This window comes from Phaethon aethereus (genome assembly GCF_964289735.1).
Source record: "Phaethon aethereus genome assembly, chromosome: 6".
Taxonomy (NCBI): Eukaryota; Metazoa; Chordata; class Aves; order Phaethontiformes; family Phaethontidae; genus Phaethon; species Phaethon aethereus.
Genome location: NC_138580.1, coordinates 25757310 through 25822735, shown reverse-complemented (window position 1 = coordinate 25822735; position 65426 = coordinate 25757310). Strand labels below are relative to the sequence as shown.

Genomic DNA, 65426 nt, shown 5'->3' with positions numbered 1-65426 from the left:
CCACAAGCCATGTGGTATTGAGCAGCAAAGTTGTGACAATCATTTGACATTCTTCATCATTAGAAAATATAGCTTAATTTTAAAATGTGGTTTTTAAGCAAAAACATTTTTCACTTATTTCTTAATTTGATCTGAAGTCCTAGAAGCATTGGCATAAAGTTCACGTGATTACAGTCACATCACAGGGCTTCGTCCATCATCTCTTTGCATACCTACAACTTTATTGCTGTGATGAACACTTCCATTTTACCCTTTAGAAGGCTGCTATGATACTTTATAGCACTAAAATAAATAAATTCAGTTAAAAGCTGTAACATCCTCATACTTGGGGACTACTGCATACTACTGTGAAGGTAGAAATAGGCTGAACGCTTCTTAAATAGGAATGTTATATTGGAGTTTCTGAACAGTCAATTGAAACAAATTTAGCTTTATTCTGAATCAAAATGAAATATTCATAAAAGTTTCCCATAAAAAGTCCAATGCTTTTTCCAAAATGAAAAAAAACAAGTAACAAATGAAATATTTCACAGCATTTCCATAGAGGTACCTATTATTGCAACTTGTATTGGTAAATATTGCAAGTAACACTAAGATATAAAGTACTATATCCCACATATCTTTGAACTGAATTTATAATTTCAAAATGACAGCACTAATATTTTTCAAAGACATTATGGCAAACATTTTTGAAAAATATCTTTGACCATGTCTGCTCTTGAGCACCACGGCAGACCTTAAATCTGAACATGAACAAAGCAACCACCTGCCAATTCCGGTCTCCATAAAGAGCATAGAGAAAGACATCAATTTATGTTAAAGGTAATGTGGACTTCAGAGTCAGCGTTGGGACTACAAAACCCTCAACAGTGAGGCTATAGTATTTACACAGCTGCATTTCAGGTCCAACTTTTTATAAAAACTTACTCACATTAAACAAAGGGAACACTGATAGGATCTGGTTGTCATCCTGAGACAAGTATATCATCATCTAAGATCTCCTTCAAATTGATGCTAGCTAGATCTAAGTAAAAAACCTGCATTTTTATGCTGTTAATAGAAGGGAAACAAAATGCTTGACTGTCAGGTAGTTTTCTTCTTCTCGTGAACAAGCACACAAAAGTCTTTGGATAATACTGAAAAATGGTTATAGTTCTATAAACGAAACCATGTCATTATTTCTCCTGTTCCCTGCATACTATGACTTTTGCAGTTTTTGAATAATACTTGAAGAAACTGCATCAACATAAGGCAATTCAGCAGCTCTTTCAAGCGAGAAGAAATTTCAGCCATTTTAGCTTAAAGGGCATAAAGGCTTTATAGCAAGAATGCAGATAACTTAGAAATACCTCTTGTGCTCATATGGGGTGCATTCTTGCACATAGAACTTTCAAGCAGATTCCAGGACCTGCAACAAGGAGGTTTTAAATGAGACACACGTGCAACAGCAGGAAACTATATACCTGTTGCAATAGCTTAATACAACAGGTCTTTGAAATACAGGGAAACTGAGTAAGACAAGGTATGGTCCTGTATTCTACTGAAAGGACTTTCCAAGAGCAGCTGAACATGGTCCCCTTGCTGCCCAAACAGGGAATACCAAGAAGGTTAAATTTCTGACCTGAGCAGACTAGCATTCAGGTGTTGTTTTGTCCTTTCTTTGTTGATACTCTCTTTTTCCTATTTTGCTTTACATGGGACACAAAAGCAGAGCCTCTATTAGCATGCATTTACAAATTCAATCTCATTTCTCTCTGCAAGTGCCAAAGCCTTGCCAATAGTTTTTCCTTAGGTAAGAGTTCACCGCCAAATTAAAATGAACTGAAGATAACAGGTTAGTAGAATATATTTGTTTAGTTTCAGCACAAAACCACATAATTGTTTAGGCCCATTTTTTTATTAATAATATAAGGTTCTATGATCTCTTAACATTACAACTGAAGTTTTACAGTTAATCTCACTAAAATGACAAACACTGTTTGGCTTTATTTGCAGAAAGTTAAGTTACAACCTTGATAAACATACATTTCCAAGATTGAGAAGCAATTCGTGTTTTCTGGATTTCAGTGCTAATATATCCCTGCCTTTGAAATTTGTTTCAGTTAATTAACTTTGCTACAGAAGAACTGGCCTGGTCTCTGTTCACAGCTGTAAGGCAAAGTTGACACCTCTAACTCAACCCATACACTGTAACTCAAGTCAAGAAGAGTCACGGGGTTTTTTTGACTAAGATTTAGACCCTGGACCGATTTCTAACTGATTTTCCTCTTTCCCCTCAAAACTTCTATAAAAAAGTCTCTTTAATGTAAACACATTTTGCAGTCAAACCATACTCACTCTGCACCTTTCCTCCTTCAAAGGGAGCAGAAGCTGTGTAATTGGAAGCCATGATAAGCTTAATTAAAACTGCTTGTAACTTACACATGGCCAAAATAGTCAAGCAAATGAAAAAGCAATGTGTTATGACAAGACACACTTCTAATCTGCATGGATCAAACTCCATCTCTAAACAGGCTGCAGCTATGGGAAGTCTTTAGAAAGAAGAAGGAGTGGTGGAATACTTTAGTATTGGAGAAGGGAAGATTTCTTTTAAATGGGTAATGGTCTGTGTGTATCTAGGTCTCCTGAACTTGCATTACACTTTCCTCTATTTTCATTAGTAGTTTAAATGTGAAATCAAAGACAGTCGGCAATACATGCATTTCAACACCACTTTCACTAAGCTCCGACCAGTTCATAAGATAGAAAAATATTTAGGAAGACAGCAATACGGTGGCCATTAGAAAAAATATCCATTACATGTGTAGTTAATCTTTTCCTCAGAACTCTCCCATCACATTGCTTTGGGACCCTTCTAGCCTGTTATTTCACCTTCCCACAGGACAACTGACATGCAGTAAAAATCTTTACTGCATTTTAAAGCGCTTCAGAAGATAGTGGCTATTTAAAGGTTAGAAATAGTAAGTATAAGGAGCTTTTGCCTGTGTAATTTCAATACAAAAAGGGATGGGGATACCATAGTCAGAAAATTAAGGACTGGGAAGAATGTTGCAGATTTGTCTAGTACTTTAAGTCAAAATCCTGAGAGCACTATTACTGAGCTATGACTACTTGTTTTAGCTCTGTGCTGTCATTCTGCAAAAAGGCTTCACATTCCTTCAAAATTAAATCTTCATAGTTATGACACATACTTCCATTGAGGCACATAAACACCCTTCATATTTACCAACTCCTAAAAGGCTCTCTATTTCAGAACAATACAAGTGATCAGCAAGATGTCAGCTGTGGCCATGTAGTCACCATCATGCAGCATGTGAGATGAGGAAGCCACCCTGCATAAACATGTACAGATTCACTTTGCTGAGACACCATGGTGTACTTAAAGAACGCTTAACCACAGTGCAAAGAGTAGCTTTCCTAAAGCAGACTAACCCTATTGGTTTGGTTGCTGCTGAAATATGTACTCTGAGGACCAAAAAATGAAAATACAAAAAAAAAGGGTAGATTTTTATGTTGAAGTGTTGTGAAACAAAGACCATTTGAAATAAATCTAGCTGCATCGCAAATACCACATTAACATTCTATTTTATGATCTACAGATCATAAGTTTTCCTTAAATACCTTGACAGCATGCATTTTAAAGTGATGTTTTGAGTTTTCACTTTTTTTGATCATTTTAATTACAGAATTTAAATTAATCCTTAAACAAGTTCAAAGTTGTCTGCTATGCAGTATTTTTCAAGCATTTTAGACTTTTTGGTATATTGCCAAGACTGAGAGCTAGTTAGACAGTATTCTAAAATAGTTAAAAACAAAAATTAGTTTTATCTTTTTCTCACCATTAAGGGCACTACCAATACAAACGGTGTCCAAATTGACACTACAGAGCTGTGAAGCAGTTAGCTAGAGAGACAGTGTCCTGAAAGGATAGTCTGTATTTTTATCCTATGCAATCATATATATTAATTATAAAAAATCGGATAATTTGCTCTCAGAAAAGAACCCACCTTAAAAATGGGTCATGAGTATTGACAGATACTTTTAGTTTGTTTTACCGATTAAGGTTCAAGTTTCAATGCAAAAATGCTTACTCTCATACGATACTGGTCAAGAAAATACTTCATTTTAAAGTTAAATGGACAATTAAAATTGTGGTTACTAGTGAAGTAAATAGATTATTCATAAAGGCCATAGGAAACTGTACAAAACTAAAATGGGAAATCTCACTTTCAGGATGACAGTATGTTGTCCACTTAAGTGTTTTATTAAACTATTGAGACTGTTTCAAAAGACAGTGCTGGGCAGTTTCATTTGATTAACCAAAACTTTTTTTTACTGAAAAAGATTTTGCATCTCTGCAAAACAAACAAAACGGGAGCAAAACCCATACACACTAGGACTGAAGTACAGATGAAGGCAAAGTTTTGTTACAAACCTGTTTTCAACATACAGTGAGAAATGTCCATTATACAAAACTTACTGACTGACCTACAATTAATTTAAGATTATCCCAGCAATGCAAATACAACTCAGAACAGCTCAATCATGTAAGACTTTCCAACAGTACTACAGTGGGAGACTACAGAGTTTTACAAGTAGTTTGACTTACATTGTCTCTTTCAATCAAAGCCTACATTTGTACTTTGAGTATTGGCTGGTTACAAGTCTGTTACATACTTAATCCTTCAGCACAGTGGAGTACTCCTTGGTGTTCTCTCATCTGTCTCCTGGCAGCTTTCCTTTAGCAAGAGGCTGGGTTGAGCAGCTGTGTCTGTAGAAAACACTGTTGTCAGTCTTTGTTCTCCTTGCAGGGGATGCTTTAGTAAGAAACATCTGGCAGTATCCAGCATTGAAAATACTGTCAGCTGTGCTGCCTAACCAAACTGGGAAAACCAAATTTGCATTTCCTGGTTGGTAATAAACAACCCACTGGGCACAAAGTGTAAGAGCATTGTAAGTAAAAATCCATAAACATTAACAGTGATGTGTACACTTTATTGGGGGGAGGGGGAAAGGAGTGGCAAAAAAAAAAATCAATGTAAGTTACTAGTTTTTAAAGTTTAGACTATGTTATATCTGATTACTGGGATATCAATACAATGAAAGTGGAGGAATTTCAACAGTAATTTTGAAGAAGTTTTAGTACATCATGTTGTGCAGGGCTTTTATAAAAGATTTTTGTTTCCAAAGATGTTATTGGGGTCCACATATTCTTTAACAGATCTCAGCATTCCCAGGCCAACATCAGAGATGCTCTCCTTCATCCATCGCTTCCGCAATTTGCCTACTGGAAAAACAAAAACAAAGTGTTTCAATATATGGCAGGATTCTAGGAGCCAATCAATCTTGTGACCATGAATGAATAAACACTGTGTGATAAATGCTTTTATTCAAAAATGAGAAATGTTTTGCTTTATTTGATTTATTGAGCCCACCAGACTATCAAGCTCATTAAGCTCAGCATACTCCCAGAGGAAGACTGTGTTCCACACTGTCTACTTTCTTCAGAAACTATGAAATTTAGATGAAGCTCAGGCTGAAATGACATGTTCTATTAAAATAGGGAATTTGTAGTAATTTTTAAAAAGCCAAACTCATTTTAAGTAGGAAACTGAAGAGGAGATTACTAAAAGCAGAACCCTAGACGTCTTAATTGCTTTGAAGTGAAAATATAACTCAATAATCAAACTTAAAACAGTACTGGTTTAAAAAGCAAAAAATTGTTTTCCAAGGAGAAGGCTTAACACCTAGTTTTAAATCAACAAAATACCTTATTTCATTCAAAAACTTTTGCACAGGCTGATAATTGCTCATACGATTACACAATAGCTTTGTTTGCCATGTAAAAAATGGATATTCAGAACATATACCAAATACAAAGCAAAGCTGAAAAACCAGCCATTTAAGAACTCATTTCACTAGTCTTACAACAGTCCTGTTAAATGGCTGAGTGTTCACATACTAATTAACCAGGTCAACTATGATTTAATAGATCATTCACAATAAAGGACATTTTTTCATTAAACACACTATAGCATTTAACTTGTCGGCCTGAAACACAGTCCATTTGTCAGTATGATGCGATATGGTAAAGGTTTGAGAGACGGATGCGTTAAGAGTATCTGAAGCTAAATTCAAGCCATCTTTTGTGCCCTGTTCTCAGGGTAACTATCAAACTGTCATCACAATAATAAATTACAGGGACACCTCTGGAGAACAGAGTATATTTGTTTATACCTTAAGGAATATGAATTAGTCACAATGCCAACTGAAAAGGCAAATAATGTGAGAAAGAATGAAATTTGCAGTTTGCTAGAAAACAACTATTAGCAGCATGCATGTCAAGAGCAAAATCATAACTGAAGGACAAAAGAATTTGTCATGTGGTAGGAACTGTGGTTGTATTTTGCAGCCCAGCTCAAGAAAAAATCCCCATCTATAAATATACCATTACAACCATTTGACTGTCTAAGCAAGTTGATGTAGTATTAAAGTATCCCCAGGTAAAAGTCAACTACTTCTACAAAAAAAAAAAAAAGAATCATGATGTGGCTTGACCATCACCTCAAGTCACTCACACTGGCTCTTACACAAGCAGCTGAAGAACAGTCATTATCATTCTCAAATGTTATCTGTAATGTAGTTTCAGTGAATGTGTCCTGTGGTTATGGATGTAATTGTCCTGAAAAGACTGCAAACAACTGCTCCAACAAGATGGAGCACATTAGAATCACAGCAGGACGCCCAACAGCTAGCATGCCTGCCTCTTTTACACCTCCAGTAATAATGCAATTCCACAAGGAATTGAACTAGTGTCTGAGCAGCACCAAACAGTCGTTGCATATTTAATGAAGTCGCTCACCAAGTGCTGGAAAACAGAAGGTGCTTGGAGTGCATCATTAGTTCTGTCAAAGTGATAATTTACACATCTATCTTGTCAAATTTTCTATGGTTTATACTTTTGCAATAATAAATCTAACATACATTTGATTAGTGAACTGGAAAGAAAAAGCTGTACTATAGTTACGAGCAGTCCTTCACAAACATGTTCAATGAAAAGATTTTAACCCCTTGATAACAGCAGGTTGAGCCCCTGCTCCTACTGTTCATGTCAGTAAGATATATATGGATTTTTTAGCTACTGAAGTATTCATATGAGAAGTAAAAAGCATTGAAGCAATCTTGCTCTTAGAATTCTAAGATGGTCCATCTGATTAAATGCAAAATAAACCAAGTGAAAGAAAGGCCCTGTGCAGATAAGAGCACCACTTAGAAAAGCAATGTTTATATCTGTTTCAGTTCAGGTTAGCACCGTCCTATAAGTATTCTGGTCCACCTCCACAGGATGATCCAATTAGCTTCAGGGATGAGAAGGGAAAAGGAGGAAGAAAATGCCGTAACAGTAAAAGATGTTACCATGAACATAAAAATCATTACAAGTGGCAAAGTTGCTTAACTCCACTCTCAGGCTAGCCAAAGAACAGCTTTGGGCTCAAGGAAGCCTTAACTTCCCCAACAATAAGAGGTCACAGTTAAGCCTGATCTTAGCATGGACTAGAGAAAACCCCCTTTCCATTTCTAGCCTACAGAAAATAGACCTTTTAGTTTTAGGCCTAGACGATGCCATTTATATAGAACTGACATTTGAGACAATGCACAGAACCAGGTTTTATCCAAGCATCTACCACTTATGGGCTCTCAGCCCAGTATAAGTTTTAACTGAGAAAAGAGAGATGAAATTCACCTGATTCTATATGCTACAGCATAACATTATTAATAAGGCTCTCAAATCAGCCTAACATTGTACAATTAATTTTTAGTAGCTTAACAAATCACTACTTCTCAACTCTCTATACACCTATATAGTATCAACAGCTATACACACCATTACACACACATTCCTTGTTGCCCCAACTGGAAACAAATACAGGCATTTCTTCTTGCGTCATCCTCCTCTGAAGGCACCTAATCTTGCATCTTAATTATCCAAGATGAAGTGCGACAGAATTAGTTTTAAAGTTTTACAAGTGGCAAGTGCCCTGTTCCTGAGGTGGGCTGAGCAGTCTAATGTCTTAAAACATTCACTGCTAGGAAGCCTGAAGACTTCAATCTGAAGCCCAGCCTATTACAGAGACCATAAACACTCTAGCACAACTGACAGTCCATTTCACACAAAGTACTTCAGGCCAGAAAAACCAAGAAGCTTGTTCAGTAGCAACTCTCAAAGGCAGTCCAACACCACTTTTATTTTTGCAGTATTTTCAGGTTTTATCACCATTATATTATTCTTTTATACATGGACTATTGAGCTAAGTAACTTTTTCCCAGTTCTGATACATGCTGGTCCAGCCCATAGCTGGTTTCATTAGAAAAGTTGTTCATGCTTCCAGTGCCCTTTGTAATCTGTTGCAGAATAAAATACACTTTGGTGAAGTGCAACCATACTCTACGCTGCTCCTGTAGAGTCCACCCTTTGAAAAAACCAACCAAGCAAACATGTACTGACATATTCATTGCCAAAAGTGACAACCGTTTCCCATGTGCATGGTTTTTCAAAGAGAAGTGCATTAGATGGACAGCACGTACCTACTGGCCATAGAGAAGATTAAATAGGAGTACAGGTCTCCTGGCTCACAAAGGTTACACTTGCTCATCTTTGAAAATGCATCTGGATGGCTGCAAAAAAATCTGGCTGCTTAGGATGGAGCTAGCAAACAGCAAGCAGCAATTGGTTTTCTCACTTTTGGAATATGAAGTACTTAGGAACACATGAACAATCTTCTAAGTAAAGTTCCAGTGTAGCTGCTGGATCCCAGGAATGACTTTACACCCATGCAGAACAGATTTCTAGCAGTGTGTGGTCCCAGGGGAATAGGTTCTAGTGGCACTGCATGGGGCCCTAGACTTCCTCTGCTCCAGCCCTTTCAACTTGAAGAGGCAGTTATTGCAGAACAGCTCTACAAAAGGAGAAGCAGTAACAGGTCATAAGAAGGATGGGGCTCTTCCAGCTGTTGCATGCTCTTACTGAAGCTGGTTGCCTTTATGGAAAGCATCTCTCTGCTCTTGTAATTGCTTAATCGGTTGTTACTCTTCCAGAGAGAGTTCTTTAATACTGAGAAAGGTCAGTGCATTAATCTAGTACTGTGGTAGTGCTGGAGTATATTAGACCAGCATACCTGAAGTCTCCTGCATAATTAACACAACATCACTGCAACATCTTGCACATTTTCACTTGATATCTAAACAACTTGGGTACTTTCAAGATCTGTGTTGATGAATCAGAAAGTCCTTTGCATTTATGTGGTGGAAAAGGCACTGAAAATGCCCATTCTATTAAGACTTTCAACAGACCAAGGAGGAAAATACAACTGCATTATTATATCACATAAGGTTACTCCACGTCTGACAAATGACAGTATAAACTCATTGTAATTAGCAGAGCAATGTCTCGTTTTAAGATGAAAGTATGATCAGTCTCCAATGCTTAAGTTAAAGGTAAGAAAATACTTCTCCTGTGTAGGGGAGAAAAGATTGTGTTCAACTCCCCATATAAAAGGGATTTTATAATTCCAGATTTTGTAGTTTGAGTTAATTACTGTAGTGTATAGTTTAAGCTACAGCCTCTTAATGATGCCAAAGGTTTGCAGTGAATTGCAATGTCAAACATGCAATTGAATGCAAATAAGGTATGGGGTCTTTTTGGGTTTGTATGGAGTTTTTTTAGTGTTTTATGTTTGGTTGGTTTGTGGCTTTTGTTTGTTTGGTTGGGGGGGTGGTTTTTTGTTTGTGGGGTTTTTTTTGTTTGTTTGTTTGGGTTTTGGGGGTTTTTTTTGTTTGTTTTTTCATTTTTCCTACATAAACTGCCAGGAAGTTGATACTGTAACTAAACTTGCGGAGTCTGGGCTGCATTAGCCTTTATTCTAGTCAATCTGTCTAGAAAGTGGAAGAAAATTAGTTCTCTTACCTTACATGACTAAATGGAGGTGTTTTCCTCAAACCCACAAGGTGATAATTGTTTCCTTAAGTAATCAGTTTTAGTTAGAACATTCCATGCAAGGGAAACAATCTACCATTAATTTTTTACGCATGGGTGCTTAGCTTGGTAATACAGAAGGGATCAGGCCAAATCCAGCCAGCTCCCTTCTGATGCTGTACGCCAGAGGGGTTATAGTTGTATTTATACACCAGTCGTACCTACTGATACTTCCTCAGTACATGTTATTTCATATATACAAAAAAAAGCCTGATTTTATTAAACAGGAATTCAAGAATGCCAGGTGTGACACATCATATGGGTAGTTTTAGGGCTTGTCCTAAATGGTCAGAAGAATCATTTACCTAAACTTAAACTTGTATCTACCTGAAATGTGCATTCCTAATGCTGCTTCTTAAATGCTAAGTTTCTAGCAGCTAACACTGGCTCTAGCAATCCTTACTTACATGACTCTCAAATCTAAAGATGCTCCCAGCCAGGAAAGCAGAAGGATCAAAGTTGTGTTCCAAGATGTGCACTATCCCTTTCTAAGTGTAGGACATAGTCAAAGCAAGGTCAAAACTATTATCAAGACTGTAAAATCTCATGTAGGAAATGAGGACAACAAATGCTACAATTAGGATTATCTAATTCCCAAATACCTTTCAAAAACTTTTACTAAGTCACAAATCATGTCATAGCATTAGTTAAAAGGGACAGAGAAAGCGTAAGAAACCACTTCAAAGTCACACACTAAAAACTACTTTAAAACCACTAACAAACCTTTTCAACAGTTTGTTCACAACAAATTCAGTGAAAAATAGACCTACTACATTTAGACAAGACTGCCAGGTTCATAAAAAAAATCTGATAACCTCCTCTATAAGGATCAGTTTCTGATGCACTGGAGAATGGCTGAATTCCCATTCCCAGAATGGCTGCCTAATAAGTGCCTATTTGATCAGCTATGTATTTTGGGTGTATTCTTCTAGCAATACATACGCCTCAGATTCTTCCTAAATGTAAATTTTGTTCATGACAATCTAGAAACATTATCAAGTGTTACATACTAACGTTAAAGTAGGAGAACCATTCCTGACACTTACCAATTAGATCTAAATATTTGAAAGTCAAGAGAGACTTCAGAAACAAAAGACAATTTGATTAAAAGGACAAAGTCATTTAAGTTTCAGTATCACTAATAACATCCAGATCTATAAAACAAAAAATCCAGATATTCTACCACAAAATACAAGTAACTGTTGCATTGAGAGGATAAATTCATTACACAGGTGTGTATGTCTGGCTTTGCTACAGCTTCTTGTGTTCATGAGATGCTTGCTGTACAAGGCTGGTATTGATACACTTCTGCAATTTCTTTGTTGGAATGTTGTTGTTATATATTGCAAGGTGTGATCTTTAATTAATAAAGATTTACATTAATAGAAGTTACACTTCTTAAAAGTTTTAAGTCTCAAAAGTCATTGCGGGGGGGAATCTTCTCACAGTATTGCTACCTTTAGTGAGTCTTGCCTAAAAACTACAATATTTTTCATTAGCCTGGAGGAAGGGGAAGAGAGAAGAGATACTGAGATTGAAGTAGAATCCAAAGTAAAGTCATTCTGGAGTTACTCTTCATAAAATTAGAAGTATCATGCTTTCAGTTCCCGCTGTAGATTGTAGCCATGTGTATACCTGGCAGTTAGTACTTCCCCCAGATGTAAAGTAATTTAGAGCTTTACACATCTCAAATGGTCATATATGACCACTTCTTCACTCAAGGCGTATATGAAGATTGACTTAAGCAGGCTTTGTATTTCCTATAGCCTCAAGTCCCAGACTACATCTGCTTTCTTTGATACACAAAACCGGAGTTAAAATAGCTCCATTTATCACAGTGTGATTGTAGGCAGACAAACCAGCTTGTCTGTTTCCAGATAGGGAAAACAACTGTTATTAATCACAATTACAAGACAAATACTAAAAGGAATTGCACCAGTATTTTTGTTTATCCCACACAACAGACTAGTCAGCAGTGGTAAGAGTGACAAGGCCTGAAGGTCAGTAAGTAAAACTGATACGGTTAGGCTAATTCTCCACAGCACATCTACTAAGCACTGGAAAAAAAATGGATCTTAAGTATCATACACAATGAACTGCCAGACAAAAAAAAAAAACATTCAAAGCAGAAAATATTTATCAGTATAAGAGGCAGTCACACATACAACAGGAGCATAAAAAGTGTAACAGAAACCAAGTTTTCCGTATTTGTGGAGTCAGAGTTCAAGTGTGCAAGGATCTGAAAGTGCTACACGTTTTTTTTTCTTGTGTAACATATGCTGTAAGCAAGGTTTCATATGGTGAGGATAAATACATCCAAGTATGTGACAAGCTCCAGCTGCATGCAAGTTAATGGATGAAATGCTATTCACAGTAAAATACAGCTGCCACAGCAGGGGAGAGCACAATAGTACATCAAGGGGGTAATCTCACATCCCATGTGCAGGAATTGACTGGTCCACTATACCACCATATTAAAGACTTAATCAGAAGACAGTAAGAGCATATTAAACAAAAAATACTGAAACTGTTTTCACTCATGTTATCACCTACACACCTTTCAATATCCTGATATTGCTAACGCAGAGTCCATTTCAGTTTCTCTCAAAGCTAGATGCCTGAAAACAGCCCGAGCTACAAGTTTCAAGTCCAGGAAGTCACCATGTTTTAAAGTACAGTTTCTACCCTTTTGTTTTCCCCACATAGAGCTTTCTTAGAATTACAAAATTTTTATCTAGTTTCCAACCATTAGATCACCACTTATTTGCTCTTATTTCTGTGGCCAGGTAATGCCCCAAGACAGCTGAGAGAAGAAATGTGTTAAGTTAACCAGTTTAAAGCAGGTAGCTACAAACTGACTTCACAACAAGTCTTCCTAACATTCGAGTTTACAGCATTATGTAGAACACATGCAATCAAATTAGGCTATATGAATATTTGGGAAAAGCATATGTAAAGCACTGGGTATGTGAAGTATCACTTATACATGACATTGGTTCTTAATATTAAAGCACAAAATAGCTTGCAAAGAGGCTAGTAACTCAGGGCAAGTAATTCCCAAACTCCAGGAGGAAACCAAATCATCAGAAGCCATTAATATCAATATTTACATAACATCAATTATGCAACAAATGGTAGATCACAACACAGCCCAGTTCACAGTCACTAGCTCTTTTATGCAGATACTTTCACTAAGTGCTCTGGTATTAGGGCTAACAGCATTCATCTAGCCACAAGGGACACTAGACTGTCTTAAAACTGTGGGAACTCTCATTTGAGGTCTTTGTAACTGAATATATCTCTGCACAAAGTTCAGTAGAAGTTTAGGACAAACCAATCAATTACATTTTCAGGTTCTCAGCCTGCAGACTTCCTATCAAAGGTTTGAAGGTAGTGCTCATAATTACAGCACATTGTGTGACTGACTTGACATCAAGCAAACCAGGCCTAGGGACACTTCCCCTGAAAGTCTGACAAACAGGTGAGAAGTTTCTGGAAAGAATGCCAGGAGATTCCAACCCCCAGTAATTTCAATTAATGCCTGTGAAATATCTTTCAGAGTCCTACTACAAACTATTTTATGTACTCACAAATATTTAGCAGTATCAGACACATTAATATTAGACTGAGAACATTACCTCCGTGGTGATGTGACAGACTTCCTCCATTGGCAAGTATTTCTTCTCTAGCAGCCCTCTAAATTGGAAAGATAAGGTATTTATTCAACAGCAAACACACAAGATGGCAAGCATTTCACTAAAACCAAGCATCCTACTCATTTACATAGGTGTATGAAAAGTTTCATAAGTAATTAGGGTACACAATACAGGTAAACATTTTCCTTCAAGTCTGCAGATAAATGTAAGTGAGAGTTTTCCAAACAAACATTATCAAAACCAGGAGATTTAAAATGGCATCTGTTACAACAAATCACAGAATCACTAGGTTGGAAAGGACCTTCAAGATCATCAAGTCCAACCATTAATCCAGCGCCACCATGTCCCCTAAACCATGTCCTGAATCTATTATTCCAGAATGGAATATTCTGGATCACTTCCCCCCGCCAAAACTAAAATAGTCTAGTGGCTGGGATGCTCATCTGGAAGATGGTTAAGTGCCTACTGAAAAGGAAATTGCAAGGAAGAAGTTTGAAAACAGGCTCTTCAAAGTGATTCAAGACCCTTATTCAGACCCAGATCTCCAAGATTCTAGTCAAGGAAGCGAGGTACTTCACAACGGATAACTCTTTCATGGGTGAAGTTTATGGCAGAAAACAAAAATATAGATTTTTATGTTAAGAAATATTCAAACACTTTCAAGCTCTAGAATCTTCTTTCTCATCCAGCTCTGATTAGGAATAGAGAGCTTCAAAGGTTGTAACAAAGAATGCTTCCCTAAGCACAAGCACTGAATTTTTTTTTTTCCCAACAAGGCTTACTTCTTTAGGAAAAATGTACATAACCACACCTATGCAGTTAGAGATTTTTTCAGTCTGCCACAGAATGCATATACTTGGTTGGCAAACTCACTTTGTTAGGTTTAAATTTAGTCACCTACAATGGAACACATGCATCCAGGTGATCACACTGCTAACTAATTCCAATAAACAGTAATATCTAAGTATTAATAAAGTTTCATTAAACAAGCACGCAAGTATTACATTCTCCAATGCCCTAGATTCAACAGCACAGAAGCCTCAGAACTTGTAAGTAAAACTTTACATCTGCTTGCCAAGTTCACAAGATATTATAAAGAATAAGCATGAGAAGAATGATATCCTAGTTGTAGACTACTTCTCCACACTCCTATTAGCAATTTTCTGGTGCAGAAGCTTTAGCATATGAACCAAAAGGTACAATGAAAAGCAGTTTGTCCTTCTATGTTTAAGTATTACATCCTCAAGGTAACAAGGATATTGGTTTCCCCTAACTAGACAAGTGTAGCATTTCACTAGCAAAAGTGTTAAAGCAGAGAGTTATTCTGGAGGTTTTTTGGTAAATGTTGAAGTAGCTTATAACTGGTCTAACACAGCAGACTTAGACCAGCACTTATCTAGCCCTAAAGAGAAATAATCACAGCAGTTAATTCTCTGAAATAGCACGAGACCCTCACATTCATTATTCTCTACATGCAGCACTATTAATAAAGTACAGTCTTGATAGTTTTACCATATGTCCTGGTTTCAGCCAGGGTAGAGTTAATTTTCTTCACAGAAGCTAGCGTGAGGCTATGTTTTGGATTTGGGATGAGAAAATGTTGATAAGGTGCTGATGTTTTGAGTTGTTGCTAAGTAGTCAAGGACAGTCCAGCTTCCTGTGCTGGCCTGCAGCGAGCAGGCTGGGGGTGCATGGGAAGCTGGGAGGGGACACAGCTGGGACAGCTGACCCAGGCTGGCCAAAGAGATATTCCATACCATATAACGTCATGCTCAGTATATAAAGCTGGGACGAAGAAGAAGGAAGGGGTGGAGGGACGTTCGGAGTTATGGCGTCTGTCTTCCCAAGAAACCATTACACGTGACGGAGCCCTGCTTCCCTGGAGATGGCTGAACACCTGCCTGCCCATGGGGAGTGGTGAACAAATTCCTTGTTTTGCTTTGCTTGCGTGCACGGCTTTTGCTTTACTTATTCAACTGTCTTTATCTCAAACCATGAGTTTCCTCACTTTTACTCTTCCAATTCTCTCCTCCGTGCCACCGTGGGGGAGTGAGCGAGCGGCTGCGTGGTGCGTAGTTGCTGGCTGGGGCTAAACCACAATACCATATATTTTAAAGACAAATTGAATATTAAGTGAAAGAAGTAGCTTTGTAAATAATGGAACTAAGGAAACCCTTGTTTCCCATGGATTTGGGTTTTGCCGTTGATAGTTTCTGCCATCCAAGAACAAACGCCAGTTCAAGCTTCCCTGTACCTTAGTCATATGTTCGTTTACTGATGTCTAGAAAAGTTACCATGCAATCTTTCTTCTACTTTGGTGCACTATTAGTGTGCACCTCCTTCCCTAACTGCTAGTGATCAAAGCTTTACACACAGACTTTTAAGATCCTTCCTGCAAAATTCAGTTAGTTTGGCCAATGGGTTCACTAAGTATTATTACAGGACATCAGCTTCTCCCCCTTAACTATTGTTCTTATATACATTACCTCAATTTGTTCATAGACATGAATAGGATCACTAATTCCTCTGTAGTTAAAGGCAAAGTAGAAGTAGACACATGCACCTGCATCGTAAGTCTGTGTCACCCTGTTGAAGAGAACTGCATTACAAACAAAACTTTATGGTATTAAGCCACCCACTATGTGACATTACACAATTCATAAGGTTACTTATTTAAAAGGGTAGCATCTTTTTGAGTTTTCTTTAATAGTTTTGTATCTTTTTTGCTCATACTTCACAAGTGACTCAATGCTATGACCAAGAGTTGAAGCTCTTAAATAAGTCATTACATTACATATTTAAGTTGTTGCATGGCTTACCTGCAGGTAGAAAGAGGAGCAAACTGAACACCTTTTTCTTTGCATTCTCTTACTATCCTTTCCTTTACATTCCTACAAAGGTCCAAAACCCTGTAACAGAAAATACATTAAAATATAAAAATCTTAGTATATGATTTTATACAACTTCCTAGAAAACACAACTTCAGCTTCGATTATCTTTTTTTAAAAGTATAATCTAACAAAACAGAAGACTGCCTTCTAGGACCAGTTTCAAGTAGCTTAGATTTTATTCTAAGAATAAAATAGTCATCATCAAGACTTCACTAGTATTGCTTTTTCTGTACTTCTGAATAGCAAGTGTACTCTGAAGCACAGTATGTAATGAAAGCTCTTTTCCATAAGGACTAGGAGTCAAAAGCATTCAACAGAAAATGGAGGTTACCCACTTCTGCATGTCTTTATTTTCTCAGCAAAAGAGCCTCAAATTTTTGGCAAAGTAGTTGACAAATACAGCTCACAGTAGAAAGAAAGCCTGAGAACTCTAAGGCCTTGTATACTCTGCTTAATACCATACCTTTGGTATGTTGCAAGGCCAAAACTGGAGATACTCCAGCTGTGTACTAGTTTGCCAGCTTGAAGTGTTACAGCTCTAATATGGCAATGAGCTATTAAACCTTGTCATAAGCCATACTTGTTTTGCTTTTGGTTTTGTTTGTGGGTTTTTTTTCCGCCCCTCCTTCCAGGGCAGACCCAGGTGCATCCAAAGTGCTAGAACAATTGAAAGAAATCACTGTTTTTCAAATGACCATTTCTTTAGTTATACGTTCTCCCACCAAGGTCTGCAGTGCTATACTATACAATTCAGATTTTTAATACATTTTACACAGAGTTACAGCTGCTTTGGAGATTGAGAGAAGTAATACGTGAGAGAAATTTATCCATTTAGTGAATAAGTAGTAAAGCTAAATATTTTATTCAGCTATCACCAACCAGTCAGGAACAACATAACTGATTTATGGAAAATTACATAGTTCTTGTGAGTCAAAGTAGAAAGTCTTTGAAAGCATTTGCTCTGGTGAGGACAATTACAAATATTTTCTTAGTTTCTTAGATAAAAAGTCATTCTCTCCTGAAATAAGGGAGAGGCAAAACAAACTGGTGACTAAGCAGTTTGCATAATTCAAGATCTACAAAGCTAAAGAGAAATTTTGCTTTAAAATTGTCCTCAAGTTTCTGCCACCCATTTAAGATACTATGCCAATCTTCAGAGCAGAACCTGGAACTTACCACTGCCACTGAATTCAATAGCAAAGATACAAGCTTGCCAGTTTAATTCACCACACTTTGCACACTTTCCACTTTGCATTAAATACTGTAAAGCTTTGATCAAATCACTTTAGATCCTGCACAAGAGGTTTCTGGCTTACCAAACGGACAGAAGCATCCAAAATGATTCCATATATTAAACTTTGTTGTGGTCAAGTGTTTCTCAACCATAGCTAACAGATAAAATAAGCTTAGGAAAAAGATTTATCTTGGAAAAGAGCTATCTGTTCAGTTCTTTCCTTTCCCTGCATTACTGAGGAAAGAAAACATTTTTTGACCTTCACTACAAACATTTCTGTTTGAAATACACTGCTTATCCCACACATGTGGCTGCTTAACACACAATACTGTTATTGTCACCACTGTCCAGCTTCCTAAAGTGACCAAATTCAAGTCCTGAATTTGTCACAGTAGGCTAACTTAAGTAGAAATATTACTGAATGCTTGCCTATGTTGCATTTACAAAATCATGATACATCATTTACTAGCAACTTTAGCAAGAACACATAGTGCAAGACTTGAGGCACATCAGGGAGCATCCAATACACATAAGGCCTAAATTAAATTAAGTTTTCCCATGAGCAAGCATGAGTTAGGAATAATTTGAATGAAACAAAGTACAAGTTTTAAGCAATTCAACGAATAATCAGTTTACCTATCCCAAGGAACAGATGTCTCAAATGATTCTCCTATTACGTAGTAATCCAAGCCCAGGTCCTAATAAATAAAGGAAATTATCAGTAACATTCAGCATCAACATCTGAGATTCCAGTGTATTCTACACAGCTAACAGTTGAGCAACTCTGCTAAGTAGGCTTTCTGTTTTTCTCATACAAACTAGCTAAAGACACCCATCTGTCCCAGTGACATTAGTTTATAATTATGGAAATAGGGTAGCTCTTCAAAGACACAGATGACAAACATTTTGATGTCACAGCTATAGTGAGACAACTTGTCAGACTGTCAGTATGCCTACACTAATCAAATATTTGTAATATTATAGCATCAAGCCAAGAGCTCCACTGTGCTAAGCAATATAATAACTAGTAGAAATATTCATTTGGAATGTAATTCCCACATAGGTAGAATAAAGACATACAGCCTGATGAAATAAAGGGAAATTCAGTGATTTGTCCCTGACTGTAAAAGCCAAGTGCAATCTAGCACTCAGGATGTGCATAGTATTTAAAAAAAACAACACACCTCTCAAACAGTAAGACTAAAAACCATAAGAACAGCTGCAGAAGTTCAGGCTAAAGATCCATTTGTCCTGGAATACTGATTCGAACCACGGCCATAAGCAGATGTCCAAAGAAGAGTAGGAGCTGAGTGAGTGCATGAGTATTTCAAGTACTCTCCTAGCCTCCCAATTACATTCAACCTGTAGATTTGTAAGTCGGATCTCGTTTATTTAGCAACTGCTAGTGGATTCTTCAATCTAATTTTCTCTACCATTTATTAGAAACTATTTTCTTAACAGTGCATAAATTAATGTTTTTATGGTGTTTTGCAGATGAAGTTCCATGAGTAAACACTAGTCAGAAATGGAAGAGATACAACCTCTGGGAGAAGTTTGAGATATCAGCCAAGGCAACCTACATTTAGATTTCAGAAAAAGCAACTTCAAAAAGACATCTCTATGTTTTGTTATATTAACAGAAGTCTCAGCAGGCAGGCAAAAGATGACCTACCCGAAGGTAAGCGATGACAAATGTCAGCATATATCCTCTCTGTCCATTATCTTCTCCTGCTGCCAAGCCACTGCAATTAACAAGAATTTAATCAACTTTCCAAAGCAGTCACCAGTTTCCAGAAAGAATTAAAAAATACTTTGATTATCAAACACATGCAAGTTTGGCTGTCTAATCTGCATCACAACAGTTGCAAATAGTAGGGTATTTTCTTCACTAGAAATGAGAAGTTACTTTAGACCAGAAGTACTCAACTCTTTGCATTCCTCTTTTCATTCCATAATCTGAAGAGATGAACAATTAACAAAACATTTGACTTGATATTAAAACAAGTCTTCAAACACCACAGAAGAGTAGGTGAAACAGAACTAGACAGAGTATATTCTTGATGTTCTTTGGCAGGAATATAACTACATTTCTAAGCTTGTTGGATTTGTGCACTTGTATGCTCACAGGTCATGAGAGCAAGACTACTGACTTAAGATCCCAAGCGCATAAGTGATGTGAATGGATAAAAAAACCACAGCACTAAGAAGAAAAAGGAAACCTTGCTTTTGCTAGTCTATCAAGTTAGGAGCATTATGAAAGTTTTTGGGTTTAATTATTGGTTTCTGAGAACAAGAAAGTGTCATGTATCTGTAATGAGTTTTCCTAGAAGATCCTATAAATCCAAGGAGGGGAGGAATCAGACATCCTGAAGAAGGATAGAATTAAAGCATTTTAGACCATTAATGATTAAATGGTTTAGCATCTTATACCAGGTTAAACTATTAAACACTTCACTAAAAGTCTTAACTAAGCAGCACAGACAGCACCATCTTCTAACAGACAAGTTCCCCCCTTATCAATACACTATCTTGAAATACCAAAATACAAGAAGATTCGCAGTTTAAGCCTTTTCTTGCATACAACCATAAAATAACTAAAATGCTCTTTAAGATCAAGAGCAATGTTATTCTTATCACTGAATGTTAGCAAGCTGCTCACATGAAATCCCACTTTAGAAACTATTTTAAGTGGTAGAATGAAAGCACAAATTTCAAAAAGTATAGCCTTGAAATGGATAAAACAATATTTATGTATATTTGAATAGTTGAGACTACTACACTAGCAATAACTTAAAAAACAAGAAGTATATTCTTGACAAATACTTCAATGACGGTTTTCATCAATCACACTTAATCAAAGTAGAAGGACAGAAACTACCTGATGATTACTCAGCCTGCCACCCAAATGCTTTCTTTTATCCTTTATAAGGATAGAAAACAGTCTGTGGGAGAGAAATTCACTGTGTTCCTTTAACTAAACACAAACACCTCTTAAACAAGCTTCTTTTATTCATATGCTCACATCAATTTTACTAACATTTAATATTACCCTTATGATTTTGTCTTCCCTCTCTGTAGTTAAAATAGAGGCTAATATTGCAAAACAAGCAGCTTCCATGTCTATAAGCAATTACAAGGACTAGTTTCCATTTTAATAACATCAAGCCTAGATTTAGTCAAATACTTATTTTTCTGCAATATGCAGACAGCTAAAGTTTTTCAGTAAAGTTACCTATTAACACAAGCCATATTTCTCAAAGGGAACATTCAGTAGCTAATTGATTATTGCCACTTCAAACTTGTAAACCGAGAACATATCCATACAGTAATCACTATAAAAAGATATGGTAATCCTATTTTTTTCCTAGTCAGTTATCTCCCAGCTTCATATGAAAAAGTTCTTTGAAAAGCTTACCCAAACTTGGTGGCAATATCATAGACTTGCTTTTCATGCTGAAGAACCTTCTCTCTGTCACCCTCAAAAAGCAATGTAGCTACACACAGTATGTTGGGATCAAATCCTTTAAACTGCAAAGAGAGAAAACTGTATTATGTCCTAGCCTATGTAGTAGAATACAAGCAACAAGTTTTTACTTTTCAAATATACAGCACATACTCTGGTTAGTAAGTGTTGTTGCAACTAAGAGAAAGATTAGGAGAAAACATCATTCAAAAATTTACTCCCAAAACAATAAAGTTTTTCCTTGACAGGACAAACATTCACAAGTCCAGTGAAATAACAGATTACATCTGTCACCTTTTTTATCCTGTTAAAAAGCAGGATAGACATAACAGCTGTCTACCTACACCGAAGAAAAAACAGGTCTTAAATACTTTGAGCAATAGGGAGACATTTATACTCTATATATTCCTGTATTAAAGCAGGAAGATGGCTATGATGACCATAAACGTCACTGCTCTCAAAACAGTTCTATCAGCAGTGTGCCACAGAAAATCTCTATGCTGGGAAAAGCACTATGGAAGGAAAATAACTTCCAACCTTATGGCAGAGAGCATATCCCAGTGGAAATGGGGAGAGAGATATGAAAGGTTTAACAGTAATGCAGTCAGCTGTCTGTATGGCTTTGTTTCAGGAGTAACAGTCAAGAGTTATCTTCACAACTAGTCCAAAAAGAGCCTTATTTTCTACATACCTTTTTTATTAATTTGCTCCAGTGAACTACCACTACTAAGGTTTCAGAAGGAATGGACATGAATATAAAGTTGCATTAAAGTTTAATGATGTTTTCCACAGTTAAAAAGGGTAAAAAAAAAAATCTATGACTTCGAACAACCTATTTTTAATATGTATATTGACCAGCAATTATTTTTTAAAGCCTTTCTCCTTGCAGTGGCATTCATCTTTTCCAGTCTCTACTCTTCTTGTGGTAACTCGTTACTTAAGCACCAAGCAGGATTATATGAAGTTATACTAATAGTCAAGAGATTGAAATTTACCCTTTAGGCACAACACTATTCTGAGAAAAATCCCAGTTAGTTGCTATTCCTTTTATTATTCCCCTAGCTGAATAGATTAACTGTACTGGAAGTTAACTGAAGGTACCAAGAGGGTCCAAAAAAAATCATCAAGGAGGCAAAGTATCTTTGGCTGGAGGACTGAGCTATCCCATGAGCTCAAATCTGCATGGTAATACCCAAAGACATCCAAATTAATATTTCTGAAAAGGATATTGCATCCTACCACCCCAACAAACCACCACCACAAACACTACTGTGAAACAGAATATACTTTCCCAGACAAAGGATCTTTCTTACCCATTAGTCTTACAAAAACAGCATTGCTAGCATAAATAAAAATAAATATTGTTACTACAGTGATAACTCTAAGCACAAGAATAAAAGTCTACTATACTAAGATGCTACTTACTGTCCCTTCTCATTCTAAAACCATTTCTACTTCTAGTATGAATCCTTTCATCTATTCTGCCATCTTTTGGCTGTGATGCTCAGGTAACAACTTGCAGTTCTCTTTAAGAGGCACAGGAGGAACTAGCTACAGTGTGAACTAGTAGACAAGCAATACCTAGAGTATTCATCTATCAGTGAACAGTCCCAAACTACATGGAGCAATAAACCAGAAAGACTTTTTCCCTATTCTCTCAAGTAGTATCAATTAAATGACTAGCATTTCATTCTTTTATTGAACAGAGTAGTCTGATGTTTGTTTTCTTTTTGTTTTAAACAGGGAGCAATTCACAGATGAAGTAAGTGTAAGATGGATTTGAGTATCTTTGTCTCAGTAACACCTGCAATATCAGGGCCATTAAACTTGCTCCTTTCCCTACTCCCACCTACCATGCCAGCTGAGAGTTTATCCGAGGTAGCAGTTGCTCATACACACCAGGGGACTGAGCCCTGACGTAAGAGCTCCAGATTGGTCACCGACCTGGAATCTCAGCATCAGTATTACATAGCATTTCTCTCATTTCTCCACAAGTTTTTTCTCCTGCAGAGCTGGAAGAATTGGAGTTGGTATACAATACTCCTTGGTGTTACAACATCCCAACAAGCAGCGATGCTTGTTGCTGACTACAGAAGCAGTAGATACTGCCGACTAGGATTGTTTCAAGCTGACAGCAGTCTCATTGCCAAAACCTTGACTACCTTGGATATTCCTGCACTACAGCAGATCAGGGAGGGAAGGCAAAGTAATTCTTGGGCTATCTCTAAACCTAAGAGATATCCCATCCTAAGATGCACGGCATTTTCTACTTCAGTAGCACAAGAAAAAGCAGAAAAAACCCCCGCAAAACCAAAAAACAACACTAACCACAGCCTTTCAAGTAAGCCCACTCCTTGAAGACACTCAATATTATCAGATCAGATGAAACTGTTACCACCTCCTAAGTTATCTAAATCCAGGATGATGCAATTTTCTACATTTGAATAGCCATATTTGCAGGAACTGTCTAGTTTGCTAATTTGGAGGAAAAATCTGTAGCAAGACAAATTTAATACAAAAGCCTAGGTGAAATCATTTTAGCACCAGATAATTCTGGATTTAAAAGGGATTCCAATTTCATTCCATTCATTGGAAGGAATTCCAGAATGACAAAAAAATTATATGGGAAATTCAAGGCAAATATCTTCAGGTTCTCCCAAAATTTTAGTTCACTATAACAACAAGGTAGATCATGCCTTGACAAAATCTGGAAAGAAAAGATAGTAACATGTTAGCCTTGCTCCATAGTAGTAACTGATGATCAGTGATCTGCAAGCTATCTAAATTGGTTCCAGTCTTGCTCTGTCACCAACTAACTGTTAGAAAAGGCACATTAATCTCCTCTACAGGTATGACCGGTGAGAAGAGCTCTCATGAATAACTCCTCAAACATATAATTTCATTTGGGATGAAGCCACCTTGAGAATCTCAAGGTAACTGATACTACAGTGCAGGATCTGTTGCACTCACTCAAACTCAGCTGCATTAGAGACCGTATAACAAAAAATCTTTATGAGTAACACACAAGGTTCCAAACAGTATTAAACCCCAAGTTACCTTTGTGATGTAGAATTTTTTCAGTCCATCCAAAAATGATGTAAAAATGGAAGCAACTTGTGGTTTAAGAGCATGACCTTCGGCAAAAAGTAGAAAAACGCATATTAAGGCAAACAGTACTCTTAAAATTCGTACTTCAATGGACAAATAAAAAATAGCTTGGTAGTCAAGGTCACAAGAATCACATGGAAACCTTTGATTGTTATAATTAAAGAGAATTCTCTCTACTCATTTAGAAGATGATTTAGGAAAAGGATTTTATGAATTTTTTTTAAAAGCATACATACAACTGTGCACAAATATTTCATTTGACACTTTAATTAAGGCTACCCTAGTTTATATCTTCACAAGTACATGAAAAATTTTAAAAGAGCACTTCATTAGTTTTTATACTACAAAACTAGAGCAAAACCAGTGACCTTTTTTTAAATTATGACCAACCCACTAAAACCAATAGCCAAAAACGGTGCAAGTTCGGAGTTAAGCAATTTTTTCCTTAACGGTTATGTCACTTGTGCAAAATTTTCTACATAAAGCCAGTAATTGCTTCCTTAATCACATACAGGGAATTAAAGTTACCAGAATATATAAATGGTGTCTTGAAGTCTGTTAAATTAACATCTCTGCCTCAGGACTGAGTTTAATTGAGATGAAAGTCTTTTACTGTTTGTTCCATTGTTTTCAGTCGCAGGCAACTTCTGAACTGCCATTACTGCTTCACTTTAACAGTCTTGCATCTGGCCTACATGCTGTGAGCCCAATTCATTAAAAAAGTTATGCACCATTTACATGATACCTCTTTCTAAAATACTTCAGAGTATTTCCCCCTGAATAAAGCATGAACTTCAGTAATTGATTAGTCTCCTTCCCTCTTCAGTGAGGATCAACTCTCTCTGCAGTTACGAACAAACCCCAAGGAGTACACCTCCAAGCACTCTTAAGTAAGCACAGAAAAAAGTACCAGATAACAAAAGGACATGAATTTATTAAACCACAATCTGTAAAAGCTATTGTATTTAGGCCTACCTAATGAGTACAAGAAAAAAAAAAAATCTGTATTGAGACACCTGAAACTATGTTTTGCAGGTGACCATATAAGCTGCAACCTCAGATCACAGCTAAGAAGTAGAAAAATGATTTATTCGGTATTGGGTTTAAAGCTTGTAATTGGTCAAACTCCTTCCCAACTAAAAAAAAAAATGCACCTGCCTTCTGTTGTACATGTCTGAAAGAAATAGCATAACTCAAAAGTGACCAAAGCAAGTAGCAAGGGCTCTCTAGTTTTAGAGATCCTGATTTCCTTGGTTTGAAAAAAAGTTCAACTTTCTCAATACCATCATATTAATGCCATTTGAAATCAAGATTCATCACTGACACTTCTGTCAAAGAAGTCTGAGAAATTCTGACTTGGTCAGGTGATATTAGAGTTTTTCAAGGTCAGTTGTACTTCATGTTTTCATGTTCTGGGTACAATCAAAATAGCATGGTCTCATCAAAAACTTGAAGTTCTGTAAACTAGTAGCTTTTGTGTAGTGGAACTTTAGCTTCTCCTCAAGAGTATCTTGAGCCAGAACAGATCTTTTTAAAATGACAGCTTTCCTTAAGTGCTCAAAAATGCTTGCTCTGCATGTCTGACATTGTTCTATTTAGGTATTTGAACTAGTTGAAATTTCACAAAAATCTTTGCATTTGGTAATCTTCTAGTAGCTTCATTGACTTTCTATACTTAAAGCCTATAGCTCTATGCAAACAAAACTAAGCTATGGTATTTACCGCATCTGAGCTTCTTTTAAAAGGAGACAGCTCACTTTAGACAAGTATGTCATTGCCTCTCTCCCATCCAAACAATGATTGCCACATCAGAGTATTTTCAAAAAACTTGCTACTTTTAAGGAATCTGTATACCACTTATGACACTTACAAAGTTTAAAGCATGGCTCTTTACTGACCATTATAGTTGATACTGGTTTTCCAAAGACAGGCTTCTGTTTCTGAAAGTACACATTATTGCAGTACCTGGAATTTGAACTTTAGGTTCATTGCCTTCTTCGTCTAGCTCTGAGCAAAAGAAGTACCATGTAAAACTGACTTAAGCTACAAAAAAATCAAAACCCTTGGAAACAGGTATTTGCCCCACAAGATCTACATGCTTACCAAACTGAAACTGTGCATTGTCGACAAGGCGAATTGATGCAGGAGCACACCTCTTGGGGGCAAAGTTAGAGGAAAGAGAGGGAGGAAGAATAAAAAGATTATGTACATATTTTTGCTGAAAGTCATGACAATCAAGTTTTCATTTAAAAGTAGAATACAAGAAGGCACTCTCTGATACCAGAGACCTATGGCAATCATCATCATCAAAAAGGGGTGACTTGTCTTCACTTGAGTAGTGACATCTATTAGGTATGTCTAGATATAATGCACTGAGAATTTTCAGTTTAACCTCAAGCCAACACAGGGATAGTCTGAAGATCTTTGACCTTGAAGTATTGAGGTTTTTTTCTAAATTGCCATAATACACTAAAGATACCATACTTAGTTAGAATATCAAGCTAAGGTTGCTATGTAATCAAAGATAGACATACATTATAAATCCACTGAGAAGTCTAATTGTTGTGGGTTACCTCAGGCCAGCAGCTAAGCACTACACTGCTGCTCACTCACTCCCCCACAGTGGGATGAGGGAGAAAAATCAGAGGGCAAAAGTGGAAAAACTCACAGGTTGAGATGAAGACAGTTTAATAAGCAAAACAGTAAAAAACAAAAAAAAAAGTGATGTAAAAGCAATCAATTGCCACCAGTCAACCAATATCCAGCCTGCCCCCAAGCAATGGCAACCCCTGGAAAACTCCCCCCTCCTGTTTTATTTCTGATCATGATGTTATATGGTATGGAATATCCTTTTGGTCAGTTTGGGTCAGCTGCCCCAACTGCATTCCCTCCCAGCCTCTTGTCCACTCCCAACCTACTTGCTGGTGGGAGGAGAGTGAGAAACAGGGAAAGCCTTGACACTGTATGCACTGTTCAGCAACAACTAAAACATTGGTGTGTTAACATTGTTTTGGTCACAAGTACAAAACAGCATCACACAGCTGAAGAAAATTAACTCCATCCCAGCCAGACCCAGTACACTAATGCTCTGCCATCAGGCTGCAGTTAAAATCCATATCTGGGTCCAATCTAGATACTGCACTGTACAGAAATCTGAACACCAGCAAGCAGCTATGCCAACATGGTGCAATCTGTGATGGCCATGTCCAGACATACTGAAATGTATGGACAGAGGAATATAACAAAGCCTGAATTTTACACTAGTCTTCATCTAATCACATGGTTACAGAAGTACTCCTCTAACTTGATCCTAGATGTTCACCCTCTGTCATATCATTAATATATATTTGGTCAAGCAATAGGAAGAAAAAACATGAAGAACTAAGATAACTCACCAGGCAGGTTGACAGAAAGTAGCTGGATGAGTGGTTTTAAGTAAGACCAAGCCACTCACAACCTGCAGGTTGGTTATTCTTACATTAAAGCAGACCAATACAGATAAACAGCTTTTCAGATGGTGATCATTGCAATTATTACCAAGATTGATGCAAGGGGCAACAGAAGAGAAGAGTAGTTCAGGCTCAAGTAAGCAGTGAAACAGCAGAAGCAGCAACAGAAGGTTAGAAATGGAGCAACACTAAGTGGCTAATAGTGCCTTTTCTCCCCTTTTCTAACTAAGCCCATAGCTAGGGAAAAGACACTAGTTTCTTAATTGACTTAAAATGTTGATCAGCCATATGATTAAGCATTCCCATACAGTCTGCTTAGGTACCTTTAACAGGAAGAACAAGCACTAGCAGCAGAAGCACGACAGAAGAACTAGCAAGTGCTGCTGACTAGCATATATCTGTCATTCATATACCAGTTTGAACATCTGGCTTGGAACATTAAGTCATTAATTTAGACCAATCACTGGAAAAAATGTAAAGCTGTGTTTAGTTTGGCATTAATTAAAACTTTTCTGACATTACTTCCCCTATTCGGGGTATATTCCACCATTCATAGAAGTTAGTTGATACATTTTGCAGAGCAAAGAAAAGCTAGTCTAAGATTGCAAAGAAAGAGGCTAGCCAGTGTAAGATTTGCCTGGAAGCATAGCCATGAGGAAAAGTGTTACACAATTTGGATACCCATGTCTGAGTTTTGCTACCTGAAACCACCTGGTCGCACTATTCAGAAGGCTCTATTTAAATATTACAGTGTAAGCACAATGCCACCTCAAAATATCCAGCTCACCTGAACATGTCATTGTGCTTCAGGAAATGTTTTCTAAACACAGGCCATATCCTTCCATGGCATAACATTTGTTCCTTTGTCACTTTGAAGCCATAAATTCAACTGCCTTTTACCTTTATGCTGCAACTTAATTCCTTTAAATACTGGTCCTTTTTACATAGTCCTAAATTAATCTGACAATAAAGCTCTCCATTGAAGGAGATGCAAAGCCCAATTTTCTGTGCTGAGATATGCAAGTAACTCCTACTCAAAAAAAGCCATCAAAGAGGCACATCCACAATTTGTCTCAGAATATTGAGCCAATTCAGAATGTGCTCGATCCTCAATTGCATAATTTCCAAAAGCCTCATGGACCATATCCACTTGTGAAGTTTCACATTATCTCAAATCCTTGGTTATCAATTGCCAGAAACACTAAAGCATCACTACACTCCTAGCACTAGAATATGTGTTCTTGAGTGAAGTCAACATCCAGCGTTTCTTTACCTGCTTTGCCACTTCCCTTAAGCAGGCCACCCCGCGTTCAAAGTTGGGGAAGACCACAGAGCCATACTTCTGGTATTCAGGGACTGGGCGAATCTTTATCGTAACTTCAGTAATCACTCCAAGAGTTCCTTCAGGAAAACAGAAAAACTGAGTAAAGCGCCGGAAGATGTACTCCTTGCAATTTACTCAACAGCTGTCTACCAGGATGTTGTAAGTTAATGTGAATCAGAAATCCCCCCCCAAAAATCAGTATTGCAACAGACGATTTATTCTTGACTATTTATGTGGTAAATTCTTACAATATATCCTCTAAATCATGACTTTCAGTCCTAATTAAGGTCTCAACGTTTTATCCCAATACAAGAAATTCATGCCTGTATAATGCCACCCATAGACACACTGGAAGCCACAGCATTAAGAGATGCTCAAATCATCAAGCCATTACAGAAGCTGAGCTAAGATGCAGTTATGTGAAATTACTATGTTTATACCTTCAGATCCCATAATGAAGTGATGGATATCAGGTCCTGTTGACATGCGAGGTACTTGACAGTTTTTTTCCAATATTCCTCTAGGAGTTACCATTTTTATATGAATCACCTGTTTAAACAATACGCAATGACTATAAATACTAGCATTAAACAGTTTTTTTTGGTATGATACTCGTTTTCTACAAATGTATATTAAGCTTGATACAGTTCAGCTTTGTAGACTTTAGATATTCTGTAGGCAGCCCCAAGAACTTTTGGGATAACCCAAGGACTACTACCAACAATTATTTCTAACACAACATGGTTTGCCCACACAGCAGATTGTTTCCAGTTCTATGCCAAATCAGATCAGCTGTTGGCTACATCCATACAGGACTAGTTTTGTTTCTCAGTGTAGACAGTAGGACTTTAATCCAGAATACGCATAGTACTTCAGAGGAAAAGTGAGGGTTTAAATATTGCTTAAATTTTGCTTTAGAACTGCTGCTTGATAGAGCTAATATAATTCAGCCATCAGTTGCTACAGAAATATTTCTATTAGGAAGAAAGACAGAAGTAAGCTTAGTGAAATAGATTATCAATATTAAATCTGCCATAAGACTGATACATATGTAAGGCTAAAATGTTATTTTTGAAAAGTATTTTGCAATGTTATTGCATGTGGATGAATAAAGCTGGAAGCAATACAGAGCCTAGATTTTTGTTTAAATCCTTCATTCAATTATTTTATATGAAGGAAGGGGGAGTTTTGGGGTTTTTTTAGTGAAGCCTTTAGATGAAGCAAAATTACTGAATTTCAACTAATGGCTTTAAAACTTTCAAGTGCAGGTAACTAAGTAATTTTCATCCCGCTCTGAGTTGTTACAGAATTTCATTATATGCATTTTATGAACTGTTGATTCTGCAATAACTGGATTTTAGGCAGCTTATATAACACGCCATTTCTAAATATAAAGTTTCCTCAGAAGGTAAACACTTCCCTGAAACTTTCTCACTGTGGCATTTTGAAGCTCATTAACTGTTCTGAATCAGTTTTCAAACCTATTTCCTCCTAATGAAAATTCCAGAAGCTGTTTTAGTCTGAGTTATGTTTCCATGATAGAAAAGCCTTCTGCTTCACACCTCACAGTTCAAGCAGAACTATACCATTCAGTAACACTTCAGGCAGTAGGGGACAGCTGACACTTTGTAAGTGCTAGTAGTTTTAGTTCAGCCAGGTCTACTGAATAAAAACTGTAGCTCCTGCCATGTTCAGCCATTGATAGTGAAGTGTCATGTCTGTGCACACAACAAACACGTCTGAACTATCAGCTGATGAAAAAGCCTGAGCTGATGGGGATACATTACCTACAGCGTGCTGCAGGAAAGAAGGAAAACCCATGTGTGCAGAAGGGCTATTGTACAAACTATGAGAGAAAGCTGAAAGTCTGAAGCAGAGAGGCAGGCAAAGTATGAACAGTGATGATTTAACTTCAATATATTCAATATATGTGTTATAACAGAAAAGGTAGATTTTTTTAAATCAAAAAGTATGCTTTAAAAAACAAATTACCTGGGTTAATACAAAGATGAACCATTTAAATGTTTAAAACAGATTCAAGAGTAGAATACTGCCATTCCCAGTCCATTGCTTCCTTCCTCAGGGTTCCTACAGACCACGTGGTGGCATTAGATCTCACCATTGTGCACCCACATGGTCAATTAGATCAGCCTACTGATCTGGAAAAGCTACTAGCCTGGGGGCAAGTAGGAAGGTGGAAAGAGCTAGCTTGCTGTCAGTTAGATGATCTAATTAGACAACTTCAGGAATGCACAGCAGGTAGGAGAGAACATGGGCCTTTTGGAATCACCCTAGAAGTTTGACAGGATTAGTACACTGGATTAATAGAGAGAACAAAATGGTGGAAGAAGGCAGAGTCAGGACAGGGTAACAATTCCTTAAGCTAGCCAGTGAATACCAAAATGAAATTGATTTTTAGATCAGCGATAAAGATTAGCAGTACTAAAAGCAAGCAAAGAAGCATTTCAGTCAAAATTTTATGCCAAAACTGTATCACTTGAGAAACACAATTTACTAGCTCTTTTCCCTCTCATTGTGAGTCATTATAAAACTTAAACCTCCCAACAGAACAATTAATTAGGAAAAGTATTAGAACTATTTACCAGATCTTCAATGTTTCCATAGATGTTTTTTTTCATGCCTGATGCTCGTGTTGCTACCCATCCTCCTAGTGAGCTGAACTCCATGGAGTCTGGTTCATGGCCTGTACAGAAGCCACTTTCAGCAAGCTAAAGGAAGGAAAAGAAAAAAAACATTCTACAGAGCCTGTATTCACCTAGCACTCCAAACCTCAATTTGTTTTTTTAAAGTAAGTATCCTGACCACACCCCCATTTATTCAGGCGCAAGTTTTGTCTTTGCTATGTAAGTGAAATGCAACTTGATTCTGCTTCTACTGTGCATATGCTTGCTACATATCAACCTATAATACTCCTCCCCCATATTTTAAAACCAAGACGTCTATTGTTCATAAGAGGGTGCAAATTCAAATACATATGGAAAAAAATTATAACTAACTGCCAACTTTGCACAAATGCTGCCAATAAATAAGGCACTTAATCTCTTGTTCTTTCTATCCTAATGTGATATGCAGCAGGTCTGCAGAAAATGCAAGCAAATTGCCTGCACTTAATTCTCTCAAGGAGTGATGTGTTTTAATATACAGCCATCTGGTTGGGCTTCCTGTATGCAACACTGTCAAGTATTTGTGATGCAGATCACGCATTCCTGTACATTAAGTAGTCACTTGTTTCTCATTTTTCCATATTAGCTTGGCTTTGCCATCTGCACAGCACCTGAGGTTGATTGGATGCCCTCAGAATCACACCACCAAAGCTGTTGGACAGGAAGAATTAAAGACCCAAACAGTCTCATATTAAGTGATAACTGTGTTAGCGCATTTGAGACTATCAATTTGCGCTGACCAACTGATAACAATCCAGTTGGACATAGGTATTTAAGTATACTACATAATGTGGATCATTAACTATGTTCTATTGTACAAAGTGGTTCTAACTTAAATGATTGAAAGTCACTTCTATGTAATATCTACGGTGATTCATCTAGCTCATGGTCCTCTTACACCAGAGGAGCTTGTGGCTTTATATGCTTACTGGTCATATATTAGGGAAGGGTTGGAACCTGCATCCTCCTCATTCCACAGGGTGACAAGAAATTTGCTTCAGTCACAGCTTACCAATTTCTACAAGTTGTATAAACACAAGCACAGCAGAAGACAGTGCTTTTGAAAACTTCTAACTGAAGTACCTGTACAAAGTAAATGTACAAAGCACTTGGTCTAAACTCCTTGAATCCTGTTGTATGAACTGCATGTTCTAAGAGCACCTACAGGACAGGGGAGAGATTATGCCATGTACTTTGCAGATGCAAGAGACAGCCTCATCCAGAGAATACGAGCATGTACTAGCTTTTCCTATAGAATCACAATCTGATTGATAACGCTTATTACAAAACACAGTATCAAATATTGTTCCATCTTCATTATCATTTTGTCACCTCCATGGAATAATAGCTGATAGAGGAGGACTGTTCTGTTTGACAAAAACATGAGGCTTCTCTATAGAGCCCACTAACATCTCAGGTTCTCATCACACAGAAGATAGTGTCTTAATCACACCACAGCCACTAGCGAAGATAGACAAATGTGTTAAGTGTACACTCATTTTGAACGCCCCGTTATAACACTTACAGCCTAAATTTTGTCAAATATCAGGTTTTCCAAATTTGTTTAGAATTCAGCTCTTGATTTTAGTTAACGTTCTAAGGTTCACAATACCTGTAAATGAGGTAGCCTACTAAGTAACTTCAGCACTCAAAAAATGGGGAACACAGTAAAAGCACCAAACGTCTTCACTGCAACATAATTCCTAGGTAGTCTCTTAAAGCAACAGAAGTTGGATTAGCCTCCAATCCAAAGCTTACTAATACTAGCAAGCTGCAAACCAAAGAAAAACCCTTTCAAACAGCTTCCTCTTTGCACAGTCCAAATGTAGATCTGCATTCTACTGGTACTTCGGTGGAAGTCCACATTGGAGTTAACTACAATATTAAATCACAGTTATGCTCAGATTGTACTACAGAAAACAAGCACAACTTGGAGTTCTAGCTTTAATCACATTCAATTTGCTAGTATTACTGGAATTACAATATATACGTAATAAGTGTTTACTATATATATATACATACACACACACACACTTTAAGTAGATGATCTGATTTTGTATTCTTTGCAGATTGAAGGAAATGCACAGAAGCCCTTGTGCTCAGAGTCACACTGTGTATTAAAACCTTTGTACAAATGCTAGTGTATATTCAATGCTGAACAAATTGACAACCAGTAGTCAAAAACCTAATAGAAGAAAGTTTTTCTGTCAAATAACTGCAACAGTAGTATTTCAGCTCATAAAAGCTATAAGCAGCAAGGGGATATTGTCCCTTACTCTAAGTGAAAGGAAAAGAAGTGGCATTTAAAAGGATAGATAGCAGTGAAATATCAAACTCCTGCCCTAGAAAAATTTAAATGCAGAGGACGTTCTCTTAGCTTGAAAAACAAATCTGGAAAGGTTAAAAATATTACCCCAAATGGTAAAAGGGAAAATAAGAGGCAGGAAAGGCTATCTTTCTCATCATAAACAGGTCTGTTAGTCAAGTATGACAAGTTTTCTTCTAAAAGGTGACCTGGAAAAAAAGTATTTAAAATCCTTCAAATCTCTGCATATTTGTAAAGTATCTAGGCACTAAGAAAAGTTTAGACAACATTTAGCTATCAAATCAGTCAAATCCTAGATTTTTTTTTAAAATAAGCAGAACTGCACACCCTAAAAAATAGTAACAAACATCCACAACTAGCTTGATTAGAAGAGACCCTGAGAAGGGTGCTGTGGCTCATCTGATAAACTGCAATTAAAAACCACTAGAGGTCACTTAGAAAAGAAGGTGTCCTGGTTTTAGCCAGGGTAGAGTTAATTTTCTTCATAGAAGCTAGCGTGAGGCTGTGTTTTGGATTTGGGATGAGAAAATGTTGATAAGGTGCTGATGTTTTGAGTTGTTGCTAAGTAGTCAAGGACAGTCCGGCTTCTCATGCTGGCCTGCAGCGAGCAGGCTGGGGGTGCACAGGAAGCTGGGAGGGGACACAGCTGGGACAGCTGACCCAGGCTGGCCAAAGAGATATTCCATACCATATAACGTCATGCTCAGTATATAAAGCTGGGACGAAGAAGAAGGAAGGGGTGGAGGGACGTTCGGAGTTATGGCGTCTGTCTTCCCAAGAAACCATTACGCGTGACGGAGCCCTGCTTCCCTGGAGATGGCTGAACACCTGCCTGCCCATGGGGAGTGGTGAACAAATTCCTTGTTTTGCTTTGCTTGCGTGCGCGGCTTTTGCTTTACTTATTAAACTGTCTTTATCTCAAACCATGGGTTTCCTCACTTTTACTCTTCCAATTCTCTCCCCCGTGCCACCGTGGGGGAGTGAGCGAGCGGCTGCGCGGTGCGTAGTTGCTGGCTGGGGCTAAACCACAACACAGGGTGATCTAATCTTCCACTCGATTCTTGTTTTGGGCAACTCTCCATCCTTTCTGCTACTCTCCTGTAGCTGGCCTTAAGCAGCAGCAGTAGATCTGTTATATGCTCTAACCTTTCTGAGGAAACTACCTCTGGCCAAAATGACTAAAACATGTCACAAAATGACAATTTGAACTTTTCCTGGTAATCGGTACCAAGTGTCTTGCCTTGCAACCACAAGCATGTATCTACAGTTTGAAACAGGAAGCATAGATAGCATTACAACCTATGAATTGTCTACTTACTACTGTAACCGCATTTTGTGGCTAGAGTTAAATAGAAAAAAATTTAAAACATTCAAATACAGCATTTAATGTTATATGGTTCATAGCCATGCATATAATGCTTACCACACCAGCCTGCATGAAAACACACAAGAATTAAGCTAGAATTCAGTCATATAGACAAAACACAGGGAACAGCTAAAAAAAATATGGAGAAATATTAGATGCTTGACAAGTTAAAGATACCTGTTTTTCCAGATCTTGTCCAACAATGCCAGCTTCCACACAAGCTGTTAAGTTTTTCTCATCTATCCAGAGAATCCGATTCTGTTGAAAAGCCAATCAAAACTAAGAATCAGTGTTGAAGACTTTTTATTTCCATTCCTAATGCTATAGGATCAACATGCTTGGTCTTACAGTTTACTATTAATACAACTCCAGTTATTACAGCAGTGAAAACTGAGCCCACTCCCTCCCTCAAACAGCTACACAACAGGTTACAATTTATGAAGTCATCACTATAAAACAGTAACATACTTGTTAGTCAATTTATACTAGGAATACTAACAGAAACAATGCAGAAAATCCAGAAAGAATTAAGTCATTCTTACAGAAGTAATACAATGATTTTCACTATTAATATGATTGAAGGTCCTGAATCTGAGTATCTGGACATTAAGTACACACCAAGTATTCTTAAACATACTCCATGGGTTAAATAGACTGCATTCAGTTATTCCAGTTCAGCTCGTGATTTTGACACAGTAAGCTAGAAGCAAGATATACTACAGGATGTCAGAGTATGTACGTACTTCAGAAATTTAAGATACTCTGAAGGATTGTATCATTTTAATGAGACACTCACTGTCCCAGATGTATATTCTACTAAACAGGAAAAGTAGTAAACGCTACAACTTACATGGCACACTAAGCATGACTGTCAGTGAGGACAATCCATGTGAAGGAGAAACTTAAATTGTTTTAGCTTTGTTTATAGTAAGGATGCCACAGAAGCTTCAGCCTCCATTCTTCATTTTCAAGTACTACTGTTCAAGTAATCTTGTGTATTAATACTACTGTTCAAGTAATCTTGTGTATTAATGTTGTAGAGAAGGAGAACAGCTCTAACTTCCCTTTGCCTTGGTTTTTCAAATGACAAATGTGGACATCTTGTAGTCCATCTTAAACTATATGCTTCAAAGCAATTGTCTCCCCTCACAACATCTAGGCTAACTAATTATTCAAAGCCAGCTATTACAGCTCCTTTCAGACACCTTCAGTTTCAACATAAAGTGCTGAACTGATCTAAGATGCTTAAATAAAGCAGTTGTTATGCAATATAGACCCTACACATCAGAAAGATACCCATTAAATGTCTGTTAGACTAGTAAAGCTTAGCCAATCATCTAAACTGCTCTGACACCCCCAGGTTTTAACTCTGACAATGCTTCTTTTCACCTTAATTTCCTTATTTTCCCTCCTCGTTAGTGATTAGAAGAACTGGCTGGCAGAAGCATTCAAGACACATAAAGTGGTCTATTTTCTGACTTGGTGCACGCTTACATGTCTAGCTGACAAAAGCATGATAGTAAGACCTAAGCACATTCCTTTCCCACCCCCAAACCAGACAGAAATCAAAGCTGTGGGCTATGAATCAATGAGTTCAAGTGAAGCCCTGAGTTAGTATTGTACTCTTTGGATTTCACTCTGTATAGACACCCAAGGAGCTTCCTTCAACACACGCCTACCTCTTTGCAGAAAAGATCACTCTGTAGCCAGAGATACTGAGAAACAAGTTTCAATGAAGCACCACTGACTGAGTAGAGAAAACTGAGCGAAAGCCCACATCTTATCATCAAGGCTAAAGGAGTTAGTAAGGTCAGCAGGTGCTCAGAGGCAGTAGAGCCTTACATCAAACATACAGAGCTGTTTAAGCATCTCATTACCATGTAGTCATAAAGCTATCATTTTAAAAGTATAAAGCTCCTTCATAATGAAAAGATGAAAACTAGCACTATGTTACAGAACTTCATTTTTAAACTGCCATAAAGCTATGAACTTCATACTCTCAAGATGCTATCTACACAAAAATCTAGGATTTTTTCCTTTAAAGTTGATCCTTCAAGTTGATTTGTTGATACTAGGTCACCTTACCAACCTTTGCTTTAAGTATTTTTAAGTCTGCAAAAACTAGTGAAATTTGCAACAGCAAATAACTTCCTCCTAGCCTTTCATTTAACTTCAGATACAAGTTCCAGTATAGAATAGTTTCCTCTGATTTTCACCTAAAGCTGCTATAAGAAGGCTTAATGGTGATTTTTTCCTTATTAATTACATACAGGTCATATGAAGTAGTACAAAGAAAACATCAGCAAAATACCACTTAAACTGAAGGAGTACCAATTTAATCATGCATGGTACAGACTAATACTTCAATCCTTACTTTATTCTCGCAAAGAAAGAAATGTCATTCTCTAGCGATCACCATTCAAAGTTACTGTAGATTAATTTTAAAAATAAAGAAAATTAAGATAGGCATACCATTTGTGATGTATCCAGTGAGACAATTGTTCTTTTTTCTTCTTCCGGACATTCAAGGGCACTAGAGACACTCGTCCCTCCTGCAAATACGGGAGTGACATTGTGATTATAAAATTCTCAGGTAGCTTTTCTTCCACATACCATCCCTCTCTTCCTCCTTTCTGATATTGAACATCAAGTAAGATCACTGAAGTTAACTGTTTGAGGCTAGTGATTAGCCTTTTAAGGCTGTCCCTTCTCCCAAACTGGCTTTCACATAAATCAAGGCAGCATTAGAGCTGACAATGCTTTAACAGCACTTGATAAAACATGAAATTCTGTGACCATCTCAGCTGCTTCTGTTAAGTCCAGAACAGCATTTTAAAAACAAGGAAGGATAAGAAATAACGAAGCCATCCAAGAAAGAGATGGCTATGGTTTCTATATATTCTTGAGATCACCATGAAAGCCACTAGACTTCTATCTTAAAAAGTTGACTTAAGTGGTCTAATACAGGAATGCAATACTTATCTGAAAGCAAGAAACTGAAAGGGTATAATTTTTAAGAAAAGGATAAAACCAAATGTCAAGCTTCTCCAGAGGTTTCTACTGTATCTTCATAGGATATCACAGAACAGCCTCCAAGAAGCCTTTGGCTTCTCAAAGACTACAAAAGCCATAGGAAAAAAGAGACTAGGATGTTAAAAAGATCCACAGCAAGCTAGAGAGAGAGACACCAGATCAACCAAGGAGACCAATGGCAAGTAGAGACAGTGCCAACTAATAAAACACTCTTCAAGAGCAATAGAGCCTATCACCTTTGCTTCCAATGATAGGAAAGGTGGCATTTTCCCCTATAGTAATAACTCCAGAAGCTGACCGTAGTTCAGTGTAAACAGACTTGGAAAGCAATCTTAAGATCTTCCTGTATCCTGGTCAGTGAACAAGAGATAGTCAATAGTGCTGCTTTCAGCTATACCAATTTACTAGTACCAAAGGTGACTTGTAGCAGTCTTACAGCTCTCCAGATGTATCTGGCAAGGGTGAGAATGTTTTAGGGAGAAACCAGCTCCATTAGTTTGGTATTGCCTTCAACTGACATGCTCATCTTCTCAAACACGTGTCCTTCCTACAGAGGCTATGCTCCTACAGCATAAGCAAGTACCAAGTAAAACACACATATTATCCCACAGAATTAAGAGTTCTTGACAAAAAGTTTTGTGCAGAATGAGCTCATGAAAGCCAACATTGTATGTTCCCTGAGCTCCAAGTCAAAACAAGGTAGCTCACCACTCTACTTCAGCAGGCTTAGAGGAAAAAGCACCCATGATTAGAAGCCTGAAATCCTTTAGAAATTCTTTAGGCTGAGAAGGACACCGATTATACAGGCCTTAACCTGTACTCTGTACCCTGAACACTTGCTGAAAATGCCTTGCCATGACCATTTCTAACTTTCAAACTGAACAATGTCTAAAAGGAAATTAGAATTATGGTTAACAATTTTGCATTACCGTCTGACCACAATCCTCCCTGGACCTATGAGCTTCAACAGTACAACCAAAAAACCCCTACTTTATACATGTTTGTGGGAACCCAGCACCGCGATGTGTCCAAAAACATGATACCTCTCTAACAGAGATATTTTAATCTCTTGATTTATTTCCTAGATGACTTCCAAGGCACAGAGGTAGATTTCAGCTTCATATAATTACTCTTTTTGCACATTCAATATTCAAGGTGTTGACATACTTTTAATAACTTCCACTAAATTGAATATAACAGCTTTTAATACTGCAAGACCATAAAAAGAAATTAAGACCACACTTAAAATACTACTAAAAAAAATCTAACTATTAAATTATTGGCACAATATATTACTAAGATCACATTCGAATTGAATTCAGGTAGAATTCATTGCCACTAGTAACATTAAAGAGATTTGAGATTTCATAACACTTACCACCAAACGGTATTATGCAGAGATTGTGTTTGCAGGCTAATTCCACAATTTTAACTACATCTTCATGGCAAACTAAAAAAGTCCAAACAGTTAAAAGAACAGGATTTGTGCTTAGTACTAAATATTGCAGTCTGAATAAGCAGCAGCTCCTTTTGACACCAGCAAGGAAGACATTTCAAAGAGTTTGGCACTAAAGAGCTAGGCTCTGAAGTATCGGAATTCCAGGGTAAAGTTTAGACCTGAAACAATTCTGCATTTGAATAACTAACTACAGTCTTAGTCTGCTCTACTCATGAATTAAGACCTCCTGCAAATTCTCAAGGCAAGATGGGCTATCAAACAGGTAACAATGAATTTAGCTATCTTGGAGAACAAATCAAGTTTAAAGCTTTTATCGAAAATAGGCTGTCCCATTTATTTTGGGTGAGAAGTCTCGTTTGAGGGCTGAACAACACATCTGTCTCTTCCTGGCTGACATTCAGTTTCAAAAAATGGAGTTGCTGGTGAAATTTACTTTTTCAGAATGCATTCTGTATCTGCTCAGAGGGAAGCAGAAATGCTTGTGCACAGGCAAGGAAAAGGATCAAAAAAAGAAATCAAATACAGTGCGTACGCAAGTTTGTACAAACAGCGGAGAACGAGCAGAACTGAATAAATAGGCTTAAGAACTGTGGCTACTTCGCTGTTGTCACACAGAGCAGCTTTAAACAAAGCTAGTCAATCACATTTCAGTTGCTTTTGGAGCTGCACAAAATAAAGCTGTGGCAAGTGCTGTTCATAGTCACCACTGCTGTCATGTCAGTACCTGTCCTCAATTAATGAGATGTATCTTATAGTTCCTCTTTATGCTTCTCATATGTGATTTTTTTTTTTTTTCTCCTAAATCAAGGGAGCAAAACTGAGCTAAGACTAACTTCTTATTCAGGAATTTTGGGGCTTCTAATGCAGTGCAGCTACCAAAGTATCAGAAAGAGTTATAAAAAAGTAAGGGAAGAGTTGGATTCATACATCTGAACTAGCAGGTACTTGGATCAAATGACTTTTTGATTAGCTACTAAGAAGTAGCACATGGAAAGTAGTTCCTAGTGACTAGAGAAATATGACTGAAGTAGAAAATTCACACAAGTCTGCAACTAAAGTTGTATCAGTTTAAGTATTTGTATTCTTCTACTGCATAGAAGCAAGCATGTTTTCTGCTCCGTATTATCTACAACAGCATTAGTTATTACTCTAAAGTGGGCCCAGCCTGCACTCAGATTGCACTGCTCCAAGTCAGCGATCCTTTGTAAAGTGTTCTGATAGGAGTTACACGTATTATACCTTTTTTATTAAAGTACAGTATGTCATATCACAAAGTTCTTTAATACAAAGATTTCACTATACCCTTCTACCATCATGTACTCCTTTAAAAAACAAGGTTTAGACTATCATTTAGACAGCTATTCTTGGTGAACATACAAGTTCAAATCACACTGTGGTTACTTAAGTCATTAATTCAGCTGTCAACAGAAACTTCAGCTGTATTTAGTAATAAATTTGACTTCCCCATTAAATGATGGGGTTTCACAGGCACAACCTGCAATCCAGATGTTAAACAATCATGATTACCATTCATGAGAAAATTCACTTGTCTTTACAGAAACTGAGGAAGTTGGTGAACCAAGAGACAGCTTCCCCATGACAAGAAAGCACAGGAGTTTAGTACACAATAGCCTCCCAGATCAGAAGGGAGAATAAGACAACTAAAGCTTACCAGGCCATACAACTATATCAGGAATTCGCTTAAACATTCCTTCCCTGAGTACAAATATCTCATGTAGGCAGTGACCTGAAACACAAAGAGTAAGTTAACAAGTTCAAACAAGGAAGCATCAAAAGCAGCACAGTTAAATAAATGAAGTTATCTTACCATGAGCTCTGAATACCCTATCTTCTGCATCCTGTGAATATGAGATTTTAGTGGCTCTAAGATCCTGAAGAAATTCTTCATTTACAATGGATGGAGGTACATCATTAACATTTAAGGATGCCTACAATACAAGAAAATGTGTTCATTAAAGGTAGGTTCACTCTTACAGCACTTCCGTACAGCAGAAATAATAAAAACAGGTTAACACTAACTGATATCCAAACACAACTATTTAAGACCAGAAATACAAAGCTCTCTTCCTCACATTCAGTCATTGATCCCACTTGTCCTACCTGGTACTCAGCTGACTAGATGCACACAGAAAGTTTTATTTCAGCAGCACATTGCTAGCTTTTTTCTTCTTGATCAATGTGGAGAAATGCACTGGCTTGTAAGTACATACTGAACAAAATACCTTTTTAAAGGCTTCAAGAGCCAAGAAAAAGAGCTGTCTGAACAGAACTAAAGATCCTCCTGTTGATAAAGCGGTAGAGACTAAAGGTCAAAATTCCTTTTTGACTATAAATTCCTCCTCCAATACAGAAAAATACATACTAAAGCCACTACCCAGTCTGCAAATTCTTCTACTTACAGTTCTGTTTCTACCAACCCATTTCCTCTCCTCCCATCATATACTGAAAGCCAAGTCTCTGTCAGACTAAAGCCTAATCAGAAGTCCAAAGCAAGGCAAAACTAAGTCTGACTCATCTCACACAACTGGCATGCTTTAAATATACCACACACATCAGAAAAAACTTTATAAAATCCATGTTTGGTCAGAAACATGCAGGTGTTTCCAGAAAGCCTCTAGCTAGAAGTCCTGATCAACACCTTGGAAAAAAGTTTTTCTTTCAAAGAAGCTACACTGGACATTTTGGCTTACCAACAGGCCTTGAAGCAAGGTTCTCAAGTGCAGAGGGAGAACCCCTGCTTAAGGTTTTCTAACCACCCATTCTTCTAGGTCCTTATGACAGATGGCTTGTATAGCATTCTTATGGCTTCTCAAAGTGCAGAACTAGCCAGTTAATTATCTTTTCTAAAGTCCACTTTAGATATCAGACACATAAAAATGTAGTTCATGTGTCAACTTTTTAAACCCACTTAAAGAATGAGGATTCTTTACAGGACCCAGTTCCAAAAAAATAAGAACTTTGTAAACATTAAGTGTATTACTTTTAAGTGCTTTGAAGGTTCGAAAAAAAACCAAAACATTTTTTTCCTCCTTCAAAATTGAGCCAATAAACTCATTTATACTTTTCTATGGGTAACCTCCTTAAAGGAATATGTCTCCTATTACAAATGGCCTCTAAGTAAGGAGCTCTTTAATCAGCTATAAAGCTTGTCTTATGACTAAAAACTAACTTCTCAACTCCAACCCCTATTTTGAAAGAAAGTATTGGTCAAAAATCTTATTTCTACTTAGAGTCCCTGAAGTCTAAGAACAGGAGAACTGAAAATTTTTCACTACCACATCTTTTATCTTAAATACACTCTTAAAAATTAGGAATTGCACAAAAATTAGTTAAAACATAGTGCAGTGCTTTCAAACTTCTGTCATGAAAACCTTGCTGGCAAATTAACTGCCATCATCTTCAACTCAAATAGAAGAACATGCTTGCAGTTTTGTTATAAAGCTATCAGGAAAGACTACAGGCTACCTAGTGATGCCAGAAAGAGCTTGCTTACAGCCCTACCACCAGGTATTTGTATTTTAAGTGTTCCACATCGTCAAAGAAACTTAGACATTTCTTTGACAAGCCTAGCCTGTGTTCCTTGACAAGTACAAAAAGAAAAGAGCAAAACTGAATTCACTTTTTTTTTTTACCTTCTGAAGTTTCAGCCTTCTACAAAAGGTATACTTCATCCATCCAAGTTCTCTTTCCTGGAACAGAGTTTCGCCTGTCTTTGCTCTACATAACCTCCAGAACAGCTGATGCTTCGTGCTATGTGTCTTAAGATAAAAGCTTAGAGGATAGCACCAGTTACAAAGCTAACAGCAAGGAAAATAGAAATTAATAGTCTCCCATCTGCCACCATGGCAGCAGTCTATTCTAAATGGTTTGAGTCTCAAAGTCTTGAGAGCAGAAGGGAAGATTTAAACTTCAACAGGAAAGTTTTCAGGTAGTTAAGAGGTCCATGGTGATGGAATTGGCCTACCTGTGTCCACTGTACACGATATGTAGAAATTAAGAGTACTTACAGGGATAATTCAGAAAGCAGTATGCATATGAGATACATTCATGACTGATAGCTAACAACATTTAGAGGTTCAAAAGGATAGTCAAGTGCGTGTATTAGAGTTTCCATATGGGACACATCACCTAATGAAAATATAGTTTTAACAACAATTTCACTTCTGGAAGAGGATATGTGCTGTTCTGACTTGCTTTAAGGATAATATCATACTTCTTAAAATGAGGTGTCGGGCATCTGAGAAAAAGGATTTTCCCTCCTTCCAATAACATATTCACTTTGTCACCTACAAACACAAAAGTTGAGATTAAGTGTTGTACAGGTGAGCAGCACACTGCTACAGAGAAATCATGATTTTAGGGGCCAGTCACAATAAGCACAGAGGAAGTCAGATCTTGGATTGTTGCTCTTAGCTCTTACTATTCTGCTATTAATGCACATTCACACGGTGCTGTTTGCTAACCCAAAAGGTAGAGCTCTGGCAAACTTAGGAAACATAGAAACAAACTAATAGGTACCAAATAAAGATCTTTAAACCACTTTAAAAAAATCCCTCCTAGCTGTGCTTACATTTTCTGTTTTGAACTTTGGTTTCTTCACAGATTTCCATGGACAGAACTATTTCATATAATTTCAAGTTGAATACCAAGTGCCTGAAGATCTTTGCTCTCCATAAGAGGGACAGAAACTACTTAAAGCTAAAACCATCTGCAAGGAATTGTTGTAAGTATCTGGATTTTCTCTCTCCCACAAGTATTTTAATCCTTTAGTTTTTAAGATTGAGAAGTTAATATTCATCTATAAAAATATTACAGACAATGCCAAACAAAAATACAGCTTTATGTATTCTTATGGGACTGAAATATTTTAAGATTTGTGCACTGAAAGGCTAGACAGGAAGCCTATGTGAACTAAGTCTAAACTGCTGTCTGCGATAAGTCTAGTCTGAAAGAAGAAAAAAAGTCATCAGGCCTTAAGCATCACAGAAGCAGCAGGTACATTTACTGTTGTTAATTGTAACAGAAAAGTTGCATGCAACAGGGAATCCTCCAGTCTTATACAAGAGAGGCAGGAAGAGATGAGATACACAGACTAAAAGATCCCTCTCCTACTGCTGTTCCTATACCTGAGTTTCTTCATGCTCTAATGATAATAGAAGGTGAAAAACCAACATAGCATGACAACCTGAAATATAAACTAGGAACTACGATGGAAACATGAAAAATGGGGGACCCACCATAGTAGTTGAGAATAGCTATGTGAAGTCCAGATATATACTGGACACTGAAGAGTCCTATTCTGTGTCAAGGTAGTCAGCCTGTTTCAGATCGCAACAAGAACATCAGAACCAGAGGAACATAACGTAACAGGAAAGCATTCAACACTGCTGGCAGATATCCTGAAAAGCTGATTTGCAAGACATGCTGTGGAATCAAGATACTATCCAAGAATCTGCCCTTGTCCTCCAACTCTACTTCATTCTATATTTCCTCTACTTGTAGAAAGGGAACAACAGCTCTCAAGACCTCTGGTCACAGCAAGTTAAAGCAGCCAGTTAAAACCAATCCTGGTCAAGGAAAACACATCAAGATTAATTTTTTCAAAATGTAATGGCAGGTTGATATCCTGCAAATTATAGCAGACGAAAGAATGTCTTAAAAGACTGAAGAAACATGCAATTTTTCAGGCCCTATGAGATTACCTGCTTCAGAGAAAATGCAATCTTGAACTCACTCAAGAAATGGGTAAAACTGTTACCTAAAGCAGGGTTGCTACAGTCACTGTACAAGCACAGCCTGCATCCAACCCTGCTTAAGCAGCTATCTAGTCAGGAACTTGCAGCCTCAAAGGAACTCTTCTTAGAAAGGAAGTCAGGTCTCATGACTCTAACATGAGTTACTCTTTTAAAAAAAAACAAACACGAAAAACACAGAACATTCTAAATGTGTTCTTTTTCTGAAAACATTCAGTTCAATCTTGAGTATTCTGGTAGCCAGTTTTCAGCGCCCAGACATGTAAAAAAAATTCCTGTCAAATAAGACCTTTGATATCATTTAAATACACTGAAAACACAGCACAATATAACTTCACTGTAGCTTCTGTCTTTGTTATGAACAACATTAAAGTTGCATAAACAATTCCCTCTAGGCTAACAGTTTCTACAGTCTTGAAAAGCAACTTACAAACATGGACAAAAAACTCCCCTTTGTTGGAAACTTCCATTCCAATAAGAGTACTACCAGTTAGCCTGGAACCACAAGTCATGCTAAGTCATTGAAGGTTTCATGTAGTAGCTCTACATCAAATACTTTTTTCAAAAACTGAGGTTTTAATACACTATATTTAAATCAATTATGTGCAACATGACCTTCAGGACAACAGCTGAATCATCTTTAACAGTGTGGTCTTGATTATCACCAAGACTAATGTTCAAAGGAACTGGTTCAGCTATTTACTTACTCTAGAGGTAGTTTTGTGCTCCAGACTTGCTCCAAAGGTTTTTTCTATCCATTCCTTAAAAGTTGGTAATACCATACCACCTAATCTGTACCTGAAAAGTCAATATTACATAGGGTCATTTTAAATTAAAAGAATGTATGTCAGATACACTTCTTTCGATTCTATGTATGCACAAACATAAGTTTTACATTAAACTCTTTACCTACAAGCCGGCAAAGCTTCTGCAGGTTTAGTTTTCAAGCAACTGCACATTTTATTAATGTATTAACTGTTCTATACTTGACACAAAATCAAATCAATTGTCAACATGTTAGGTATTACTTTGTTCATGATCTTTGGGAATTGTGGCATAAGGCTTTTCAGATATCTCACCCTTCCATCTTTACTTTGAAGAAAGGTCTCTCCCTTTCAGTAGCATAAAAAGCAGTGTCACAGTTTACGTGCCAGTTACAGATAGAAGACATGTATGTATAGACACACTGCAATGTAAACAGCAGTCTCGGACACTCAAATCCAGCTCAGTACACCTTACATGTTTTCAAGAAAAAGTGTTAAAGGTTCCTCCCTCATCAGAACCCATCAAGCAATGTGAAATTCTGTCACAAGCTCTTTGGCAAGAGCTTACCTATGTGATAAATGAAGATTTACAAGGGACAGAGGAGCTGTTTGTGATCATGTGTACCATGTGAAAACAAATAAGGCTGGGGACAGACTTGAAAAGGTAGAAAATACTGCTATTAATTGTATACACATACACACCTTGTGCATGTTTGTGTATGCACAAGCATTCTGAGAAGAGAAAAAAGGACCTTTCTTTGGTATTAAGATCTTTCAGCAGCTGAGAAGCCTTACTACAGCTGGCACCTGGGTCACTGCCTTAGGCCTAATGGGTCTTCCTTCTAAGATTTTTCAATCACTGTTAATCTAATTATGACCCTGTCCTTCACAGCTGTTGCAACCAACTCTACAACTAAGTCACCTATTACACAGAAAGATCAGTTCCTTTTGTTTCCTCAACTCAACTACCTCCCAGTTCTCCTACTGCAAAAACCCCTACTCTATTCCTAGAGATAAAAGGCTACAACCATAACTCAAGCTACACTCTTCAGCCTGGAAGACAGCATTCAGTCCTTCTTCCTGTGACAGCTGTTATTGCTTCATCATATCCATATGAAACAGTGAAGTGAATTCTATGAAGAGCAGCAATAAGCAATGAAAGTTTAATGCATTTGTGTCAGGAGTTTGCAACAAAGGTAGAGAAACTCAAGTCAGCTTGGTGTGTTCTCCTCTCCAGACATACTTTTTGGTATTGCCAACCTATTACTACAGCTGGCTTGCAAGGGTAACCTTAAATCACTTATTCAAAGGACAAAGTAAAGCTATGAGAACAACAACAGCAACAACTTTTAAGTCAAGATACAGACAGAAGTTAGGAAGTTAGTGAGTTTACTGCACAGAATGCAACACACAATTTCTCAGGAAGCAAGTTTAGTATGTATGTTGATGGTGCAAGAAGCCCCCCAAAAGACCTCCTCCCACTCCCCAAGCCCCTAAAAAATAGGTTTAGTTACTCAGACTAGCAAGTATCATCTATCCCTCGTGAGATGGTGGAGTCTATAATAAAAAGATCATTTACTACATGGAAAAGCATGGTCTGTTGGGAAAGTCAACAGGGCTTTCATAAAGGGAAATCTTATTTCACTAACCCTTAGAGTTCTATCGGTATAAAACCAGGAAGTTAGTAAAGAGCATACAATGAACATGAAATTCCACACTCTATACTTCCACAGGTGTTCACCCCAAAAGCTATTTAAGAAAATACATCGCTACAGTACTGAGGGAAAGGTTCTTCCACGGGCTGAAGAGTAAGATAAAGTTAAGATAAGAAGCAAAGGGCAGGGATTATTGTCCAAGACACACTCAGGAGTGCAGCTTGCCACATACTGGTACCGGGACCAGTTTTACATGATGTCTTCATCAGTGATCTGATTCATCAGTGGACTCTCCAACCAGGTAAATAATATTAAGGTCTTTTGGGTAGACAGATACTACACTGATAGGAAGGAACTCAGGACCTTAAAAAATTTAAGCAGACAAATTAAGATGGAAGATGTACACAATTGCAAGAGCAAAAAAAAGCCATTACTTGCATATTTTGCAGAATCAGACTGGTAGTCAGTATAAGAAAAATCATGGCATCTTCACTGACAACATACAACAGCAGCCAACGGTGTTATGAGCAACAGGGCAGGTATTAAGACAGACAGCAGTTCATCTCTTTTTGCTGCTCTGTAGAACCCTGGTGTATTCACACCTCGAGTGCTGCACGCAGTTTTTGCCCCTGTGTCTCCAAAAAGATGGAGCTAGAGAGGGTTCAGAGAACAGTAACTGTAAAGACCAAGCGGCCTTACAAGCACAGACTAAAAGGCTCAGGACTCCTCAGTATGGAGAGAAAGAAGAGAGGATACGAATGAGTCTTATATAAAAGTAGTAGATAGGCTGAAGAACTATCATTCAGCTAATTCTGCAACACAGTAAAGGATACCTGGTTTAAAACACAAGCACTTTACACAACAGCAACCTGGAATTTTCTGCCATGGGATGCTGTAGAGGCAGACAGCATCAGCAGACTTGAACGCCATTAGACAAATTTATGGACAACAGATCTGTAAGTGGATGCTAAAAAGATGAGGCACCTACAACATCTTTGCAGATGTCTATTCTCCTATTTTCACTTCAAAAGCTTTTTCGCCACTGTGACAAACTATTCCATAGAAACTACACTGGTGTGGCCCAACAGGGCATTTCTAATATTATGTATCAGTTAGAGAGAATGCAGATGGGGAAAAACACCACCATTCTCCCCCCCATTCTAGAACAGCAACTCATAATCATCTATTGAACAGCAGCCTCGATGCTTCCTCCTAAAAACAACACAAAAAAATCAAAGTCTGGCCCTTCACCTTTTTTTCCTTCAAAGCACACTGTATAAGTTTTCTGTGCAGCATAACCTATCCCAGATAAACTAAAAATATCACATGAAGGAATGAGTGACAAAATAAGAGTCAGTATCTTGGCAAGAGGTAAGAGATCACCAATATGTCCCTAAATATTATACAGCGAACTCAAGCGCTTAAGGCAAGGTGCTGCATTTTAACCTGGGCCTGAAAATTAAGAAATTAAGGATTGAAGTGTTCAACATCACAGTTCAGTTTTTGCAGCTTTGTCTGAAACTAGCTCATGCTACTTTATGTAAACTCAAAGACCAGAAAAGAATTTTTCTGAAGGACAGTACTTATTTCAAACTTATTTCTCCTCCCCATTCTTTTTATTTACTCTTACAAAAAGCATAGTATTTAAACCAGGGAAGAGACTGCAAGACTACTTTTCACTGAGGCAGAAAATAAAACAGTAAGATGTCAAGTGACAGGCTTAAATCCCACTGGAAGAAAGTTAAGAGATCCCCAAGGAAACTTAATTTTAATGTCACTTCCTCCAAAAAAAATATTTCTGAGAAAAACAAGCTTGCTGTACAAAGGGCTAGCAGGTAATAAATCAGAAGTGTTGCTACTACTGAACATACAACTGAAAAGCAGTTTTTATTGTTAAGCTCAGTGGATAAAGTAGCTCCATGCATAATGGTTATGAAACCTAACACACAAATTGGGAGTTTAATAAAGCAACTTGTTGATGCCCAAGAGATTCTCAAAACTGGCAGAACTGCACTGGCCTGCTGCATGTTATCTAAATGTTTAGAACATGGTGCAGACTCTGTCTGATTCCGTTTTCCAAGGGAAGTTTAATGTACAGAGTATATCAAGTTACAGAGAAGACTCACATTAATTTGTCTTTATAATACTTTTAATAAACCTTCCAATAAGCCACACAGTCTGTTTTACTACATATTAGACTATTGGGTATACAATTCAGTAAACCTCCTAAATGCAAAACAATTAATAACTTATTCTACAAGACAAAGCAAGTTTTTTGCCTTCTTTGGATTAACTGAACAGTGCAGTTTGTAAAGTCTTAAAAAAAAAAAATCACTAAAGATACTTCAGTTATATAAATTTTCAACTTACCTTTTCCCTGTGAATTCTGCTTGACCCTTCTTATTAAAGATGAATTTGGAGTCATTATACCCCCATCCATTCCACTTCAGAAGTTCTTGCCTTAAAAGGCAGAAAAATATGTAAGTGACAACGTTAACATATTATAAACCCAAAATGATTTGCAGTTATATGGCTTTGGAAAAAAGTCTTATCAGATAGCAATTCAAGAAATCAAGTACATATCAAAGGTGCCTATCTTAGAGCTAAAAGTCATTCTCCAGCCGCAACCATTACTCCTTCAGACTGTATCCTAAGACTTGAAAGAGAAGATGCTTTAGAAAAGCAACAACGAGCTTAAGCCAATGCACACTGTATGGTGATAGTCTCAAATTGGCAAGAGCAATGTTTGAAAGATGTTTGTTTTTCAATCCATACATAAATACTAACACACAAATAGGTAACAGCTAAATATTTTCAGAATGAAAGAGACATTTAGCATTATTATTATTTTCTGTCAAGAGAATAAACTTAAGTATTAGTTGTTTGACTTCACTACTGTAATCCTACTGCATTTTTAATAACAGTCATTTGATGAGGCACTCAGACACATCTGGATTGAAAATGTGTTTTGGAAAGTAAAAAAAAAACACCACAACCAAAAAAAAAGAGCTACAGGAATAACATACCAAATACAACCTGAATGCGACCTTAAAGCATGTCACTGTAAGAAAGGGAATACAAAATCCCTCAAACTAACAACTACTAAAATACATGCATAAAATTGAAATACCTTAAGCACAACCATACCAAGACAGAGGATCTAATTATTATAAATTCATCAGAAGTATAACAGTGTAAACATATTTAATACTCAGATACACAAAGAATAATTACACACTAATCTAACTTTGCCTTAAAAGTTCGCCATTGATTTGCATTAGAAATTAAATACTAACCCAAACCTGAATTTTAGTTAACAAAAAGGCATCTTAAGTCTGAAAACAGATTATTTACCTCGGTCCACTATATACAGGGAATGTGGCTTTTATTCTTTGACTGTATAGAGTAAGATAATGCGGAGGGTAACCATTTCAAAAAGACCTCGCAATTCAGAGAAAGCACTGCCTCAAGTCAGTTATAACTCCAGCATTACAAACAAGATAACTGGGTGATGATGGATTACCAAAGGCCTTCATTATAAAGATAATATTAACATAGGCTGCTGACATACTGTCAGTGTTGTAATTAAATAGACTTGGCTTAATCAAAATTCATTTTCAAGCTGCCTATACACAAGGTTTTAATTAATCAAATGGAAAAAGCACAGGGACATGTATTTCATTACAATTGTTTGAATCGGATATTTCAACAAGCCTTCGACAAATTTAGCAGATTTAGCAAACTTTATAGACAAGTTTCAGTACTCAGTAACTGATACAGTTTTGCAAAATAGTGGTTTTGTGTTTTTCTTTCACATTGAGGCACTGATTGTAAAATTTTAGCCAAAATTAAACTGTTTGAGCAGACAATTGTCCAGATACAGAAGCCCTTCTGTTTGAGTATCAAGAGAGGAGGCAGCCAATCTTTACACATGTAATGTTCACTCAGAAAAGGGCAAGGATCCATTCATGTTTGATAGCACAGGAATGCCTTGCGCTATGCACTGACATGACCAATTATGAAAGTGTTATTAATGCATGTTATGCAGTCTTGCCTATTTTTACATGTATTCCATATACTACATATAAATATACACAATATTTATAAATATACATAAGAAATTCCACAAAGGCACTGTCATATACAGTTGAGCTGTTCCTAGCTGAGAACAGGCTGACACACAATTGACCAACTCAAGTGGCATTTATTTTATTTTTGTAAACTAAATGCTCCCCTCAAATGCCCATCATTGCTGTCCTCCTCAAGGTAAGATTTCTCCCTCTGCTGACTAAATGTAGTATTTCTATATACCTGATCTCTGCAGTTTGTCAAATCATACTTGATATTATTAAGCAAGATTTGAGTAAGGCTCAAGTAGCTTCCCCATAATTTAGAGGGGTAAGTCTTCTTGCAAGGCAGTTCCACAGTAAGCATGCCAAGTATGATGCACGAAACAGGCTAGAGAAACTATCTGCAAAGCTGGAGACAGACCAAGACACAAAAGAGCAGACTCTAAAGGAACTAGTGAGATGAGATAAACTGATAAAGCACACCTTTGAAACTATCACTAGTCCTGATGGCAGTACAGAGAGATACTTGCCACAAAATCCAGGGGAGGTACTATTAACTAAGGCAATAAACAAAGACCCAGATACAAAGTCTTTCTGCTAAGCTGACTGCATTCTCAGTTGTTTGCCTTTTCCAGGTTTGTGTTAGGCCTGCTTTCCCAGGTTGTTGTTAAACTACCTGGTGTTTTCATCAGCCTTTAAAATACAGAACAGAGGTTAAGAGTTTTAACTCCTAAGAGTTTATTTTCAGGTTAAACTACTCCTGAATAAGTATGTTCTTCCCCTGGTCTGCCTCACTACTCCAGCTCCCTCAAGAAAGGGAAACACCCTGTAACACATACCTGCTCTGCATTTCCTTATCTTTCCAGCTTACATTTGGAAATTGAAACTGAGTTTGACAGCATAATAAGAAACAGAAGGCAAACGAGGAAAAAAGTCTCTTACAACACTTTCTTATCATGAGTGTTGTAAGAGCATTCCTCCCTCTTCTTCATTTTCATACTGCCCTTTTGCAGTATTATTTATACAGCCACCATTCCTTAGAAAAAGCTTTTCACACCCCAGCTCCAGTGCAGTACCCCCACTGCCCTCTGTAATGCCCTGGTGTAGCAATTACAGCTGCCTGCCAGATTAGCATCATGTTTACCTTGGCTCTCAAGAATGATCCAAGCTGTGACTGAGCAGTCAATGTAGCCTTCTACATTTCCCATGGTTTTCATTCCCAAAAATTTCAGTATTATACTCATATTCCAGAAGAGTGTAAGGGGCAGAAAGAATTGCTGAGCATCCGCAGATGTAAGCACACATTAAGAGCTCCCTCCATGTATGAGTAGTCAATGTGTTCAATCTGGGCTCTGAGGCCAATGGACACAAACTACACATTGATCTGCAACTAATATGTACCACCATTATACCTACCTAGAGTTTTACAAGCTACCTATCCCCTAACACTTCGGTATTTTGTACCATCTGAAACAAAATTTCCCTTGCAGTAATAGTTTCTGTCCTCATTTTTCAAAGCTTCAAGAATTTGATTGCTAAATGGGAAAACAAAAAAACCCAACTGAATACCCTGTACAATACCTGAATACTTTAATATCTAAACACCTCAAGACATGTTGAAAAGTTTCATGCCCCAGCCTGAAAAAAAGATGCTCAGTTTGGCCTAGTCAACTGATATGTTCATGCTACACATGTTCTATGTGTAGCAAGACATAATTTACACACCCTTCTATTTTTCTTCTCAGATCCCTTTCCAAGAACATACATAGCAAAGGCAGACTCATCAACATATGGTATTATTCTCGCTTTAAACTCAGTGTTACTCAGCTCTGTATTGTGCCTGAACTCTCACGTAAAGACAGCACCTTTTTTATTCAGTACATTTGTTTCAACAAAACATCAAGCTCACTAACCCTACTTTCATCTTTGACAGAAACACAGAGTATTTTAGCCAGAAATAGTAGGAAATGAGCAATTATTTCTTGTCTTCTACCTTAAGAGCCAGAAATTCACTACTGAAATGTATGAAGTACTATAAAGCAAAGCTCGTTTAACATTTTAATATATATTTTATACACACACACAGTGATATTGCCTTAAGGGAAAAAACTGAAAGACAAGTTACCATGGTAACAGTGACAATAGAAGCTGAAAACAGTGTGACTAGGTTAAGTGAATTTAAATATTGCACTTTCATTACAATGCCCAACACTGAAATACTAGTTTGACTCAATGTAATAAGGATTTTTACAGTAAAATATTTGCTCCAGTCAATTGTTTTCTGCATTTTTCTGGAAAACTAGATATGAAATAATCAAGGAGACACTGGGCAGGACACTGTTCAGATCACAGCACAAGGCACTATATTAAGCTCCCAAATGACCATTAAGGTTCCTACAAATTGGGCAGAAACTCACAAGATGGCAGCATGACCAGCCCAGGGGGGCAGGAGGGTGGTCCCCCACCCACCAGGTGAACTAGCACTCCCAAGGCATCCAGCTGGGCTGGCAGAGGCCTCCGGCCCTACATTATTTCAACACAGCTGTACTTGCCAGCACCTTCCAAATCTCATGTTTTAGTAAGAGGCATGGCAACTGGCTGAAAAAGTCCTTGTCTCTCCCTAGGAAACTGAAGAACAAGCACAGGATCTCCCACAGGTATCCAAGCTCAGCAACTGAAGTTCAACCCATGTGGAAATCACACTATGGGTATATTTTTTGGTAGTTTCAAATTCACGTCATAAGTGCATATCAGACATCTGCATACACAACACATACAACTGCCAGTCGAGAAGTGTTTCACACAGCAAAAGAAAAGTATCACAGACAGGTAGAGAGTCTTCTGTTTTCCAAGGTCTAAATCACATTAATATTATAATACCAGAAGTAAACACAAAGGTTTTTTTCCCCACTTATGATGAAGTCACGAGATTATGTTCAATGAAATATCAGAACCAAGATAAAATAATGGAGTTGCCTCATTACACGACATACCACCTAAGCACATAAATATCAGCAAAACTTTCTCTTTCTCCAAAATAATCTGAAGATCTGGTACACTATACACAAAACTTAGACAAGTAGGCTAATTTATTCAAAGGACAAGTGACAGTTTCATGTATTTTCTTCAGAGAAGCAGGATGAAATTGCAATTCAACCCAGCTGAATCAATGTGACTCAGGTGTAGCAAAGCCAATGCTCACATCAATTTCCTCACAATAACCACCAGTATTTTCAATTTCATCACCAGCTGACAGTCAGCATTAAAACAATGTGTACATAAAACTCAGACACTCCTGTTCCACGATCCAAGAACCTGCACATTCTTGGATATTGAAGTGGCAGTTCTAAGGACTACCTCATGGGCTACAGCACTAGTATTTGCCTAACGTAACAATGAAAAAAAAGTCTTGCAGGTTGTAGAGCTCTTGCAAAACTCAGCACATGGGTGCAAGTAAGACTGAGGCAGTATTATGGTGCTAAGGAGTTACAAGAAGACATCACCCAAACAGTAACTCCTCAAAGCCCTCATCAGCAGGATTTTTGGTTACCAACTCAGACCCCCAGCTGGAAATTCAGAACTCCTTTCACAGGTGATACTGGAAGGTCACCCTTCCTCTCCTCCAGAGCAGTCTCTGTGTTTGGGTTACACAGTCACACTTCTTAACCAAGTAAGCCAGCTACTCCAGAGTGTTTTTGAAGCTAATAGTAAATTACTATTTTACTTTATTTATTTACTGGAAATTAGGAAAGGGAATGTAGCCCAAGGAAACCCTTCAAGAACTGTTTTGCGAAAGCATCATTTATCTGGAGAAGAATGCCATGCTGCCAGCCAGGAGTATCTACCATGTTTGTCATTCTTCTATTTCTTCCCTCTTGGAGGATCTTCCCTGCAGCAAACCAAACGTAATCGCTCTCAAGTCTTAAGTCAAATAACATCTTTCTTATAACCTTAGACACATTCAGTTCTGTAGCCCACACTTGCAGCTAAACACATGCAGTTGCACATACACCTGATTCGGTTGCTATTCTGTTTGCAGAACATCTGATATGGCAACACAAACCTGGGTTAATATTTACAGTTTACATCCACAGTAAGCAGCTAATGCAGACACAAGATTTATGCATAAAATAAGACGTCAAGGGTTTAGCTACTCCAAAGCACACTGTGCCTTTTAACATTTGCTTTATCAGAACAGTATTTTTTAAAAAAACTCTCCTTACACATATTCTTAGCCTTAACTATTTCACTACTCTTCATTTCACCGCATTGTAATAAATAAAGCCCCAAGGAATAAGGAAGTTGATGTTTTTCTCTAGTGTTCTTTCATAGAAAGCTGAAGTCAATTAGGGCAAATTAAAAACTCAGGAAAGCCAAGACATTATACTTGTGCTTCTCAGGACACACTTAGCCCAATGATGATTCTTATACAACAGAATACTTTACTAGAAGCTATCTCTTTCCCACCTACTATTCCAGTTGACACCAGTTTCGTTTTTATCTTTGAAGAGACTTCTCTACTACAAAAAAAAGGTATGCACATGTTCATTTACATATTCATTACTTATGTATTTCTTGACATGTCATCTGCCTGACATTCAACTACTTGAAGCTAGATGACGGACAGGAATTGCTGTTGCATATGAAGTCATATTTGCATTCAGATTATGATCTTTTATCAGGCTAATGTTTCCATATGAGAATCTCCTTTCTTTAACTGTTCCTCTACTTCAAGCATTAATCATGACAGGCAATTAACTGCTTTGATGCAATCAGAGCCTCCTGTGAACTGCCACACTTTCCCCAATGCAACAGGCTCTTAGTCCTCTGATTTGTTAGACTCTCTAGTGGCACCAGACATTTCCTTCTTTGCCCTAAGTTTCCACCACCTTAAGCTCAGCTATACCAGGATTCAGTTTAGTGTCAAGTGTTGCATAAACACTTTAGAGAACAGTGTTTAAAATAAAGATTTCTGAGTATTGGTGGTAAGATATGAAGCTTCTGTGACGTTACTTGTTAAATTCAAGTAGTATCATCAACTCTTTAGAAGTTAATTCATGTTACTGCTTAATATAGTCATAATCATTACCAGCAACTACAGCAAGAATTGCAAGAGTCTGTAGAAAGGTATGGCAATATTAACACATCATCCCAAGCAGCCTGGGTGTGAACTTGATAAAGAGCAGGCAGCGGGCTATACACTCATCCCTCAGTTTACCCTGGATAACAGTATGCCCATAATAATTAAGAGACCCGCAAGCCTCTCCTCATCCCACAGGAAAGAAGCTTCTCCACAAAGAGATAGGAAAATCAGGAAATCCTGCTCTGCTTTCTCTTGCTCCAGGACAGAAAAAATTTAAGCCTACGAGCTACTGTGTCAACATTTAGTTACGCTCAATTGATACTCCCTCCCCAATGGCCAAATTGTTTAAAGTTTGATTTGAGTAAGTTATAATACAAGCTATTATGGCAAGATTAACATCAGTGCATGCTCCACCTCTGAGGCACTCTTACATTCTAGCATACATAACAGTTACTCTAGCACAACTGTTCTCTAAAGAACTGCAGCACCTTACTGTTTTCAAAGCAGTACAAGTTGAACACATCATGTACTTATCTCCAAAATAACTGTATTTAAGCTTTTAATTCACTCAAAGTGACCTTACTAATAATCAGACAACAAAGGTCAAGAGCATTACATCAAAGTTCAGAATAAGTAATTTCAAGGAAGAGTTTGTTTCCAACTCCATTTTTTTAGTAAAGATTTTCAGCATGCCTATCATCCTGTTAAGGCTTCAACACACATTCTATAACTATGATCCCGATCTTCCACTTCCAACACTGAATTAAAATATGAAATTCAAGCCAGGAATGCCACCAAGAAATACAATCTCTCCACTCATACTACCTAAGATTTTCCTCAAGAGGATACTCATCTAAGAAGAGTTGCTTCTTTTTGGAGGAATTTTCCCATCTTGATAACTGCCATTTTAAAAAGTAGGAAGCATATTGCAATCTTTAAACAAATCAATTTGCAAACACATTGGTTAGCCTTCAGAGGCATTTTTATTTGGGAACAGGGATGGTCAGATGAGCACCCACAGACTCTCAGTCAGTTCCACATATTCTCCTTCCTCCCCTCACTGATGATGAAAAATACCTGAATAAGACTCTGAACAGTTTGGTCTTTGAACTATCAACAAGAAAGCCACATTCCTGCAGGTGACTGTCTAGTGACTATTGGATAAACAGCCAGAAAAATTTTTTCAGTGATCAGAAACATACAGCTAAAGTACTACAAAGGGGTTTTTTCATCATAGGGAGTCTAATACTTTGCAGCAGAAATGCAACATGAGGAAAGCGCACCTAGATCTGGTACAACAGTATCTGTAGCTTTGACAGCATTTCAAACACTGCAGGAATGATGTAACAGGCATAATGAACAAAAAATTTTGCTTAAGGTATTTTTGGCTGCAGCTTTTGTAGGAGAAGTTAAAGTAATAGTTCAAAAGAGGCAGAAAAGCTGAATCATCATAGAGAAGATTACAAGAAAAAAGCACCTGGGTTTGGATTGTCCTAATATTACTGATTACGCAGCATCACCGTACCCATCTATAGGTCAGTTATTTTTACCATATTTTTCAATCAACCTTCTAGGTCTCATGAATAGATCAACCAACTCCAGATCAGCTGGAAGTCTCTGGAACAGGACTCAGATGTTCACTACTTGCCACCTCCAAATCAGTATAGGCAAAAGAACTGTCTTTATCCCCCCATCACTCACTTCAAAACCTGGGTATTATCCTCAAACACAAATTCTACCTAGACACTCATATCCAAGCTATGTTTAAGTATCAGAATTTTCACATGCAACATCTCAGACATGGTTCAACCACTTCAGATGGTCAGAGGGAACCTTAAGACAGAGATACAGCCGCCTTTAAGGTTCTTTTGCTTCTATACATACAAAAAGGCTGGGCTCCAGGTACATAAAGTCAGTTGTATCTATAGCGCAGACCAAGCTTTCCAGCAGCTCCCTTCCACTCCCACAGCAATGTATCCAGCAGTTGTATCATTTTGCTCATAAACTCCTTGAAGCAACACAATTTTCATTCTTAATCCAGAACAAGAGTAAAAATAGCAATCCATTATGATCCTATAGCAAATCCTAATACGGGAGAGCAATGTCAATAATTTGTAGAAGTACAGGTGTTAAGTTCACTATGCCTGTATTTCCACAGAGAAAGAAGCTATCCTTTGGGTCACATGCATTTCTACAAAAGCCTGTTTCTCCTGCTTTTCAAGGATGGAATAACTGACTGTAGAAATTACACTATAATAAATTTAAAATAAATACCTGAAAATTAGCTAAACTTTTTTTTTTTTAATTTAGAAACAGTGATTTCTTCCTAAATTCACACTGAAAAAAAAGTCAATATGGAAGGCAACAGTTTTGGAATGACTCATTTCTCCCAGCGAGCAGCACTGTTTGACATACCTCCTTGCAAGAACATCAAACCCCAGTCAGTGAGAACTAAAGGCTTTCAAAGTTGTTAACATTTGCCTACAGGCCCATGGCATCCCAGTCCTCCCAAAGCAGGCAAGCTCAGCTTGTGGCCCTGGGCCACACATGGCCTGTTAGAATAATTCAGACTGTCCCTTGCACTCTTCTTGAAAAATGTTGAGAGCAAACCATGGGCTGAATGGATTTTCCTAAAAGGAGCAACAACTCTGTTATCTGCTACTTGCTCTATTTGCCTCTCTACTGCCTCCATACACCAACATACTAGTCCCTCTACACAGTTCGATGGAGAGCAACAGGTTGTCTATAACCTAAACCTTAAAATGCTCTTACAGCATAGCAAGCCAACACACATACAGAAAATCTACAACTGAAAAAGGGGAAATCACAAAACAAATACCAATCTGCCCCAGCAGAAATGTGGGCCTCATGATGATAAATTATGTTAAACTATATAATGGTACTATAATAAAATATTAAATAAAAATAAATCTAAGAGCCAGTGAAACAATTTTGAACCAGATAATTTGACTATTTTTCTTCTCTTGGTCTCATGTGACCTGAGATTCCTTACTACTAAATACAGTAAGAAACAGAAAAGATAGTTAATAGACTTAAAACTATTCATTTCTAAGAAACTTGAGTTACAGCCTAATCTATGAGTACATTTTTGGTGGCATTCACATAAGGTGAAGGTGTCACTTGTCTGTTAACAGAGCAGGACTCAAAGCCCATACACAAACCTTGCTTTTCACACGTGCTGCATTCTTCATTATAGCATTCTCAAAGTATTTTGAACACCTTCTGCAAGAGCATCAAAGCCCCTTAGTGAGAACTAAAGGCTTTGAAAGTCTTCGCCAGTTATTAATGTGACTGTGAACGACTTTCCCTTTTAACACAATCGCACGTACCACAGAAACACGTCAGAGGTTGAAGACCACCTCCCTACAGCGGTGAATCGCTTCAGCACTTTACCCGTGTTTTGGGCTTAGCCTCGTACTCCTCCCCCCCACTGCCTTCCCGATATCTCCCAGCCCTGCTAACCCCGCAGCTCCCCGCACAGCCCACGCGGGGCCTCCCCCATGCCCCGTCAGCCCACGCCCGTCCCCGGGCGGGAGCGAGACCGCCCTCCGCAGCACACGCTGCCCTAGCGCCGACCCGCACCGACAGCCGACCCGCTCCGGGAGCCCGCCCAGCCCGGCGCGGACCTCCCGGGCACGGCCCGGGGCCCGCTGCCCCGCGGGGACCCCCGTCCGCACCCACCGCTTCTTCGGGATGGAGCCGGAGGCCGGCCCGGCGGAGCCCCCCTGCGCCTTGCAGGGGCTCGGGGAGAGCGCTTCCCGCTCCGAAGCCCGCGGCGAGCCCCGCAAGTGCCCGGAGATGATGCGCAGCCGCCGCCGGGCAGAAGACGGGGAGCCGCCGCCGCTTCCCGCTGCCTCCTCCGCCGCGGCCGCCATCGCACTTCCGTGTTGTGCCGCCGACCGCCGCCGGGTGAGAGGTCAGGGGAGCGGAAGGCACCTCCCGGCGCTCCCCTCATATGGGCCGTCCCAGCATGCACCACCGCTGCCCGCACCACCCTCCCCCCAGCCCCGGCTCCGCCCCGCCCCGCGGGAGCGGTTGTGCGCCCGGGCCCGTAAGGCGCGCGGTTACCGCTGCCTGCGGAGCTGAGCCGAGGTGGGGCCGGGCGGCCCGCCCTGTGCCGTGACCCGGCCCCGCTCGGCTTTCCTTTCCTCAGGCGGCGGCGGAGGACGCGCCTATTGCCAGAGTTTCGAAGCCGAGGCCTGTTTCCATAAGCAGTCGCGCAGCCCGCCAGAATAGCTGCCTGCCTCAGCAGTTCAGGGCTGACGTGACGAAACGAGAGAGAAAAAAGGGCTTTGTTGGATTTTTCTCACATCTTGTGCTATAATTATTGCCCTTTTAGATCTCTAAGCAGATTTGAGAGAACGCAAAGGTGTGTGTTCGTTAAAGCCGAGGATTGCCTAAGTTAATGATGAAATGCTAATTAACGGCAATAGCATAGGTGGGTTACTTAAGACACAGGTTTATGAGGTGACAATCCTACAGGAGTTAGAGATTTCATCACTACTGCTGACAGGGACACAAGGCGCTGGTGAGTGGAGAGCTGCTGAGCCAGGTGCCTCTGCCTGGGTAACTTGTCTGTTGTCCCCCCCCCCACACACACACGTTGCTAGAAGAGAGGCTCCAGGCCGCCGATGATCTGCCCCCCCGGTAAACCCACACCACAAAATGAATGCTGACAGACTGATGACTATTTCTGTAGCCAGAACAGCCATCGCTGGGCATGGAACAGCTAATCCTGACCATGTGTGAGGCCTGTGGGGTCAGCTGGGATTCACTGCGTAGCATCATTTTGTAGAGGGAGGAGAATTGCGATGTAAGGGGAGATACAGATATGATGCCAACAGCAGGTGCTGTCTGCTACTATGAATTTACCATCGTGCACCAGAGTTCTTTGGTCAGCTTTGAATTTCCACTCGGGAAAGGGTGTGGAAACCGGAAAGATTTTAAAGGAGAACAGACGACAAGAGGGGTTTTTTAATCAGAGAATGAAAAAAGGGTGAACAAACTGAGTCCAGACTGCTATGAATTCAAATGGAGCAATCAATCTGCCCTTTATGGCCCAGCTACAGGGGTGAGAAATAATGAGCTCAAACTGCAAGATATAACTTCGGTATTAGCATAAGACTACTTTCTAATGCAATGAAAATGAAAAACTGTTATAGCCTGCCTAAGTAGAGAATGAAGTCACCTTCATTAGACAGCATTAAGAACAGACAACATACATCTATCAGAGATGGTATCTTTATAAGCGGTTCTGCTTAGGGCAAAGGGATGGGCTAGATGACCTACTCAGATTAAATCCAGTTTTTTCCTTGTGACATGAAATACCTCACAGTGTTGAAGCCAACTCAGTTGTCACACAGAACCTGCTTTCATGATCAGCTTTTGCAGTTGGATAGCACCAACCAGCTTTTTGGAAGTCTTGAAGTGAAATGCTGATGTCGATGCAATTACTAATACTTTCATTATGACATTTTGCCTATCATTGTTGATTTATTTGTTCCTTCTTCATACTTGTTATGTCATGTATTTGAAATAAATGAAAATTCATAAAACACCTTACCCTCTTTCAGATCTCTTTCAGGGACCTATTTCTCTCATGATACTTCAACATGATGCCTTTCTATTAGCTAAGCAACTAGAAAGTTCTCCAGGGAGCAGCATCTAGCCCAAAGTTCTCCAGGGAGCAGTATGTAGTGCACGAGCAGTGAGACTTTGGTTCAGTTCCCTACTTGACATGCAATATTGGTGCCTCTCTGAGTCATAGCTCCACATATATAGAGCAGGGATAACAGTATCTCCCTAGAGAGAATGATTTGAAGATAAAGACACTAAGGACTGTGTGACAATACAGGATCAAGGCCTGTAAGACCTACTGATGAAAAACAGTACATAAAAGCCACCCAGTTACGATTACTATTTGATTTGCTTCTATTCTTGCTGCTGTTAATTGATTTTATGCCCTTTGTGTACTTTGACAAGAAAATCGTCTGTAATTTTCCTGGGGCAGGAATTGCACTAGTTGCAGTGGGGTCTCAGCTTTCGGTTAGGTTTCTGGTATTACTGCAACATAAACAGCTGTTCCGGCAGTTTGATAGTTTGGTTATGGAGTTAAATTTCCCCCCTGTGAATAATTTGTATACTACTTTCTGGATTAACTCATGCATATCCACATTTAACTGTCTGCTGCTGTGGAAGCAGTCTGTAGGGAACAAACACGAGTCTCTCGACTGAGTTTCCATTCACATTGTTTACTGAAGTTCTGTGGATATAGCTGGGGGGACTTTAAGTCACAGTTACCTAAATCTTTCCACATTGCTGAATGCTGGCAAAGAGAGACTAGATTCATTGTAGTAGGCTTCAGATTTTCCTGGAATGTTTCTTTGTATCACAGTCACTTGTAAGGAAAAATAATGAGCCCATTGCTCATTTGATCCTAATCAGAAAGGTTTCCAGTAAAAAATTGAATTCAGCTAGTATCTGATAAGCAGTACTTGTCACCACCTCAGAACTTAATTCTCCAAAAAGTTACAAATTAATTTTCAATTGTGTGTGTGGCTGGAGATTTAACTGGGGGTGGTAGAGGCATGGTGGTATGGTTTGGAAACCAGTGAGAGCCCTTGTCCTAACACAGAGCAACGGTATAGCTAAGTGACACCTCGTTTTTTTGCAAGAGGGGTCTTTAGTTACAGTAAGAATGCTGAGTTCCTGCCCGTGCTCTGCATGCAATCCTCAGCTCCCTTGGAAGGATGGCAATCTTCGTAAAAAGAAACAGTAACATAATGTACTGGTGGATCATGAGGTGGCTGTTTCTCATCATTTGCCTGAAATGAACCACTGGCATATTTTAAAAAAAAAAAAAAAAAAAAAAAAAAGTCTGATAAGTAGAAGTGCTGAAAAGAAAACCTAGCAAACACAACAATTTTGGAATATAATTGTGACACCAAAAGAAAACAAGGATTTAAGTAAAAATTCCCACAGATCTACAACGTGGTAGTTTGAAGTATGCTAACTGTTGCCGAGCCAAAGCAGCAGCATTCGCCATTCCATGAGCTGTCCTTCCCACATACCTGAGTCCACCTGCAAGCATGAGTGAGATGCCAGCTCAACGTGACAGTCCCCATGTCATCAAAGACCTGCATTTCCAGAATTCTGCACATTGGCATTTTCAAGAAACATAGTTTTAAAGAGAGTTTACAGTGTAATAGAAAATAAAGTAGCCAAAATACTTCAAACTTTCAGAGAGGTCTTCATAACAAAGTGTCTCAGAGCTCTATTATGCAGGAGTCCTGTGGGAGAGCACAGAGGGAACTTGATGCTCAGGACAAACACTACACTCTTGGGCATGAAAAGAAAAGACTCTGCTGATAAATTTTCTTGCCTTGAATGAAGTCCTTCAACAGATTGTTGAAAATCTCCTAATGTAGCATGAGAGCCCTTGAGATGTGGGTATCAGATGTGGAAAATTAACTGATGGGATACACATCTAGCCTTAGAAGCTTCAGCAACTTACAAGTTGCTGAAATAGCAACTCTACACACATCCAGAAGAAAAGGTGGAGTACTATATTCAACTTAAACTGTAAAAAGAATTTTGAAAAATTTGAAAGAAGTTTTATTGAAACCTGAGAAAGCTCCTCGTCCCAGATGAAACTAGCAGGAATTGCCAGCACTGTAGTACATGCCTGTGCTGTTTCCTTTACTGACTAAATAGCAGAAAAAGGTTGTAGGATTTGTAAATTTATTTTTCACTTTTAAAGTAGCACAGCTTTGAGTTATGAGATAATTCTTAATTCACCTCACTGCTTCTGAGGGCAACAAAAGAATATTATCATAATAGTAGCCAATGAGGAAAGGAATGTAAAGAATACTTTGCTTTCTAGAACGATGGGAAGTAGAACCTAATTTTTTCAAGAGTCCTCATTTCATGGCACTACTTGCAAGGTTAAAACAGAAGGAAACGCCTACTTGAACAAGGTGCATTTTAGATGTTCTTGCTTTCTCCAGTTCAACTACTATTCAGATGTGATTGAC

At 38.1% G+C, this 65426-nt stretch overlaps 1 protein-coding gene across 1 annotated transcript; it reads right to left on the bottom strand.

Annotated features, from left to right (window-relative positions):
- Positions 1-5165: 5165 nt before the first annotated feature.
- AGPS (alkylglycerone phosphate synthase) lies at positions 5166-61268 on the bottom strand (the record flags this gene model as incomplete). Its single annotated transcript, XM_082001463.1, has 20 exons — positions 5166-5287; positions 13672-13729; positions 16176-16275; positions 16509-16598; positions 18451-18512; positions 19487-19556; positions 21230-21342; positions 24335-24411; positions 26489-26540; positions 29108-29235; positions 29599-29707; positions 31762-31887; positions 35712-35792; positions 38007-38086; positions 39946-40017; positions 41699-41773; positions 41855-41975; positions 46508-46598; positions 50590-50679; positions 61075-61268. The coding sequence occupies 20 exons, from the start codon at positions 61266-61268 to the stop codon at positions 5166-5168; spliced, it is 1911 nt and encodes a 636-aa protein (XP_081857589.1).
- Positions 61269-65426: the final 4158 nt, after the last annotated feature.